Source organism: Scardinius erythrophthalmus (genome assembly GCF_964197995.2).
Source record: "Scardinius erythrophthalmus genome assembly, chromosome: 4".
NCBI lineage: Eukaryota > Metazoa > Chordata > Actinopteri > Cypriniformes > Leuciscidae > Scardinius > Scardinius erythrophthalmus.
This window is the reverse complement of record NC_138224.1, coordinates 53,720,710-53,792,798: the sequence shown is the minus strand read 5'-3', so window position 1 is coordinate 53,792,798 and position 72,089 is coordinate 53,720,710. Positions and strand designations below refer to the sequence as shown.

The window sequence follows — 72,089 nt, the reverse complement described above, 5'->3', positions numbered from 1 at the left end:
AGAATACGTATTTTTTTACAAAATTTTTCACATATAGAGAATATAAGTTTAGCGTGTTGTGTGTATTTCCTAATTATAAGCTTTTGGTGAAATTGCAACAAAACTAAACGTGCATAAAAACATAAAAAACATCATTACTTTTTTTATTCTTATTCACTCTTTGTTTTAGCGATGTTTATAAATACAGCCTACTATATTTTTGCATTTTGTTGACAAACTGTCATACACTGTAATCTTCCTGATTTAATCACGTAAAACACAAGCACCACTCTTCTGAATGATAGTAACTAAGGCTGTGTTGAAAAAATCGATTCACCGATTCTGAATCGATTTTCATATTAATTTCTAAAGATCGATCCGTAACTCAGAGGATCGATTTTCCCCGTGAACTTTAACTTGCCGCGTCATTGAATTCACGCATGTGCGCGAGGTGGAAGGACATTAAAACAACGTCAGTAACGTTAAGCAAGCGGTTGCTTTGAAAACTCCAGAAACGCTCAAAGCTGCGATCTGGCACCATTTCGGGTTCAGAAGCAATGCAGAGAACGAGCTTGACAAAAGCAAAGGTTTTCTAAAGGTTTTGTAAGTTCAAATTTTATTTACATTCTGATAGAGATGCGCGGTTGGCAATTTTGATTCGACCGCTTCATGAACGAAGAGGTCAGAAGGCTCATGGGCGTGGTGCCCATAGTCCATAAGATGCGTGAAGCCCGACTCCGCTGGTATGGCCATGTCATCAGAAGTGGCGATGAGACAGTGGCGAAAACGGCTTATAATCTATCACCACCCGGGCGACGACCGCGTGGCCGGCCGAAGAAGCGGCGGCACAATCGTCTGGCGGAGGATATGCGCGCAGTAAATATCACCACTGATGATGCCCTGGACCGAGTTACAGTTAAATCCTGGACCTGGACCTACAGTTAAATCCGACCTCTAGTTCATAAACGCCAGAGGAGAACTGGCCCCCGACTGAGCCCGGGTTCTCCCAAGGTTTTTTTTCTCCATTAGGTCACCTGATGGAGTTTTTCGGTTCCTTGCCACTGTTGCCTTTGGCTTGCTCAGTTGGGGATATTTGGGGATATTTAATTTAATTAATCAATCAACGATACTATTGATCAGCATTACCAAACGTAGACGTTCCACTAGAAACAAACATTGATGTATTGTTCTAATTTATTACTGTGAAGCTGCTTTGATACAACCTGTGTTGTGAAAAGCGCTATATAAATAAACTTGACTTGACTTGACTTGACTTGACCGAGCCAAGTGGCGAAAAGCATGCAAACAAGCGGACCCTATACAAATATGGGATACACGCTAGGACAGAGAGAGGGAGATGCGCGGTTGGCGGTTACAGCCGCGGACTCCGCGGATAAACCGTAGATCGGGCGGATGACGTGTCGAAAAATTATATTTTCGGATGGGTGGTGGGCGGTTAACCAATCAAATAAAAAAATATATGCATACATTAAGCGGATGGCGGGCGGGTGCTGTTTTGAAAATTGGTCAAAAACGTTGGTGCGGACGGATGAGTTTTGTGATGCGGTTGAAATAATAGCCCATCCGCGCATCTCTACGTTGTCTGTTTACTGTGAAGCCAGTAACCAACAATCTGTTTACATTTGCACAGGCTTAGAACAAATGTGTTCTAAATGTTGATCATTAAAATAAAAAATAAAGGTGCATTTGCATCTGAACTGTAGCAGCTTTTTGGAAAATTCTTAATGTCATTTTTAATAATACATCAGGTTCACGTCAAAATAATCGGTCTACTGCTGCTGATATACCTCTGCGTCCTCGGTCGTCTACACCAGTGCAAGTTTGTGAAAGCAGTTGTATCAACACTCTGGAAGGGGGATTGTTCTTTACAACCACCAATACTCCATTAATTTGCAGTTGAATGTCTATAATAATAGTATCAATATGTTGCATAACTACAGTCCTGTAATTCAGGTAACAGCTGGAAAAAAATGCTTTTTTCAAAAACCATTATCTAAATCTCGAAGATCGGATCGAATCGAATAATGATAATCGATTCAAGATCTTGAGAATCGGAATCGAATCGATTCTTGAAATTTGAATTGAAACCCAGCCCTAATGGTAACAAACCTCCAAGAGTTTGTAAACCATTTATTTGTAAAACATATTTAATGCTAACATTACTTACAAATTCAAAAAAAAATTTTACAGTGTATAAATAAAACCACATGAAGGAAGTTAGTTCCAAAATGTAATTAATTGCAGTCTTTGTTTTAGCTGCTACCAATTGACACAGAGTCGAAAAATTACAAACCACCCACCCCCCAGGTCTGCCGATTCTTTGCCAACCCCCAATGCTAATCGATCTCCTCTCAGGCTACGTTTACACGTGGATGTCTATTTTCATAAACGGACATTTCACCCCTCTTCGTTTTCAAAAATAACATCGTGCACACGAACCTGTGTATATGCTGTCAAGAGCATGCCAAACCTGTAGGTGGCAGTGTAACGAGAAGCCCAAGCCCACCTTAGCCAATCAGAATCCCGAAAATAGTCACATTCTGTGACGTCACTACCTAAAACTCCGCTTTTCTCTGTTTACATGCAAACGTGCAAACGAAGATTTTCAAAATCTCCACTCTGGCCGGAGTTTTTAGAAAGAATCGGTTTCATTGGCGAATCCTCCGTTTGCATGTAAACGAAGGGTGCAAACGAAGGGAAATGTCTCCGTTTTTCAAAATAACCATGTACGTGTAAACGGGGCCTCAGGGAATCAAAAGAAAACAGTTTTTTCCAGTTTTCACCAGCGTGTGGGAGGGGTTTTAATCCCTTGCAGTTCCTTTGTTTAAATGCTATTTAAGCAAATCTACTATACGGTTTAAAGTTATTTCAAATTAATGTTTATAACTTATAAAAATAAGTTGATATCGTGTAACTTAATTTGACATATGTTGATATAACCAACTGACATTGTAGGCTAGTAGATTAGATTGCATGCCAGGAAGAGGCTTATGCTTTGTATTAAGTAATGAGCGTTTACGTATAGCCGCACTCAAGCGCACGGCCGCAGGCATAAAGCTTGCCAATGTCGTGATTGTCTGCTATATTTACTTCTTATAAATCCAGGCAATTGGTTCATGAAACATTGATTAAAATTAAGATATAATTAATACAAAACTAAATTCAATTTAAAGAAAGGCAGCTGTTCTGTTTGAGGTCTCTGTGGAAGTTTTAAAGCAGTCTTTTCAGAGCGCTCGTCCATAACCCGAGAACTGACACGTTGTTTTTTCCCTCATAAATGCGAACATGAAAAATAAAATAAAATGAATATTATAGTGTTTTTTTTGTTGGGTCAGACAATGTCCAAAAGTCTAATTATTATGGACTTTAAGTTAAAAGTGGTGGGTACAAAATGATGAAATCTGGTGGGTACGCGTACCCACCGTCCCCACCGAAATCGACGCTTATGCTAGTACAACATCTTTGCTTCTGACAAGTGTCTGTAATAAATCTGTAAATCAATCACAAAACGTGTTGATGAATACAATTTTAAATGGTCAATTTAAAAAAAGCAGAAACGTGTATAAAACCCGCTTCAATAGTTAACAATATCTGAACTGTGCTCTTTTGCAATACTTCTAATTTTCTCATGCACTTTGTCTTGTATTTCTGCAATAGATTCATTGATCTGGGCATAATTGTGACCAGACTAACGTAATTTCTCTGTCATTTCTCTGTCTTTTCATCTCTTTAAAATATTGCTACTTTTAGAAAAAATGACATAATTATGAATCAAATTATTATGAACAAACAATGAAACTGTGTAAAATTCGACAACACAAAGAATTATCAAAAGGCGATATAACGCACATCTCAGGTTAAATTAATTATATAAAAACAGGGAACATTTTGTAAAAACAAAACTGAACAAAATGCGTAATTGAAATAATTGTAGGCCTATTATGTTTTACCAAATATGTAATACCACTTTCTCCATAATGATGTAATTAATTTTTAAAACAACATCTGTCAAACTGTCAATCAGATACCTCTTATCTGGTCATTTTTATTTTATTTTGGAAGTCATGACTGTTGATCACCCTTTATATGGATTTTGTAAATATGAATATTTAAAAGATTTACAAACTGTCGGCAAGACCTCAAACCAACCCCGGACATTCTGAGACTAACGTGGAAAAATAGTTCAATTAAAATATTTATTAATAATGTAATGGCAATCAGATTCGCCCAAAATATAAATGCAACGCGTTGTGCTGCAACATTACCTCACAAGAACAATCACACAAGAAATATCTGCAGGAATTAAGAATCTGGGTAAGTTGCATTATTATTATAAATATTTGTGTCTATTACTATTTATAATTAATATTTTATTGTGGATGTTTTTCTCACAATCATGACATAATGTGAAGTAAAATAAAAAATCTAATGTAAAGTTGTTTTTATGCGCCACCTGGTGGATATTCTGTGAAGCGAAACACATTGAGGGAATTTGTAAGTAGGCCCCCCGAAAGCACTTGACGAATTGCCGAATGCCGCGGGAGAAAACGCGTGTTTTTAAAGGCCAGATCTGTAGCTAGGGTGACTAACTATGGCTAAACTAACGTTAGCATTCCTTAACATGCAATATCATTCTAGCAATGTGAAATTAATAACCTAGGGAGAGCCATTTAATGCCAAGTAACGTTCAATATTGAAATATGGTTCTGTACCTCACCATTTCCTTTTCAAAACTTGATGTAGGCCAACAGTTAACGTTAATGTAACTTTCAAGTTATCTCTATGTTCACACAAGCTAGCTAGGAGACTAGCTTCTACTGATTAGCTACATCGTTAACGTTAATTCTAACCATGAGCCAGTTAACATTAGACTCATTACAAACTTAGCTTATACATATCTGAAGATTTTTTTATTATTATTATCAGCTCGCAGAGAAATGTAAATGCCACAAAATAATACAAAAATACTTACATCGGTCTTCATGTCTGACTGCATCGTTATTCCCACGCATAGTGAGTGAAAAAGGGCGGACGGATGGAAACAGCGTTTCAAAAAGACAGTGGCATGATGTGATTGGGCGACACAGAAACAGCCGTTAATCTCGTAAATTCGATATAAAATAGGTACGAATACATTTGTTTTCGTGATGATTTTTATTAATTGTAGAGTGTTTCATATCTACCAGATAAAATAAGTGTATTTATTTCCTCTGCCAACGCAAATGTTTTCCCATCAGCAAATAACACATGCATGGTGTCAACTTATCCAGAGAGGGAGAAAAAAAACACATTGTGTGCTAAAATCTACACAACATGTGTCAAAATGCTATCTACACAGTCACATGTGTTTTGACACATCTCTTTTTGCAGTGTAGTGTTCCTCAAGGTTCAGTGCTGGGACCACTGCTTTTTATCATCTACATGCTACCTCTTGGCAACATTCTCATTTTAAGATCAATTTTCACTGTTAAGGCCCTTGCACACTGAGTCCGAAATTATCGCATGCGTTTTTTCGCTTTCGTGATTCGGTGGCTCTGAATTGTCAAAACACCATTCAAAATGCTTGCTACGGATGCGAAAAACACAGAAAATCGAACCTGATTCGATTTTTTTTTTTTTGGCAGACGAAAGTTTCGGAGGCAGTGTACAAGCGTGATTGACATAACAAGAGGTCGTATTTATTTTTTAACGTTTTTTTTTTTTTTTTTTTTTTTTTTTAACGTGCGAAAATTTCGGACTCAAGGGCCTTTGCGCCGATGATACACAACTTTACCAACAAAACCAAACACCACTCTTCCACCCTCATCTCCTGTCTACAAGCTATCAGCAACTGGACGTCAATCAATCTTCTGAAACTCAATGGAAATAGCCAGCGGAGCAGGCAGAGCTGGTGACCACCACAGTGGAGCAGGCAAAACTGGAACAAAAAGCAGAAAGTCAGAGAGTTAAAAAAAATCACTAGTGTGGTCCTCGAGGGTGTGCTCGCTCTGGCCGAGAAGGAGAGGTTGATTTAGTAGCTAGATCTGTGACTAGGTCAGTCCACCTGAACAGATGGCAGGCGAAAACGCAGATTTAAGTGCAGGAGGTTTTTATTGAAATAAGCAAACAAACAAACAGAAACAAAAAGAACTGATACAAGAACCGTCTAATTCAATTCACATTTATTTATATCACGCTTTCACAATAAACGTATTTTCAAAGCAGCTTTACAGAAAATGTGATCTGTTATCAGAGGTAAATGTCTAAATTATGCATTTCAGAAATGTACATCTACAAAATCACAGTTAGCAAACAATTTATTAATTTAATCAATGTAATAATTAAAGGCAGAAACAATGATATCATTGAAGTAATGAATACTTGTTTGTAACAAATGATTATGAGATGTAGTAATTGTAGATTTGGTGCATGTTGATTCAGAGGTTGGGTCATCTGGTGTTGGGCATCTGAAGTCTTCATAATAGGCTGATTCACTCTCCCGAGATGACATGACATCCATAGCAAACACTGACTGACACAGAACACGGGAAACACAAGGGCTATTTATACACAAAGAGCAACAAGCTTAAAGACGTGCAAAGGATGTAAGCCGTTACAGGAATTAACAGGAAACATGGAATCTAGGGGTAACAATAATCAATAAAATAAAAATAATCAAAAAGCCCACAATATCTGAAAAGGCATCTTTTTAGATAAGACCCCCTCATATGAAAATACAGCCATATCATATGCATGTTTTAAAATGAACAATCAATGAATGAACTAACACAATGTATACATGTGTACACATTCATGTTTAAACTTCCTTGAAAATATTTCTAAATCATCTTGCAGCATTTCATTAATAAGACAAAAAAACGTATGACCATTTTACTTAATCTATTTATTACTTTTGGTTTATGACAGTATTTTAACACTATACCAACATCCAAATTTAAGCGCCATGTCAAAATATCTGTATATAATCAAGACATATAAAGCCAAGAAAATATTTAAAAGCACATACACATTTCCATAAATCTTTTAACATGCACATCTACTTGTCTTTTAACATTATTATATAGGACTACTTGTGTTTAATAACTGTACAATAACAAATCATTGTGTAAACAGATAATTGTGTTGTTTACAATGTTTAAGATACACACATATTTCCTTCTTGTTTGTACATATGGATTTAATTTTCTCATGACACAAGAGTGTTAAATAAATGAATAATTGTATGGCTTAAAATGTTTAACATTCATACATGTTCATCCAGCTAGTACATTGACATCTTATTGTCTTTTAACAAATGAAAGAAGACACCAGTCACATCCATACTTGCCATTAAACTGTGTGCTGTCTTTTAGCATTGGTCTTGCAACAGCACAAGCACTTACAACTGCAAAAACTCTACTAGCGCAAATCTCATCATCACCATCAGTCCACTGTAGTCTAGTCTCTTTTAAATCTTTCATCTCTTCAACAAATGGCTTTAAAAAGGTCTCAAGGACTGGCTTTGACTTGCCAAACCATAGTGATGACAGCAGGATATGTTCTTTTCTCATAGCTGGTGGCAGCTCACTGATGTTGCTTGTATTGGCCAGAATACAGGAAGTCCACAATAATGTCAGATCCAACTGGCCAATATGAATGTGCTCTTTCATGACATCACCATCAAAAATGTCGCAAATTGTGTCATCCCATTCCCATTCAGCTTTGTTTATTAGCTGTTAGGAGTTCTTAATTTCCACTTTTAAGGTTAGAAGCAATGTCAAAAGGAAGATAACAATGAAGACATTTGTTGAGTACTGTTACTTCCTTACAAATGTATCCTTTGCACGACTCACAATAAAAGTGAAAAAATTTATTCAAATTTTTCAAATTGATTTGTAATGGATAGAAAGTACTTATCAAATAGGTATTTTGTGGCTGGCAGAATACTTGGAAACAAGATGTGCAGTAGTGACAGGAAATCTTTCAGGCCCTCTTCACTTATTTTATGACGCAGGACAAATGTGAGAATCATTAAAATAGTCTCTGCCTTCCTGGATATATAGGTTCATCTCGATCATCAAAGTGCAAGGGATCCTAAAAAAAAAAAAAAGAAAAAAAAAGTTAAGCATTATCATGATTAAATTGTTTTAAGCCATGTAAGCACCACCAGGGGCGTAGCCATCATTTCAAAAGTGAGGGGGACAGAATGTCAAGTGTTATACCAGTTTTTTCAGACTTCTGTTGACAGGTTTTTGCTTAATTGGCTTAATATGCTATTTATTTTTAAAGCAATAAAACAAAAAGAAGAAAATTAATATGTTCAGTACTTTATATTGCACATGCAGGGGTTTTCCTGGCTCAAAACTAGGCGGAGGTGGTAAAATCCTGATCATGTATTTTAATAATAAGATAATTAAATTTGTATTTTTCGTAGACCATCATATAGCCTACTGTGTTTGTGGGTGGAGCTCGGTACCTCTAGGGGGGTCCAGGGGCATGCCCCCCCCGGAAGAAAATTTGTACATTTTTAAGAGAAATTCATTAATCTGGTGCACTTTGAATCACCGTTAAAAATTAATAATCCAGCCAACCACCCAAACCTATGATATTTGATCATCACATTACAATTATTCAAATTCTCAGTGTTAAGCATGATAATATGGTAAAATGTCACACTGAAGTAGGCTGCTTTAAAAATAACATTTATTTAAAATAAAAGTTCTTCTTTTGGCAAAATTACATTTCCTATAGACTAAACAGAGGCTTTACTCCCTTCAAACTTAAATTGTCAATGTTTCATTACATCACTGTTGGAAAACACTCTTTTCAGAATACATTTTTTACCTTTATAAATTGCATTTTTTCCTTAATTTTATTAAATGTAGCCTACTGTATGCTCCATCTTTCATTTCAAATTGAAACAGCGAAACTTTGTTACCGTCAGTGTATTATTTTCAACTATAGAATATCAATCGCCACTTAACATTAAATGAAATGAAATCAGAATCATCCTTGCATTATCTGTGATTCCCTATTTATTATTAATATTATTAATATAATACTATTTATTATTATCTATCTATCTATCTATCTATCTATCTATCTATCTATCTATCTATCTATCTATCTATCTATCTATCTATCTATCTATCTGCCTGTCTGTCTTACTAAACTAAAACTTTCCAATTGAAAACCTTCAAACTTCAAGCTTTTAAAACTACTTCAAACTTTCTGGTTAGGCTTATTCAAGAGAACTTAAAGTTTGCCATCATATACACATGTTACATGATTCAAGCAGGCTGTTAATGCATGAAAATACAAATTCAGCATTAACAATCACCATGTTTATTCTAATTTGAAGGGCTTTGATAACATCTGTGAAAATAAAAGACATTACGAATAGAAAAAGATTGAAAATAAGTGCACGTTTGTGCGGGTAGTGAATATTTTCAATTTACAACAAAACTTGTTAATTATTCAACAAGAGAAATAGGCAGAGTTATTCTTCATTGTGCAACACAATTTGGATATCACATGACAACTTACTTACAGTGCTTGACTTTTTCTTGAAAAAGGAGTGAAGAGTTTTTTGCCGTTTTGAACTCATTGTGACCTCTATGAAAAAAATGGATTTGGCGCGGTGCGAGCATGGGCGTGTCGTGATGCACGAGTGACTGATTACCATGGAAATGTAAAAGTCACGTATGTAGATAGACTATCCTTGACTCGATGTAGGCTATACACACCCGCGAAAACCTCAGCTTGTCGTGGACACACTTGCCCTATGAAAAAGTGCGGGGGACAAATTTACATTTTATAAAAAGTGGGGGGGACACGTTCCCCGCGTCCCCTGCGTAATCTACGCCCATGACTACGACCGTGAACCATAATACCCATTTCCATGTGATTATTTAAATTTAGAGGATTTTCATGTCATGACCCAGATTGGTGGCGATTACATGAATCCACTAAGAGGAGTACTTAAACTCAAGATACTGATTTAAAAGAAAATAAAGCACATTCAAACCAAAACAGCAGGCTTCCTGTGGTCGGAACTAATGACTGTAAATTACAAAGTTGCCCGGCTCGATGAGATCAGTACATGTACCGGGTGTAGCATGTAGCGCACAAAGTAACTGACGCGTAACACCTAGTAATAATGTTCAGTATTGGCCAGCTGAATCAGAAGTAAGGAGAGATGATTGAACAAGAGAGTGAATAGTCTGCACAATTTTGTTCTGCTACAGATAGAAGATTATATTGATAAAATAAATAGTTCTCTTTGTAGTTTGCTTCAATTAGATGAGTCACAGATGTGAACAATGAATTAACATTTAATCAATCAAAACAATTGTACATTTTTCTGTTTCTGCTAGGACCAAGGATTCAACAGTTTGACAGCTTCAATTCAATTTGATGAAGTTTCACACAATGTGTAAATAAAGTATCATAAATAAAGTTTTTCTCAAAAACTCATGTCTGTCTATTTCACCTTGACCAAACTGACTTATAATAATAAACCCTTAAAAAAAAATTACATTAAATTACCCAAATGTACAAAAAGAAACGTAATTTGACCCAAAACACAGAATGTGATTCAGAATTTCTTACAATAAATCACTTTTACTTCCAAAAATAAACGGTGCGTTTAGAACTGTCTCGTATTCTATGCAAAAAAAAAAAAATAAATCCTTGATTGCAAATGACTCTTGTTGATTAACCGGCAAAATACCGGACTCATCAAAAAAAATTTCACAGAGAAGCATGGCTATTTGCATGCGTGCAGATTCCATGTTAAAAGTACCACAGCTCTGTTCACAGTAAATGCTGCTCCAAGCAAACTCAGTCGCTGCATGTGCTGTTTGTTTAGGTTTTCAATAAGCTGTCAAACTGTTGTTTAAATGTAATATTGTAGCCGTGCGTTATGGCTGTATATCAGCACGATGTGATTACCTACGTCCGAATCACAGCCGTGCTGATATATAGCCTTATCTAGAGGTCGAACGATAGGGTTTTTTCTCTGGCCGCTGCTGATATTTAGAAATGAGAGCAGTCGATGTGCGATATATGATGCAGATTTTTGGGGGGAGAAAGAAACCTGAAATTGGGGTTCACATACTGTCTGCGAGGCTCTGTTTATTTTGTGCGCACAAATTCCAGTCATCTTGCGCTTGATGTTTAAACTGACAGGACTTAAAAACACATGCAATTGATGCAAAAGAAACTTTCACTCTATGATGGTTAAACTTTGCGATTAAACCGAGATCACATGCATTTCGAACCAGAGCCAATCAACTACAATTACTATACTTGAAATCACACATCCTGCAATGTGACTATTGTGCACATATCGCGATATCAATGCTAAAACGATACATCGCGTAGCCCTTATAAAAAAAAAAAATCAGGAAAAAAATAATAAATAAAAAAATCACAATTTTTAGCCAGGTTGAATTGACACGGAATGATCCAACACTTTGTAGCTAATGACTAAAAAATAAACACTTTACTAATTTCAAATTTAAACAAACTTTAGGTGCAGTCTGAGAATTTACATCACTGCTCTACTCAGCATTTTGTGGGTCATCCAGTTCCTACAATAGAAAAACATTGCATTTTTTATTTTTAACTGCTACAGAATTGTATTTACTCTCACGGCCATTTCACACCGCAAGCGTGAGCGGCGCATCAGTGTACCTACAACGTCACTGCAGCTGTAGAAGCGCAAGAGAATTCACACTGACAGCGTTTGTACAGTGTCACAGCAGCAACTCTAAAGCTACATATAAGCCATAAGCCAGCATTTCTTTACAAAGACGACTATAAATTTGTTTTTAGAAGCTGGTCATTTAAAAACTTGATAGTCATGAAAGTTTATTAGTCAAGTCATCTTCATTTATATAGCACTTTTAACAATGTAGATTGTTTCAAAGCAGCTTTACAGAGATAAACGTATAATTTAAGGTAACAGTAATATTAAGATGGCGAGGTGTACAACATTCACATTTAAATAGTAAACAACAAAAACAACCAAGAAAACTGCTCCGATCTTGTCGTTTCAGTCACTTCGATATGTTTACAAGACAGTTTTATCAGTCAAATACTGCATGTCATTGGTCAGATAGAAATAACAATTGTTTGACCCATTTTTGCTGTATGTCCTGCAGAGATTAGCTTAAATCCTAATCAAACATTATAATCATAAACCAAAGTGTAATATATAACTATTTTAGCATACCTCTAGATCATATTCTGGAATCTGTGTATTGAATCATTACATTTATGTCCAAATATTTGAATCCTTATGACAAAATGGTAAGAAATTTACCCAGCTTTTACAATTTTATTTTATCAACCAATTGTGCTTTAAAACAACAACTAAACTTACATCATCCTCGAGGGTGTCCACTTGGTTGTCTTGCAAAGAGTGTGGATGTGGAAGTATGGCTGTTTTTTGATGCTTTGCAGGGTGGCTTCTTTCTTCTAAGCCCCCTTCAGCGCACACACCATGCTCTTCAACTCTGAAACAGCGATTCATAAATTGTGTATTATTACCCGAGTTCCATGGGCTATACCCCTATGGTAAGTTCTGAGGTTGTCCGCTCTTACTACTATCCAGTGGCTCTCTCCTGGCACCCCTTGTCCATGGGTGTCTGATGCTCGGAGGGGCGACTCTCCTACTGACCTGGGCCTCTCCTCGCCCCTCGGGCCCAACCAGACCCATTGCCCAGTAACTGCAATGCGGAAGAATGATTATGATTCCTGTGCAGCCACATCAAGGTAGGCCGGAACAAGGGGAACGGAACCAAACAAGCCGGGAGGGTTTGGAGTAACCCCCACTCAGCCCTCTGATTGCGCTTGATTGGTTGGCTTATAGGAATGATGGCTTCAAGAGTAGTGGCTAATATATTATCCGGCCTTGTCCGTACCATCATTCGCCTGGTAATGATGATGGGACGCCAAACCCATCTCAAAACCCATGAGTTTGATAGTTGATCCGTAACCTACACATTCCGATCCTTCAATTGATCCTTCTAGCCTTCCTCAACTGCCTCCAAGTTAATCCCTCTGGCCTAGGCCCTCCAATCCTCTAATTGATTCTTCCAGCCTTTTCTGCACCTTCCATCAACTTTCAAATCATGTTATCGCCACTTGTCTTGTTCAGGCTCTTAAGGACAATTGAAAAGTCCTCAGCAGGTCCAACAAGTAGAGGAGGGACTCATCAGTCTACTGAAAGACTTAACTCTCGCCCCGCTGAGACCAATAGCCGTCAAAATCCTAAAGTTTCAAAGGAAATCCTGAAGTTTCAAGGGAAACCCAAGGACCTCCACCCAGCTCACGCCCAGCTCTCGCGCAATCACCTCGCTGTGGAGACCGTAGAAATCAAGTTTCTCTTGCGCAGCTCTGGAAAGAGAGTCAGGAGCAAACTCGTAACGCACCGTTAGATCAATGGCCAAGGCTTTGGAATCCCAGATGAGCACCAAGTCAAGTCGCCTCAGTTCCACCTGGGGGTCCTGAACTCCCATTCCTGGCGGACCTCCCATGTCTCTGGGTGAAACCAATGGGATTTCCCAGCCATGCGTTGCTCACTGGAGAGCGGTGGAAGCCAAGTATCCCCACCCCTTGAGTTGATAGGCCTGCCCATCTTAGGAATTCATCCTTCCTCCAGTCACTCGGGACTGGACACACCCGGTGGTGGCTTGTCAACGAGTCGGTGGTGTCTCCTCCTGCGTTCGAATCCTCCCCACCCAGAGGTGGGAGGCTGTCCTCCGATCCACCGGCTCTCCGCCTCGCCCCCTTAAACTTGGATCTTGAGTGTCCATCATGTCCCAAACCAACATGTCTGTGGAGTGAGAGAGACATTAAAGTCTCTTCACTTGAATCGATGGGATTTGTCGAGAGAGCTTGCAGATCCCCAGGCCGCCATCCCGGTTCCTTGCATACAGTAGCCCGTCACAGGTGGACAGTGGAAGGTGCAGCCACTTCTTCACAGACCTCCTGATTATCCCATCTAGGCTTTGGAGTACACCTTCTCTGACTTCGCAGAGGTCAGCCTGGTAGAAAAGTCGTGGCACAGCATACTGATTAAGGAGAACCACCCTCTGAGAGGGTTTAAGGAGTGATTTCCCGATCATTTGGCACCACTTGTCTAGAAACAACTCCAGGTCAGGCCTGTCAACCCCACCCCACGGGTTGAACTTGACACCTAGGTATTTCACTGTGTCAGCGATGCTTGTCTGCTGCAGGGCCATGCCCCCCAGAACCCATGGGGCGCAGTCATTGACCGTAAATGCGCCGCTGCAGGGCTTGATCAGGAAGCTAATTAATATTAATTAATATTAAAAAACATATAATGATTATATGGTATGTACTGTACATCTCAATTTTCTGTGTTTTAATTTTTTTTCCCTTTTTTTTTCCAGCCTGCCAAAAAAAACCTGTCCAATCTATACCAACATGAAAAAAAGAATTCTTGGACTGGAAGAAAGTGAGTTCTTATGGCAATTGAAGTTTATTAGTGGTAAGTACATTTTTATAAACCAATTAATTTTTGTCAAACAAATGTCAGTATAACTCCCCAAATTAAATATGATAAACATTAAAGATGAACTGAACTGAAAGAATCAACATTGATAACGTGTTGTTTATGACAATTAAAAATAAATTACACAAAAACAATTATTAAAAATATCAATATAGCTTCTTTAAAAAGCAACACAAAAATTGCGTTTGTTAGTATAAGAACGCTGGCCATTCTGATGACGTCACTGGAATGGTAGGATCTGCAAAGGTATAGACGAATCCGACGAGCGTTCTGTGTAGGCTGCCATCTTGTGGCGACGCCATTACTGAGCTGTTACTAGTATGTAAACAAACCTCCGTGATAACGCAAACGCACCCTCGATGACAGCTACAGCCAGGCAGTATGACTTGTTGGGTTGATGATGTTAGACAGTGGCCTCCAGTCACAGATGAAGGTACAAACGATCTTACAGATTATTTATGAAAATAGCTTGGCAATAACTATGCTAGCTAGGCAAGCTAACGAGGAAACTATTAAAAGATCTGTCCATTTGGCAACAATAAATAAATTAATGATATCAAATAAACGGTAAGGTACAGCTAACTGCTAGCGTTGTGGGTTCTCAGAGTGAGAGTCACAGTCAAGCAAATACAGTAATGTTACTACTGCCCCAACGCGCCCCTTCGGTTGTTTTAAATGTATTCAAGAGTATTTTCTCCTTCGCCTGCCAACTACAGGTCACTTATAGAGGGTTAAAAATTATCTGAGCTCCGTATGGGTTGGTCAAATAACACGCACACTCTACCAGATGATAAATACATAGTTCTTAAAGGACCTGTCCGATTTTCACAGACCATTAACAACACTTATACTGTTCAAATAACTCTGCAGAGGAAGAATAGTAAAGTTGTAGATGTAACGTTAGTGACAGTCGTAAATCGTGGGCTGTTTATTCCAGTGGACGCAACCAAACCAATAGGAGGCAATGGCGCAACGCTACCCAGCAACAGCTCAGTAATGGCGCCCGCTTACTTCCGGTAGTTTCGCCGGATTCGTCTATATGGGCAGCTGCAGCTGCAGGTCCTTTCCACACGAAAATGAGTCATTTTGGTTACGCATTTGAGCCTGTGAGGGACTGGCCAGTAGTACCTGACTACCACCACAAGGAGGACGTCCAGTTTCAGGCTCCACCTACAGTACAGGATCGTTTGGGGGGGGGGGAGTGACTGGTGTGGGTTCGGGCGCTGCCGGAGCATGGACACTGCACCAGAATCGATCTGTTGCAGAGAGGTCAACCTGGAACATTTATTTTTGAAATGCGATATGGAATTAGACCATATCGCATATATTGATATAGTTCAAATTTGTGATCCTTGCTCCCCGCGCCCCTGCTCCTCCTTTTCCACTCTGCGTGCGTGTTTAGAGCATGTTATGTGGCGAATCATGACTACTTCAGAAAACCCAGCACAATAGGAACTACCAGAAAAACGGACTTTCTTGTCCTGTCAGCCATTATCCTGTTCTCGTAGCGCACACTCTTCAATTGCACGCGCAAATGGGCATCCAGCCCTTTGCTTAGTATACTTGCTAGCATGATAACAGTTAACATACTTCTCTGTCCTCTGCCTGACGTGAGCGTTCCAGCCTCAGACTATGTACATGCTATGGCTGCTCTGCTTGTGTTAGTTAGCAACAGAGTAGCTTACCATGCCAGTGACAACATTTTCAATGTACCATTTTATCCCTTTTAACAAATTCTGCCATTTTAATAATTGTACCAATGAGAATAAATAAAATACATCTGTTATATCACCTTTACTCAAATTTTCAGTTCAGTTAATCTTTAAAGCCCATGTTGCAGGTTAACCGCCACTGTCGATTAATGGGTACATAAATCACTCAAGATATGTATATCATTTTAAAAATGTCTCAAAAATGGTCTTAAAGACCAGGGGCCGTATGTATAAAGCCACTCAGAGTAAAATTTTAGTCTTAAGTCTCTCAAAATTCTAAGAATGACGTCACTTTACTTTTATTCCTAGACTTAAAAATAAGTGTGATTCATAAAGGTTCCTAAGTGTCAAGACTAGGTCTCAGCTCCTAAATTACTTAAGAGAGCTGAAGAGGTCTCTTAACCTAGTTAGGAGTAACAAGATGGACTCAGAGAGGAGGAGGCCACGCACTTTTCAATGAAAATATGATGTATCGGAGTTACAGTAAATGATGACGGAGTTGATCAAACAATAAAAGTTTGATCATCAAGGGATCCTTTTTCGAACTGACTTTTAAGAAATTTTATAGCAATGAAATGAAAGGAAAGTAATAATTACATTGTTGCTGACTGGAAAAAAAGCAGCAGTGCACCGGTGATGACTTGAGCTCATCAGTCCACTGTAAGCAGGGTCTCAATAGCACTATTGAGGCACTGACCACATCAAATACAGTAGTGGCTAAAAGGGATGTGCAGAGTTTTTATTTTTAATTTTTTAATGACCCTACAAGTTTGCTTAAACCATCAAAATATGAGGAAAATGGTGTTTTGTTCATCCCTCATATTTTTTTTTTTTAAATATATTAAATATAAAAATAAACTTAGTGAAGATATTTATCTGACAAAATTATTTCAAGTCAAGTCGCTTTTTACAATACAGATTGTTTCAAAGCAGCTTTAAAGTGATAACAGGAAAATAATGCAACAAAGTTAGTTTGGGCTGTACAGCAGCTCTAGAAGAACATAGTGCCATTGTACAGCTTAAGTAAGTTCGATGATGATTAATTTCCATTGTAAAAGATCATTAGTCATTAGTTATCTATTTAGTTCATTATACAGTCGCTCTGGAGAAAACAGTGATGTCTTCGTTCAGCTCAGTTCAGTTCAGTTCAGAGACAATGGTGTCATTGCAGGCAGATCAATAATATTGTTGAAAAAAGGCCTAACTACAGCTACAGGTTTAAAAAAAAAACAAAAAACAAAAACAAAAAAGCTTACAGGAGAAAAAAGAAATTATACATTGTCTGTAACATAGTCAGTTATTAATATTTCATTGTCCTCTCTTGTTCATTTGTTTGAGAGTCTGGCTAAAAATTATGTCTGTACAATTTGGCATGTTTCATTGTGTTATCACAAATAAACAATTGACTCTAAGCACAACTACACAATACACGTGCAAAATCTTTAACACATTTTTAATATTTGAATAAAGGGTGAATCTGACAATTTTCCTTTGCCTGACTTTTGGCCACTACTGTATGGCAGTTCATTGACTTTGCAAATCTCGCAGCAAAATAAAGCCACTTTAATGAGTATTTCGGGCTTTCCTGAGTTGTAGGATCCATTTATGGAACTCATGTTTGCATAATTGTAAATGAGGAGACACACATCAACAGAAGAGGATTCCACAGCATAAATACTAATTTGCGAAAATTTTGCACAATGCAAAGCATCTAAAAAAATTAAATATTGAAGTGTCTTAATTAAATGATTTTATTAAAATAAAATTAAATAATTGGTTTCATGCTGCAGTGACCTCCCCCTTGCAGGCTCACTATTGGCTGATTCAGTGGTTGAGGGCGGCCATTTTGGGTTGGCATCACTGTAGTCCTTAGTTCACAACACTTAAGTGCCACTTCAGTCGCACTTAAGAATCAGTCTTATACTTTACTGAAAGTTGCTTTTAGCTGCTTTATAAAAGTCTCCTACTCTTAGAAAAGTCCTACTCTTTACTGAGTATTTTCTGACACTTAAGTCAAAGCTTAAGACTATTCTTAAGAGCATTTCTTAGAAGTTTTATAAATACGGGCCCAGTTTTTTTACGTTTTTGGTATTAACGTTTTTTTTTCCGCAATTCGGTGATGAAGTCACGTTGGGGAGAAGTGGAGGAAAGGTAGCCTCAGCCTAGTATTATGGTGCGTTCAAGCCATCTCGTATAGATCGTATTTACGAGTTGAACGCACTTGAACGCCACCACAATGTCGTAAATACTTAATAATTAAATGCATGGTCCGAGGAGAATGAGTGGAGTGTTGGTGAAGTGTCCTGGTGAGTTGCTATCATTTAGCAACGCAGCAATGAGCACTGGAGCTAGTCTACGAGCAGCAGTGCACAATAAGGACAAATAAAAAAAAATAAAAAAAGTACTGTCATTGAATAGCACCGAGTGAAAAATCAACGTTTTCTTTATATCTTAGCAGTGATCATGACGTTAGTTCAGATAAGTACCGGTAACCTTTGTCATAGTGTCGTAGTAAGTTACTGGTAAACTTTGTCTTTGTCATCTAGAAATAGAAAGCAACTGCTAATTTCGTCTGGATTTGTTTATTAGTATATGTAAGAATTTTCCATTAAAATTTTGGTAATGTTTTTAAGTAGTGAAGTAATTAGGTAATGTTGTTGTCATCTTGTTAATGTATGCACAGTATAAATTGCAAACATGCTTGTGTTGGACGCATTTTTACAGGTTATAGACATTTTTAGAGGAGGTAGATGCTGTGTATTTAAAGGTGCTCTAAGTCATGTTTATTTGTACAATGTTATGTTTGTATATAAATCATTATTACAGTGGCACAAATAGCTATTTTTTTATTTGTAAATTAGCAACTGAATTTTTTACCATTGCACAGCACCACTTTATCACCAATAATTTTGTATAACTTTGTAGTTTATTGTTTTATGTCACATGTGAGAACAAATGCAAGTTTATATTTTTTTCAGATTATGTTATTTCTATAATAAAGTCTGTATCATAGAATGGTAACTTCTTTCTGTTGTTATTTTGTAGATGTTTGTTGTAAGTAAATGGCTTAAATGTAATTCAAGATAATTTTGTAAAACCATGGCTACACTGTGGTAATACTACAGTAAAATCATAGTAACTATGACTGTAGTAACCGTGGTTTTTGGAGAAAAACCATGGCTCGCACCAAAATATCACGGTTACTACAGTCATAGTTAACTACAGTTTTACTATAATAAAACCATGGTTAATTTTCGTAAGGGATACCATACAGTTCTTCTAAAAATGTTTTATTTTCATTAGATGTTTTTCACTTTCTGACTGTAACAAAGTAAATATACAATATATATATATATACACATACAACTTGTATAATCAAATTGCTTGTGTTAAAGGAGCTATTTCTTCACGGTCATGGCCCTTTACTACAATACACTTTGTTTTTCCACATATAGTTTTGTTTTGCCCTTATATTCTGTGGAGAAACTGAGATGGAATAAGATGTACATCATGATAAGGACTCTACTTTAGTTAATAAATTACGTCAAAAGTAGTAAGATAAGATTTCTTTCCTATCACAAATTTGATTTCTTAATTTGTTTAAAATATTTAAGTTTAGATATAAATATTTATATTAAAAAAAATATATATTTAGGTATTTAGTTCTTTTCAATCTTTTATAAAATGAAGATCAAAGTACTTGACTATTCATGATTGAGAATATCACAAATGCTCTGTAGTTTGTTTTATAATTTGTTATATAAGCCAGAAGCTTTTGGAAAAATCTCAGTGGTGTTGAAAGCTTTGGAAATCTGTCTGTAATTCATACATTGAATCAATTCTTTATTTTATCATTTGAATATGTTTTCTGTATGTGAATTTCTATTATATTATATTTTGAACGGGACTTTTATTTTGGTGTGGTGACATGACGTCATAAGGCTGCGCCGCGCTCCTGCATCTGTGACTGCTGAAGAAAAGGTTTGTGTTTTTAATCATCTAAAGTGTTTAAATCAATACACACTGTTCAAACACTTATATGGAAAACTTTATTGTTAATTAATATAACACTCTATTCTATTTAATAGCAGTAATGAGCATTGCTTGTTTAGTATAATGCATAAATAGCATTAATGAACAGTTTGTGTGAGTGAAGCGCATCCACACGCGACTAACAGAAACGGTGCGTCTCATTTCGCTCCCTATACGCTGATTTCACGCAGCCGCCATTTTGAAATCGAAAGCGAGGCTCCGGTGGGAAAAAACCCGGAAGTAAAGATAAACAACAATGCCTTTGGACTACCAACCTGAAGCTGCTGCCGCGATTTACACTTTTGGATGTTAATATCCAATATAGGATATGTATATAGTTCATTCCTGCTTCTTTTTTTTACTTTCTGAATTATATAAAAAAAATATTTTATTTATAAATGAATTTCACTATATATAGTCTAAAGTATGAAAGAAATGTATGTACAGTTTTAGAATTGACACAACATCATTAAACACAACAATACGCCATCGCATTCACGACTCTCCTGTGATTAAAGGCGACACTTCCGGTTTTCTTCCCACCGGAGCCTCGCTTTCGATTTCAAAATAACGGCTGCGTGAAATCAGCGTATACTTACTGTGAGCCAGTTCATCATAAACACGCTGTTTGCTCTCTGGAGAGTAATGATAGAGAAAATGATACAGAGGTTTTGTAGAAAAAAAAATCAGTCAACTTAAATAAATAAGGTGCAGTGTGGAGAAAAAATCTCTAGTAGCCGAGGCACTCCTTAATTAAAATGTCTTTATTGAAAAAATGACATGTCCTAACTGGACAACTTTAAAATGCCCACGCGTAGCGGCATGGGGCCTTCTTCAGGGCATCCTGAATCAAAACTTAAATAAATAATTATGGATACTGTATTTGTAAATACTATAAGTGTAAATAAAAGAGAATAAACACAACAATCTTTAATGTCACCTTTTGAAAAAAATAAAACCTATTGAATATGTTTTAATGGAAGGTGCAGTCCATTAAATATAATCTAAGAGTTATTAGATACCAAATATAAATCAAAACAAAATAATAATTGTATGATCTAGTGTTCTTTTATTAATTTGTAGTTTTGAGTGTTTTTTGTCTAATCAGATCATTTAAAGGGGTCATGACATGAGAAACCAGATTTGCCTTGATCTTTTGGCATTTAAAAGGTACGACCTTTGTACCATTAAAACTTCCTGCAAGTTTCATAGCTTAAGACATCCTTCCTACTATAAAACAAGTATTTATTATTTATCGAGCTCCAAACACGGCTGGTCGTGGATCCTAAAGGTGCTAGCTGACGTCACCTCGCGTTAACTACTCGCCTGATTTCGGGGCTGAAGAAGTGCCTGTTTACAGTAAGTTATTGATGCGTCCCGCGTTCCTGGCTGTGGAAAAACAGCATGTTTGAATAATACGCTGCCGGAGGATCCAGACGTCAGGGAAAAACGGATTCAGTTTATTTTTTGCAGATGCCCCAGTCACGTCAGTGCACCGAGGAGCTTGTATGTAATCGGATGGCTCGATCATCATCACCTTACATCATAGATGATGTGCTACTACTGTATTTAAGCACTGTATCACACAAGTTGCAACTTACATCTGTGTCATTCTTTTTGGTGAAATGGTCCCACACACTACTTTTCTTTGCACGCTTCATCCTGTCGTATGCCCTGGCTCTAACCTCGAGTGTTTTAGCCTGTAGCCTTTACTTTTCGCAAACCCAAACGCTGTGCCCTCGCGCCCAAATGTTTTTATTGGTTTATTAAGTACAAACAGGCGAGTTATGAAAAATTGAGTGTGAGGAATAATTTGTTTTTCTATATGTCAAAGAATTTGGATTTTTTGAGCAGTTTTCACAAGTCAGTTGAAATAAATAGATCTGACAGATGTTTGTACATAACTTTCGATATTTATTGCACTTCGACAGACAGCAAGAGGTTTATCCTGCACTTCAAGCATTATCTTTGTACGAAAAGTAAACAGTTACACCATATAAAGTGCATTTAACTCGAGCAAATTAAATCAAACTCTCCCAACCAGAGACAACTGGTCAAGTAAACAACCTGTACTTCAAATGTTTTGTTCACAACAAAAGTAAACTTTTAAACAACAAAAAAGTGTGTTTAGCTCTGTAGTCTTATTCCTAATGAAATAAATCAAACTCCAAATGTCAGACAACTGGTCTGGTAGACATTATGTACTTCAAGTATTTTCTTCAAAACATGAGATGCTTCATTAAATTAGAGTTGCTTACAACTGATGTCGACGAAGTCTTCGCTCCTGGACATAATGTACACATTACATGCAAGTTCTTGCTAGGGGTGGAACGGTACACAGAAGTCACGGTTCGGTACGAGTTCGGTACAATGGAGGGAAAAGCAAAACAAAAATGCAGAAGGCTTGTGCATGTCTCAGGCTGTACCACCAAAAGAAAAATAAATGACTTAAGCCTTGTATTTTTTAAATAAGTTTTATTAATAAAGTAAAGGCATAGAACCAGTTTAGTTGTAGTGCACTGACAATAGTTTTATATAATTAGTTTATTAATTAAATTAATAAAAAGACAAAAAGACCTTGAGATATGTTTGGTTATTGTACCTGAATGAATTGAAAATGAATTTGCTACGTTTCAGATTAATAGGCCTTTTCAGAATGTTTGTAAACAATAGGCGCCGAGTAACTTCCGGGTGGCAGAACGCGAGCGGCTTCCACTGACTAACTGAAGAGATCCAGCCGGCGACTGCAACAGTTACATAGTCAAAAACTATATATATAAATATAAACTTGTGAATATTGCATATAAACTTGACGCAAGCATAGGCCTACACCTATAAATACTCGCATAGCCTACACAACTAAAGCATGCGCGAGTGTTTTATATGCGCATTGAGTTTATATGTATGTGTGAGTGTTTATAGGTGTGTCTGCGTGCTGCGAGTGTATATGTATGTGCGAGACGAGTGTTTATAGGTGTATATGCATGGAAGTTTATAAGTATTTATAGGTGTGTACGCGACGCGTGCGTCAAGTTTATAGCCTATATGCAAGTTATTCACAAGCATTCATTACTAACATAATATGTATTTGTATGGATTTCATATTAGTGTGCACGAGTATTTCATATATGTATTTTGAACATCCAATAAATGTATATGCGAGTAATAAGCGAAGTTTGATTTAAATCCTACGTGGCGCCTCATAGATCACGCTCTCACTAAGTTACACATCCATTTTCTCACGCAACTTACCTAAATGTATATTCCTCATACATAATATCGACCAATCAGTGTTTTTCAACCGCGCAAAGGTCGATATAACAGCTGGAGAACAATTGTCACATAAGATTTACCTCAGGAAAGCCATTTAATGACCATGATATATAGCACGTTATTTTGGCTAGAAAAAAGAGCTATAGAGAGTATTTTGCGTGTAGGCCTACTATATTACATATTTATTATATTTTTTACTTATATCATTAAACACAGTTGTTATTATGATAAAAAAATGCATTATATTTAATTTTTTTTTATTTATTTGTATTACATTTTTACTGTCGACGGTGGGTCTCCCTTCCAAGCAATTTACTAGCGTTGTCATAGGAACGCTTCGGCTTTTGCCACCCGGAAGAACGTCTATTACTGTTGTGACGTCATGGTGAATTGTCGTATATATTTGTTTTCCTTCAAATTTGAATTACCAGTAACTTAAACACTTTGCAGTTCGAATGTCCTGTATAAACAAAATTACGGAGTATGTTTTTATGTTTCCACTGTTCGATCGTGGCCGTGCCTCACACACACACACACACACACGACACGCACGCACACAAATGTAAACACTTTGCAACTTTTCGATCGCGCCCGCGCTGTAGGAGCATTAATTATTTTATATTTATTATTGGTTATTCACTGTCACGTGGGCACAGGTGATCACTTCCGTTTTCTTTATTATTTCCTTTGGCGGATTGTTTGATGCTGTGTTTGGAAGGGGCGACACATTCCAATCTACACATCGCAGCCTGCACCAGAGCAATGTTCAGAGCGCGTATCTAACAGTAGTTCCGCATTACATTAATTATTTTGCACGCGAGTTTTATTTATTTTTATACCGTGTATTCTCAGTGTAAACGTATGCACCGAACCGTGACGCCCCTTCCATTTCGATTCAATACGAATAACTTACATGCACTGTTCCACCCTTGCTGACCTCAATGAATTTGAAGTAGTGCTTATATCTCCACCTTGAAAATGCCAACTTTTCATCGGATTGCTCCTGACTCGCCATCTATGCTGCTTCGTCGAATCTCTGTTTAGCTGGTGTGTGCTGGCATGTTTGACCTATTGACCTATTGTTGTTGACCTATTTTTAGGTCAAACCGTTCTTGTCTGTCAGTCATCTAATGCAGGTCGATGGTCACTGTATCAAAACACAAGCACAGAGTCCAAATTAAAACAATTCCCCATCATCCAAATGAAACAATTCCCCATCATAAGTACACATTGATGGCCTAAGACATGAAACGAGCGGTTTGTGTGAGAAAACGAACAGTATTTATATCGTTGTTATCTCTTGAAAACGGCACACGTCTAAATTATCTGAAGGCGCGGGCGGGTATAGATGTATACACTAGATGTCGCCTTTGCTACTGCAGTTCATTGGAACAAAACCGTAGCCAAGGCTATGTATACATCTATACCCGCCCGCGCCGTCAGATCATTTGGACGTGTGCTGTGTTACAAGAGGTAAAAACGATATAAATACTGTTCACCAAAATTTATTTTCAAAGTGAACTATCCCTTTAACTATTCTCCTCTTAAACAGGACAGAGTGTCCAAACACATAGAAAAACTCCAGGTGAAGCGACTGAGATCCACGTGACACACTATTATAAAGATGGCGTTTATTAAAGAGGAGAGTGAAGACGTGGAGATTGGAGAAACATTCAGAGTCAAACATGAAGAAACTGAGGAACACACAGGTTAGTTTAATTCTCAAAGTCTTCAATCATTCTATGTCATGCATCTCTACTACACAACTTGTGGCTAAATAAATAATGTAATGCCACATGTCTAAACATTTTATGTTTAAAATCTTAAGATAATAAGTCCAAAACTCTGTATTTAGTGAAATGTTTTTCAAGACCATGTCATGTGACTTTATTTTGATTTGACGCTAAGATGCTTCTGATGTTTATTGCCATCTTCTAACCATCTATCCAGTATATTGTCTTTATTGTTTTGTGGTGCAAACGAGCCCCATTCAGTCTCAGTCTCCCCCTGCACACATTCACACCTCTCCAGCCTGGTTATGGCTGTAAATATGCATTTCTTTTGTCTGCATTATAGTTACTAACGACTGGCTATTCACAGGCTATTCATAGGGTTTCAGTCACTAATTTCTTTTCTCAAAGTTCACCTCACATTTTAAACTGTATCTAATGCATTTCTTGAATAAAGAAACATTTCAGTAAGCATTCAAAAAATAATAAAAATATAACTTCTAGGTGGCAGGTGCACCTAGGGCTAGCTAGCATGTTAGCTTAGCACACCATCAATACACGACAATTTATGAGATTAAAACCATGTTTGTGCTTATAAACTTACTTTATAAAGCAAATCGAGTATTTTAAATAATTTTCTGTGATCTAATTTGGCTTCAGATAAAAAATCAGACAGAAAATATACTATTGGATAGTGTTCTGCACAACGATTCTATATAGATTAGCATTACATTATAAATATAATCTATTATTATGGAAATACCTGGCATGGATTGAAAAACACAGGTAACTCAAATATCATAGCAAACATATTTATTGTCTTCAAAACGACTGTATCTCCATGTTACAGCCATAGTTACAGCGCGATCTCTTGTTAGCTGTGTGTGTGTTCGAGGCTTCCTGGATTGTCACATGATTATGGCACTTCTTCATGTTCTAATACTGTGCACAGGGCGGCGAGGGCGCCCTCAGGCTATTGGTATGAATTGAAAACACATTAACAGAGTATGCAAACGCTCATAATGATTACATCGACGCATTTGGGTATAAATTCAATAAATATTATTCCTGTCTATAGAAATCTGATGTAAACCTATGAGAATCTATCAATATTTCTCCAAATCTGCACATTTTTGAGCTAAAAGCCCTGAGGGACGTTGTTTTGTGTATCGCTGTCATGACGACGGCACAGGAGTTTTTTTATGAATGAAAGCGGCTGACGCTCATAATTCATATTAAAGGTATCGACTCACTTTTTCATTTCATAACTCCTGACACAAATTAAGAAATAACTGTCGCTATAAGTTTCTCAGAATACAATAGTGGTCAAATTCTGAAACTTGAGTCTTATATCTTTTTAATGATGTATAGTTTGTCAAGGTATAACATTAAATCTGATAGTAACTTTGAACTATATATAAATAAAACCGTTTCAGTGCGCCCGCGCTCTGGCAACGGTTAACAGGTTAAGAAAGAAGATTGCCAATGTTCTTTTACTCCTTTTGTTTTTCGCTGCAAAACTGAACACATGCCTGGGGAACCAGCTGACAACGTTGATTGTCCTCCATTTGATCAAACTAACTAACTTCTAACATCAAATAGCACAGAAACATACAGAGAGTCTTATTGATTAACCTTGTTAACCTTAACGAGTGCGGCAGCGGTATGCTTTGTGGCACGGAGAGCCAAATGGTAGGCCTGCAACACAGCCGTAGTTACATAGCCACAGCCATATACAGGGGTGCCGCCAGAAATTCTGGGCCCTATGGAAACCAAAATTTCTGGGCCCCCTACATTTTTTACAGATAAAATTTAACCCAATAAACATGCCCTGTATACTTTAAAAAAAGATACTTAGCACATTGCGTAGTTAAAATGTCTAAAGATGAGTACAAAGCCTACAAAAACAAGAAAGAAAATATTTGTATAAGTCAAACACACGTAATAACCATATTATTTCTATTGGCCTATTTAGTTTTCATAATATAAAATATTAAAATATCTATTTTGTAAACTCCTTATAGCCAATGGTTACTACAGACACATGTTTTATTCAGTTTTTTATATTATTTTTTTTCTGGGGCATTTTATTCGTATTAAGAACGTCAAGTTTGACATAATCGATCGTAGCAGCAGCACTGTCACTTCACAGAACACACGACATACACGGCAAACTGATTTTCTGATTTTTGAAGCGTATAGATTACTTTTTGTTTTGTAAAGTTATCATCATGTGGCGAACACAGTAGATAAGACGTGTTGAGAGGCTTCAATCTTCGTGAAGTTTCGCGCTCAGGCTCACCTTGTTCAGCTGAAGGTCCTTGCACACTGAATCCGAAATTTTCCCATGCGTTTTTTCGTATCCGTCATTCTGTGGCTCTAAACTATCAAAACACCATTCAAACCCTTGTTACGGATGCGAAAAACGCAGAAAATCGAACCCGATCCGATTTTTTTTTTTTTTTTTTTTTTTTTGACGGACGAAATTTTCGGAGGCAGTGCGCAAGTGTGATTGACATAACGTGAGGTTGTATTTATTTTTTAACGAGCTAAAATATCGGACGCGAATTTCGCACGGGGGGAGGAGGACGTGGGTGTGCAGCAGCCGCTGAATCTGTGTAGCTATTTTTTACAGTCTATGGTGTTGAGAGACATAGCCTACCCAGAGATGTTATTATTGTTGGATGTAAATCATAATTCAGTAATTATTAAGCTAGCTAGATAAAAGCAGGTCATGTAGCAACAAAAATAAGTAACTCTGAAAGTTTTGGAATACAGGAATAGGGCAAGCTACCTTTCTTTTTGAAAAACTGTGTGACATACTGTCGACTTCGGCGTTCTCTGTCTTCACTTTCCTTTCCTTTTTTGATGCCCTAACTTTTGATGTGACATGCCTGCGTGTGTCACTGCCTGCGCTGCATCAGCATCATAGCAAGTGCAATAAGCAAGAGACGTTACACTAGCGATCGTAGCTCGGACAGAGCAGGTGGAATGAACCATTGTAAGGGGGAGGGGTGTGACTGAAACAGTAAATACATTATTTGTTTTTTAAATATTAAATCTATGGTCAAAACGGACAAAATACACATTTAGTGAGGGGCCCATGAGGGGCCCTAGCACATTTAATGTATGTATAAAAAAGAGAAAATAAATAAGAAAAGAAAAAGGGGGTCTGCTCTTCTGGGCCCTAAATCAGCCTGGGCCCTTAGAATCGTCCTAACCTTCCACCCCTTTACGGCGCCCTTGGCCATATATATATATATATATATATATATATATATATATATATATAAGAGAGTTAGAGGCTAAGAGAGCTGATCTTGTGATCATTGATTTTTAAAGCGTGAAGATGTGTGTGAGCCAATAAGAAGTGTTTTCCTTTGGAGGGAATTTATTTACGACCCTTTGTTCAAGCAGGCCTTTGAACATGTAGTTTGATTGGATGTTTAACACAAGAATCTTCAAGATTCTTATAATACTAATGCGTCACAAAGTTAGCAAAATGTAATGTGAATTAACAAATAGGGGACAAAGATTGGAGTTTATAGAGACCAAACATGCCACACATATGATTTGGTTAACCATAATATGCAAAGTCTGAAACATTAACCCAAAAGAGTTTAAAATGAAGACATAGGCCAAACCACATAAAAGGAAAATCATGAAAAAAAAAAGTAGAAAAGTAGGTGGGAAAAGTAGATACATGTTTACACATTTCTCAAGTGGTTATATATAGAATATATAAGATTAAAAGGGTTTATTTCTTCTTCTCAGCAAGAATTTAAGTGAGCGTCGCAGCCTTCTGCAAATTCCTTTTGGGGTTGTAAAACTCTTCTCAGTCTCAGTATGTCCGGTGACAGGACTCCGGGTTCTGCCAGTGTGTTAGCTTCACTTGAGATGTTAGTTTTGGGGGAAGTTCCATAGACCTCAGACAATGCAAGAGATAACTCGCCATCGTCCTCCAGGAGCGCCCGCATCAGCCCCTGAAGATTGAGAGATATTCATACCTTCCTAAAATTTGTCTGCGAGCTCCATCTGCAAGCCCCATGATTTCGATGTCCTACTCACCTCAGCAGGTCCCGAATACAAACCACAGATGATTGTCCCAATTCCCTCAAGAAAAGGGACAAACAAGGGCGGAGTTTCTCCATAGAATATACATAAATATCAAGCTAAAGTAAAGCATTACTCATGACAAATAAATGGGCCTGTTTTTATTAGCCTAATACAAGTCTGATAACTGCCAGCTTGTAAGTATTTGGGATGTGTCCTAAAGAAAGCAAAAAAATTTACGATATTGATAAGAGGGTCTGAGATTACAGGTTACACCATTTTCAGTTGTTGAGTGGTTTTAGGATTCAGCATACATGATGTTGGATTTGATGTTTTACAAGTCTAAATGTTTTCATGTCTTTGTGACATTAAACTGTTGTGAATACTTGGTTTTGTTTCTGTTCACCCTAGACCTGATGGGACTGAAAGAGGAGAGTCAAGAACTGAATGAAATGGAAGAGAAAAATCATGATTTCATGACTCATGAATTTAGAAACCTTAAAGTCCAGATGAGTGTTTACACTGAAGAGAGCCCTTTGACCTGCCAAGACTTGGAAGTCCATCCTGGAGAGAAGCCGTTCATATGCCCTCAGTGTGGAAAGAGGTTTACACAGAGAAGAATCCTTACTACCCACTTGAGAGTTCACACTGGAGAGAAGCCTTTCGTATGCCCTCAATGTGGAAAGAGGTTTACAGAGAAAAAAACCCTTAATACCCACTTGAGAGTTCACAGTGGAGAGAAGCCGTTCATATGCCCTCAGTGTGGGAAGAGCTTCTCACAAAGCAGTCATCTGAAGACTCACATGAAAATCCACACTGGAGAGAAGCCTTACGCCTGCTCTCTGTGTGGGAATCATTTCTCACTAAAAGCACATCTCAAGAATCACATGAGAATTCACACTGGAGAGAAGCCGTTTGCTTGTGATCAGTGTGAAAAAAGTTATAGATATAAATTACACCTTGATCTTCACATGAGGAATCACTCAGGAGAGAACTGTTTTATATGTCAAGACTGTGGAAAGAGTTTCATAGATAGAGCAAACTTTAAGACTCACATGAGAGTTCACACTGGAGAAAAGCCGTACTCCTGCCATGAGTGTGGAAAGAGCTTCACGATTAAAGGAAACCTAAAGATTCACATGAGAGTTCACACTGGAGAGAAGCCTTACAAGTGTCTTCAGTGTGAGAAGAGTTTCTCATTTCACTCAAACCTCACACAGCATTTGCAAACTCATTCTGGAAAGAAATAGCCATTTTTCTCAGTGTGACAAGAAGTTGAAAAGGAGAAATTTTAGCAATCACCTGCACATTCCCTCTAGAGAAAAACAATTAAATGGTGATCAGTGTAATAAAATCATCACACTTAGAAATACAAATGAAAAAAGTCATGTAAATGTGAGACCTTCTGTGTTCTTTGTATCTTAGTACCCTTTATAAAACAAGGTTATTCAAGTGTGCTATTAGTATACTACTTTCAAACCCAAAATAAGTATGTGTATGCTTTAATTAGGAAGTCTACACATGCGGAGAAGAAAAGCAGGAACAATCAAAGGAAGCATTGCTTATACACATGTAATTTAATGGGCTCATCAGTTATTAAACAGCATATAAATCTAAAACTGCAGAACGTCACCGAATGAAATGTTGACCTATGGGTGATCTGTTTTGATTATCAATCTGAATGTAGTCTTGGACAAGATTTCTTTTAAGCTTTTTGTTCAAAATGTTGTTGTTTTTCAAACTTACCCACATTCAAGTGGTGATTAATTAATACAATTATTTAGTGTTGGGTCCGAGTCGAGTCCAAGTCCTTAACAATCGAGTCCGAGTCCAAAGAGGGCCGAGTCGCACTTGAGTCCGAGTCCTTAACATCCGAGTCCGAGTCGAGTCCGGCCGAGTCCACAAAGATTTAAATAGTTTTAAATTGACCTTTCACAGAGACCCACCCCTCTTACTGTCGCTATGTCCGACAAGCCATTCCGCTCTCACTCCACATGTTCTCACACAGTGAAATATATATTGCAGAGCAAAGAGGACACTGACAATGCGCCAACAGACAAGACAAGGCTACTTCTGGTATGAAATAAAGTCTCAGCTTTCAAATTTTGTAATTTTTATGAAATTAAAACAATACACACCGTTTTGTGGTGCTTTAATATAGGCCTCAACTCAAGCAGCACATGAACTGATAATATCTTCTAGTTATAGCACGAATTAAACATGAATGAACATCAGAACTGCAAAAAGAATTCAATACACAGCATTTTTCAAGTTCAAGTCCAATGACTTTAATCTACTATCTGGTTTGGTTTGTTTGTCGGAAAAAAATGGCAGGTATATGCATTATGATTGGTCAGATCGCATGTCAATCAAATTCCAGTGAAAGGTCTCAACACTGAGCTCTTAAATTAATATGTTAAACCTTACAAAATGATTCCAATGTATAGTTACAGTCATACGTTTACCTATCGTACATCTTTCAGATTCTGCAAGGTAATGCTCAAGAATATAACACGATGCATTAAGAGCCAGGAGTAAACTTTTGAGCAAGATGACGATTTTTCCATTTTTATTTATTTTGATTATCTTATATTGTTTTACATGCTAATATCTTATTTAGCCTCTAAATGGCAGGACTAAATTAATTAATTATTTTTTAAATAAAATAAGTGCAATTTACTATGGAAGCTTGTTTCCGCCACTGAATAAAACATTTTAAAAGATAATTGCGACTTTTTATCTCACAATTGCGAGTTTACATCTCGCAATTCTGACTTTATTTCTCAGAATTGCGAGATATAAAGTCAGAATTGCGTGAAATAAAGTCAGAATTCTGAGATATAAAGTCAGAATTGCGAGATATAAAGTCGCAATTGCGTCTTATAAAGTCAGAATTCTGACTTTTTTTCTCGCAATTGCGACTTTATATCACGCAATTCTGACTTTATATCTCAGAATTCTGACTTTATATCTCAGAATTCTGACTTTATAACACGCAAGTGTAACTTTAAAACATGCAATTGCGACTTTATTTCACGCAATTCTGACTTTATATCTCGCAATTCTGAGAAAGAAAGTCAGAATTGCGAGATGTAAACTCGCAATTGTGAGATAAAAAGTCGCAATTATCTTTTTTTATTATTATTTTGTGGCGGAAACAAGCTTCCATAATTTACACCAATGATCCAGTTCAAAAATGTACACCCCCTGGCTCCTAATGGTTGCTTCCTTCTTGAGCATCACTAAATGTTTGCAGGTTTTGTAATAGTTGTGTATGAGTCCATCAGTTGTCTTCAGTGTGACAAGATGGATCTCACAATCATAGTCACAGCTAGTAAGGAGTCAAATATGCAGAAGATGCTGGAAAAGCAAAGAATGTGCAGGAGCTGGAGGATTTTTCCTCATGAACAACCATTAAAAAACAAACAAACAAAAAAACCTTGTGGACCATTCAGGTAATGAAACACAATATTAAAATCAAGCCTATGTAATTTGTCTTGTATTTTGTGTTTGCATTTTTTCTTGTGGACTAGGCTATTAAACATCCATTATGTGAAAAAGATTTTTCAGGGCAGTAATAAATAGAAACAATGTTTTTATGATCATCCTCATTAAAAAATAAATAAATATTACATTTTGGAGATTCTGCAAGGTGTATGTAAACTTATGACTAAAGTGTAGGCTAAATCAATGTAACAAAAAGTCCAAGTCGAGTCCGAGTTCGAGTACCCCAACTCTACAATTATTGTATACTTGTTATCCTCAGTCACTCTTTCTTTAGGGGAAATTTTAATGTGAGACTCTGGAAAGGAGATCTAAATTCAGCGGCGTCGGCACGGGGGGTCGGTGGGTAGCGGGTGAACACTGAGTGAATTTTAACCGTGAGCGGGTGGATATTTATATTATAAGGAATTAATTAGTTGAGCACTCTGCAACCAAAAACCTAGTTTTCAAATACAAACTTTTTCCCAATCCTTTATAATATGAAGATGTATAATATCAAGATACTTGACTTTATTCATGATTGAGAATATCACAAATCAGCAATTTATTCTTTGAATGAATCCTTTATCTTATCATTTGAATGTGTTTTCTGTATGTGAATTTCTATTTAATGTTAACAGGACTTTTATTTTGGTGGGGCGACATGATGTCATAAGGCTGCGCCGCCCCTGCATCTGTGATTCTGCTGAAGAAAGGTTTGTGCTTTTAATCATCTAAAGTGTTTAAATCAATACAACCCGTCAGTACAATTATATAGAGAACTTTGAAATTAATTATTTTTAATGTAATATTATAATATATCTAATAAAAATAATGAACCGTTTTCAGGGTTCTCAAGTCTCACGCATTGGCCGTGAGACACACGCAATTCAACCAGTTCACACGCTCACACGCCACACCGTGTATTTCTCACGCCAAAAAGGCAATGCCAACCAAGTTGTCCTGCAAGCTTTATATATAACGTTGTATACGAGGCGCAGGCACACAAAGTGACGTTTCCTGCCGCGAGCACGTATCTCGGCCAGATTGCGTTCGTTAATAGGCAACATAGATGCGCGAACACACGGAAGTTGACGGAACATTCTCGGCCACCGTACGTTCGTTACTAGGTAACCAACAACATCGCGCGAACACACGTCGTGATGATGGAGAAGGTAAGTTGGAAGAAAGCTCGTCTAACATTTTAAGGCTAGAACATTTAATATATAGCTCATCGTATACATTATTATTGATGCAGTCAAAAACTCTACAACTACTTTGCAACCAGGCCAGAAGCTTTGGCTCAGTTTGGCTACCTTACATTATCTGAAACTAAGGGAAATGTTAGTGGGTAACGTTATGGGAAGGAATGAAGATGTATTTCTTCATTTTATTTTAAATAAATTTAAATGTATTATTTTATTTTAAATTATATTATATATTATACTGTATTAATAGTATTTCTAGTTACATTAAGGCTACATACGTATTAAAGCAGAGTGCTCTGGGTAATATTTTATATCCTGTCAAAACATAACGTTACATTAATCATTGATTGCCATTGCATTTGTATTTTTCAAACACTTGCAACACAAAACACATTTCATAAGCTGGAGTGTGTACTCTTGTGTACACACACACACACACACACACACACACACACACACACACACACACACACACACACACACAAACACACATACCTTAATAATACTCTAATATGTCATTTGTTCTCAATGTCCCACCACACAATAAATCATTATACCATTTCGACTAGACATTCAAAATGCAAAAATATTTGTTTTTCCAAACTGTTTGGAGTAATTTGTTATGTTTTTGTAATTTTTGTAACTTAATTGTAATTTTGAAATATAACATTAAAGAGTATATTTGATGTGATTAATTGCTCTGTCATTTATCAGATTTACCAATTGTTATAATTTCAATTTGTGCTGGTTAATTATGAACAATGGGTAAAATTGGGGGGCGGGGACAGGTGGGGGCGGGGCTCCACTAGGGCTCCTCCCCCAACCGCATGTGATCTCACTCCAAGATTTTGATAAAACTTGAGAACCCTGCGTTTTCAGTGAAGCACATCCACAAATGAGTAACAGTAAAGGTTCCTAAGCTCCCTATATTGTGAATTAGGTCATCATAAACACGCTGTTTGCTCTCAGGCAAGTTATGATAGATAAAGAGATTTTCGAAACCAATTGAGATTCAGTTGAATCAAATAATGTAGAGTTTGGAAGCACTTGATTCACAGCATGTAAATGCAACAAGAACAACAACACACATGTACAATGACAACTTCTTCAAATCAACTGACAATGTTTTAATGACGGTGTAATCCATTAAATATAGTACGCAAATCAATACATACATGTGAATTATAAATGCCTAAATATGAATTGCTTGTATATTCTCTGTTCCTTTAATTTGTAGTGCTAGTTTTGAGTAGAAATGTCAAATCTGATTCATTTCCGCGAAACGGTTCTTTTGGACAGTTCGTTTCAAAAACCGATTAATCGGTTCCTTGCGTCATCAAGAAATGATGGCAGTAGATCTGATTGAGACGCTCTCAGAGATTTAGTTTTGAGTGTTTTTCTTTCTGTTAACTATTCTCCTCTTAAACAGGACAGAGTGTCCAAACACACAGAAAAACTCCTGGTGAAGCGACTGAGATCCACGTGACACACTATTATAAAGATGGCGTTTATTAAAGAGGAGAGTGAAGATGTGAAGATTGGAGAAACATTCAGAGTCCAACATGACGATACTGAGACACAGACAGGTTAGTTTCATTCTCAAAGTTGAACTCAGTCATTTGATCCTTATTGAAATGTCTTGCTCTACAGAAATAAATTATATTTTTGAAGAGTGTCCTAATTAAAGTGGTTTTATTTGACATGGAGCTGGTTGCCTCATGTGGACAGAAGAACGACATGACAGCCAGTTATAACTTTTGAAAACTTTATTGTCCTGAACACCAGTACAGTAACAAGTCAAGTCACCTTTATTTATATAGTACTTTATACAACAGAAATAGTTTCAAAGCAGCTTCACCTTAACCCTCGGGGGTCTGAAGGGGGGAAGAAGTCCGTCACACCGGACGAGAAGCGCAGGCTGATCATTGAAGGTTGACATGTTTGTTCGTCTGGTGTCGATTATACTGTATATCAAGCTCAATGATGACTCCACTACAGGACCTTGGACGATTGAGAGTGCTGCTTTCAACACTTGGTTGAGGGCTGGATACCTCCCTGTTTCCATCACCACTCCACCACATTTCTCCCTGCTTGTAAGTGGCCAGACCGGGATCCACATTGTACTTGATGGATGTGCATCACCTCAGTAGACCTCAGGTGTTCCTCCACACCACCCTTCTCCAGATCTTCATGGTAGTAGCTCACCAGCAGTCTTGTTGCTGTTACTGGTGGGCTCATCGAAGTTACTAGAAAATGATCTCTTCCTCAGGTTGTTAAACATTCTCTCTGAAAAGGTCCTTCCCATGCCAAAGATTATCTTGTATGTTGCAGTTGTGTGTGATTTAATTAAATGAATTACCTATTATCACTGTAAAGCTGCTTTGAAACAGTCTGTATTGTTAAAAGCGCTATATAAATGAAGGTTTTATATATCATACCATACCATATTTCCGCTTATCCGGAGCCGGGTCCCGGGGGCAGCAGTCTAAGCAGAGATGCCCAGACTCCCCTCTCCCTAGACCAGGGTCCACCAATCTCGATCATGGAGGGCCGCTGTCCTGCAGAGTTTAGCTCCAACCCCAATTAAACACACCTGAACCAGCTAATCAAGGTCTCACTAGGCATACTAGAAACTTTCAAACAGGTGTGTTGGAGCTGGTTGGAGCTAAACTCTGCCGGACAGCGGCCCTCCAGGACCGAGATTGGTGAACCCTGGTCTAGACACTTCCTCCAGCTCTTCCGGGGGGACACTGGCAGACATAGTTCCTCCAGCGTGTCCTAGGTCTTCCCCGGGTCCTCCTCCTGGTGGGACGCGCCCAGAACACCTTCCCGGTAAGGCGTCCAGGAGGCATCCGGAACAGATGCCCGTGCCCCCTCAGCTGGCCCCTCTCGATGTGGAGTGACCGAGCTTCTCTGGTGACTGAGAAGGCGATTCTTGGAAGTTCCTGGATCTTTTACTAAACCAAGCTTTGGTTGACTTGGAGGTGTGCTTGGGATCATTGTCTTGCTGGAAAGTCCAATGATCACCCAGGTTTAATTTGTCAACAGAAGGCATCACGTTCCTCTTTAAAATGGTCTGGTATTTCTGGGAATCCATGATGCTAACTATACGATCAATATTGCCAGTTCCTGCCGCAGAAAAACAGCCCGACGTCATCAGTGACCCACCTCCATGCTTGACCGTGGGGATGATAGTCCTCTGGTCATAAGCCTGGCCTTTCGCATGCCAGACATACCACTGGTCCAAACAGTTCCAGTTTGGTTTGGTCAGTCCATAGAACTGTCTCCCAAAACTCTGTAGTCTAATCCAAATTCCTCCTGGCATATTTTAGCCGACTTCACAGCTGAAGCAAATGAAGGATCATTATAGAGTTCCCAAAGGCTTAATTATGTTTCAGCTCCACTTTAGGCCATAAAAACTTTCAGAAAACTTTAAACAACAATATTATTATATATGGGTTGAATAATTGTGACTTGGCTATCTTAGCAAGATATCCTGTTTCACACAAATACTACATTACGCATTTTCTGTGCTGATTTAATTTATCACTCAACTCATCAAGAAGCCATCCAATGCAGAATCTTGCTCTTTGAAAAAACTTTAATTGATAAATCCTTAAGATCTTTAGGGGGTTTAATATTTCTGATTGCAACTGTATGGAAACATTTTTGCAGTTTCTTGAGTAAAATGAACATTTTTGATTATATGGTTTCCATTGCAGGTTTGGTCTTAAATGTCATTTAAGGTGGTATTAAAAAGGTCTTAAAAAGTCTTACATTTAACTTGTTTATATCTCTAGACACCCAGATAACAGTACATTTGCTAAGATCTAACACCTTAGTCATCCCATCATTTATATCATTTTCATTAATATAACCGGACAAAACTTCACTACTCTTAAGTTAGCAGTGTAAAACGTAAGAGTATTATTGTAAAAGTATTGTTGTCATAACAGTGAATGACAATGTCCCTTAGGGGAAGCATAAACAATGAGAAAAGCAGAGGACCTAATACTGAGCCTTGTGGCACACCATACTTGTGTTTGATGAGACATCTTTTAATATACAAGTAGTAGAAATCTGACAGATTGGACCTAAACCATGTTAATTCTTGTCCACGTGCCAACATAATTATCAATCTATCAGAGAACGTTGTGGTCTCTGTTGTCAAAAGATCTAATTAACTTTAGTATCTTTAGTTTCTGTGCTACGGTGGGGCTTAAATTCTGACTGAAATATTGCAAAACTGAGCATAGTTGAGTGGACAATATTTTATTCTAACATTTTGGGATTGATCTATAATAAACCAATTATTCTGAGTCAAGTGAATAAGGGGTTTGATAACTTCCAGCTTTCATGGACTACAGCTTTTTTATGTTCTAATGAAAGTGAAGAGTTAATATTGAGAAGAGATTCTGAGATTACTCTTTCAGTAGCTTATATCGGATCTAGCACACAAGTTGTTGGTTTTTATCTTGGTGCTTTATTGTGGTTTTGATTTCTGTTGCTTTGTGCCATTAGAAGGGAGTTAAATTGTTTTTTGTTTTGCTTTTCATTTTAGACAAGATGGCGCTCAAAGAGGAGAGTCAACAACTGAATGAAATTGAAGAGGAAAATCAATTTGAGAAACATCATGATTTAATGACTGGAGAGAAGCTTTTCACGTGCCGTCAGTGTGGAAAAAGTTTTAAACATAAAAAAACTCTTGATTACCACATGAGAATCCACACCGGAGAGAACCTGTTCACATGTGATCAGTGTGGAAAGAGCTTCACAGTAGAACTAAACTTTAGGGGTCACATGAACAGTCACACTGGAGAGAAACCGTTCACATGTCAACAGTGTGGAAAGAGTTTTGCTCATATCAGTAACCTCTGCGTTCACATGAGAGTTCACACTGGAGAGAAGCCTTACGCATGCCAACAGTGTGGGAAGAGCTTCACACAAAAAGGAACTCTTAAGACTCACATGAAAATTCACACAGGAGAAAAGCCTTTCATCTGCCAACAGTGTGGAAAGAGCTTCACAACAGAACTAAACCTTAGGGGTCACATGAAAAGTCACACTGGAGAGAAACCGTTCACATGTCATCAGTGTGGAAAGAGTTTCGCTCATATCAGTAGCCTCAGCATTCACATGAGACTTCACACTGGAGTGAAGCCTTACGCATGCCAACAGTGTGGCAAGAGTTTCTATCAAAAAGGAAACCTTGAAAAACACATGAGAGTTCATACTAGAGAAAAGCCTTTCACCTGCCAACAGTGTGGAAAGAGTTTCACGCTAAAACAAAGCCTTACATGCCACATGAGAATCCACACTGGAGAGAAGCCTTACAAATGTGGCAAGTGTAGAAAGAGGTTCACAACAGAACAAAACCTTAAGTGTCACATGAACAGTCACACTGGAGAGAAGCCGTTCACATGTCAACAGTGTGGAAAGAGCTTTACTTATAACACTAGCCTCTTCGTTCACATGAAACTTCACACTGGAGAGAAGCCTTTCACCTGCAAACTGTGTGGGTTGAGCTTCTCACAAAAAGGAAATCTTAAGACTCACATGAGAAAACACACAGGAGAAAAGCCTTTCATATGTTTTGAAAATGATTAACATGTAAAGAAACCAACATGAGGATTCTCACAAGGGTTTTATACGTCATCAGTGTGGACACTGAAAGAGTTTCACAGTTAAGGCGAGACACGCAGGCAAAAAAAATAGATTTTTCATGCAGTGTCAGTTTTGAGATTTTGGGCTAGTTTACTCCTTCAATATGTGTTCTTTCAACCTCCTATAAAGAAAACGTTGCATATATACATAAAGATGTTTATTTTATTCAATTTTGTTTACTTGCGACAGTAAGTTTCTCCTGAATTTACCAGGAAGTTCAAGGTATTTTTTTTAACCTAGTTTTTTGTAATCCTTAAGGTGTCTAGTAAAGGAATTTTGATGTTCCCCACGCAAATTATTGTCCCATATGGGATTTTTTTTGTACCATGTTTTGTGTCCGTGCTTGATTTTCGGCTGTGAAAAATGAAAACTTTAAATCTACATAGAATTTGAACAATACATCCTACAGACACAATCCACCCCATTTTCTCTTCGTCTTTGCATGAGGAATTGAGAGATATGAGGATTGTCATGATTAGATTATGTATGGTGCATTAAAACTCAAATAAACGCAAAAAAAAAAAAAGAAAAAAATCTGTGACATTGGATCACTGGATCTCCTCCCCTATTGATATATGTTTTCTAACTTTTGTATTTTTATAGTCTTTATGATGTCTAATAAGCAAATGTTGATGATCCCTACTTGAAATATTGTCACATGTTGGTCCAAATGAACATCTCCCATAATAATGAGTTACTATTTTGGTATTATATTTATTGAAACAACAGAAAATCACTCATATAGTCAAATATGTGTATATATAGGGTATAACAAATCCCCATTAGAATAAACTGAAATAGAAAAAAGTGATTCTAATCAAAGGTCAAAAGGTTAAAGGTGGGGTATGTAATTCTCTTTTTTGGCCATTTTTTCAAAATTACTTAAAATCCTATTCCTAACCCACTTACAGCCACTGAGTTAGAAGCACTGAAATAAAAATTAAGCAATTTAATCATCTGTGGAACGGGCAGGACTCGAAAAACTCCAGCCAATCATTTCCAAGACCACCTAGAATCATTGGACAGTAAGTTCGTCAATCAAACGGTCGCACCATACCCCCTCCCCCCATCCATGTCCATGTTCTTTGAATGGGTGGAGTCAAAGGAAAGAAGGTAGGACCATTTGAGTTGTGTATTTTCAAAATCTGCCGGCCGTTTTGCAAATCACATACCCCACCTTTAAGGGCAATGATGTCTATTCATCATACAGCAGGTCTTCATAATCGACCTCTTGCTCCTCGTCTTCTTCACCATCTCCATCCATCTCCTCGACTGTTTCCTCCAGCAAGTCAGTGAGTAAAGTGGGGAGGATAGGTCCACAAGACCACACTGGTTCCAGGGTACCCTCTTCAGTTTTTCCCAGCCTTGGCCAGGATCATGGGGCTTGGGACACCAGAATATCGGTGTGGCTGCTCTCTTGTAGATGGCCAGACAGTGGTTGACACGGTTGTTGTGTGGGACCAGGTTGTCTCCGCAGGGCGGGAGCCGGGACAAATCCACCTTGGATCTGGTGGTAAGCGTCTCATCCTTTCCAGTCATTTTTTTCAGCATGATGCTGCGCACGTTGTTCACAGATTGTTCGCGGGCCTGGCCATACATTACACATGTAAATGCCTCTGTCCTCCACCACATCTGGCTCCATAGACCATTGATCACCAAGTTTTCTGAGGACATAAATAATTATAGTATTGCAAAGTCACAATCTGTCAATACCCATGTTAAGCATTAATAACCATTACATGCTACAGAATATCGGACTAAAAATACTCACTTGAAGGCTGCATGGTACTTTGGATTGCTCTGCAGCTTTTTCAGAGGCCCAACCTTCCCTTTACCTCTAAAGGTACTTGTAACGTCTTCTCCTGTGAAGACGTATAGGCCGAGTATTGTTGTGCAGTAGTCTGCCCCCTTACATTCTGCCAGTTCGCTGACATTTAGGATCCACTTGTGCTTTCCGGTCCCAACGTCGACGTAGATGGTCAGCGGGATGGATTGGGCGTGGTTTAGGAGGATGAAGAAAATGTCTGTGTCTGAGTCCTCACCACAGCCACCTTGTGCCCCAGTTGAGCGGCATACAGCAGGTACAGAACAACCCGGGTCTCAGTCTCTTCCTGGGTTGACTCCAGCTGAGGTATCTCACATGTGGTCACCTGAAACAAGTTATTGAGTAAGGTGTGATAGTATATAGTAAGACAACATTTTATCAGTTTTTTTCATGTATAACTGGGCTTGGCTAAATATTTTCCAAAAGTTTCTAATAAAGGAGAATAGTGAGAAAGACTGTCAAAATACTCACATTGCCGCCCGATGACTCCAACTGATATGCTTTGCCTTCAACGACTACCACTGCTGTTCCACATTTCTCCAGCCGTGATGCTAACAAGGAAGCTGAGTGTTTTCAAACTCTTCCTGGCAAATGATGAGAACAAGACACAACTCTGTAAACTGCTACTTGAGGTGTGGGGCAGCAAAGCATCTGGATCACGGCTGGAGAAATGTGGAACAGCAGTGGCAGTCGCTCGATGGACTTTCTGATCCACCCTGGCCGTCCGATGGACTGTCTGATCCACCCTGGCCGTCCGATGGACTGTCTGATCCACCCTCCCAGCAAACACATTTACGTTGTGGCAACGTCTCTGGCACGTTGCATTTCTGCTATGGCAACGTCGCTGTCTACGTGCTCGCAACATTGTAACAACGTAGAAATGTAAGACGTGACAGGGCTGTAGCAACGTTGTTACGCGACATTCAGCAACTGAGAGACAACGTTCTGACAATATTTTTATATGGTGCATTTTGTTAGATAATTATATACTTTATCGTTTATATTGTTTATCTATATTATTATTTAATGGGGCTATCAACACCTGCAAGTGTAGCCAACACTTTGAAGAGTAAAAATGACAGAAGGTTTTGTTAATTCAACTTTCAACATGGCATCATGACTTTGCGTAAACATACACGCCACTTTCAAGTCAAAAGTGGCGTGTTATTTATACGCATTTTGAGCTATCCGCGTGTATGTCCACGCCGAAACGAACCGTCATCTTCCGCGTGTATGTCTACGCCAATAAACAAAATCTAATCATAACCATTTCTTAAAACTACGTAGGCTACAATTATAAAGAAAAACAACTGACAGACAAGTATAATCACAATAATTTATTTAATGAGAAAATGTCAAAATCGGTGCCAAAAGTTGTTCACGTGACGATGTGTCGCAGTCCTCTCTGGCAGTGGTTTTGTATATGAGGTAACAAAGCAGAGGTTTTGTATATGAGGTAACAAAGCAGAATTTAAGTTATTAATTCAAATCCATGAAAATGTTAATCCGTCTTCGGTTCGGTTCGCTGCTCTGAGGGCTGCGCGGCTGCGGCAGTGCGCGCTTCATTTCATTTCAAATGTGCATGACGCAATCTGTGACGAAGCAGGCGAGGCGAGAGCCAATGAGCGTTTGATATTACTGCCGTAACCATAGTAACCTGTCATAACACTTCTTGAGGGCGCAATTTTTGAATTTGAATTCATAACAAGCGCGGGGTTTGACATTTACGGTCAAGATGACGATTACTGGATAAAAGGGCTGAGTTTGGATCTTTTTCTTGCAAATAATGGATTCTGAAGGTTTGGATTACATCAAGCTAATAAAATTGGTGTATTTTGTGAATCGATGTTGTGTTGTAAGGTTATATTAAATTATTTTGATTATACTCGTCTGTCTGTTGTTTTTCTTTATAATTGTTGCCTAGTTAGTTTTTAAAAATGGTTATGGTTAGGTTTAGGGGTAGGATTCGTGGCTCAAACTATGTTTTAATGCCATATTGTTCATAAAAATGCCATTTTCCTACATACCTGTCCATTACGTTTTATCATTTTAATATTGTCCATAAAATGGGTATGTTTAGGTGTGGGAGTACAGTTAAGGGATCTTACATTTATAATCTATACATGCTATTAACCCCAGTGACGGGTAGGTTTAGGGACGGAGTTGGGGTAGGTCATATTTATACAGTAATGTAACGTTAAGTCAACGGCGTTGATAAACACGCTAAAAAGCGATTATGCGTGTTGATAGCACGCCAAAAATGGAAATCGAATTGGCGTGTCATACATACGCCATTTCATGAGATCAGTCTGCAACTTTATTAAAACTGCATATAATCAAATTGCACTTCCAAAAGTCATAGGCTACATTTGTGGGGAAAAAAATAAAAAAAATAAAAATAAATGAATATACAATTTTAGGCTATTTTAAGTATGATAAATAAAACATAAAAAGCAAAGGCAGATCAGAACATTTAATGAACAAAACCGGGTCTGTATGGCAGACAGTAGCCGAAAGCAGGTGTCACCGGGGAAACAAATCCAGAGGAGCATAAACGAATGAGACTAAATAGCGGAAAGATCAAACGAAAAACTAAACCGTGCGAGCGATGCAACATTAATCAAATTAGAAATTAAAGTTGTAGTTGATAGGTCTAAACGCAATACTCACGTCACGTATCCTTGCTCGATGATGAATGAGAACACAATGAGCCCAACAACAGGTGGTTGGAATTTAAAAGGCTGATTTTCCCGCTTCAGGACAGTGACGAGTACATTATGTAGTCCAGTGGTTGTCCAGACACCCTCGGCACAACCTTAAGCAATGGCCCTGAACGGTGGTTCAATGTCAACATTGTGACAACGCTGTAACAACCTTCACTACACAACGTAGCTATAGCAACCTTTTGGCCATGTTGTTAAAACGTTGTTAGAAGGTTGGCTACGTTGCGCCAACGTTCTGTGTTTGCTGGGCTGGCCACCTGATAACTGGTCTGCTCCGCCCTGGCTCAGCCCTCCCGTCCCTCCCGGGTCACCTAAGACTTTCTGACCCGTAAGGCAGGTACTGACCGGGCTGGTTTCCCTCCCTCCCCTCCCTGTCTTTGTGTTTTGATCTGTCTGTCTGGTTTGTTGTTGTTGTTTGGTTTTATGTCTCGTTCCTGTCTTGTTTTTGATGTCTCTCATTGGGAACACCAGGTGGCGTCCCCTTTGAGGGGGGGTTATGTCAGGGTTCTGTCACCTCTGTTTGTTTTGTATCTGGTTTGGTGACCGAGCTCTGACATTCCCTGTTTGTCATGCGTTTGTGTCTAGTCTGGTTTGTTGTGAGCACATGGCTTGTCTTGTATTCCTTGTGCCATGTGCTCTCCTGTCAATTGTCTGGCCCCTCACATTTTGTTACCTGATTATTGATTAATTTGCCCAACCTGCCTTGTTCGTTACCCTCTTTGTTTGCTTCCTATTTAGTCTCCCTGTGTTTGCAGTCCTGTGCTGGTTCGTTGTCCATGTTCCCTTGTGTTCCTGTTCCCACCTGAGACCTGTCTCGTTTCCCCCCCACAGGGAGTTTTGTTTGTAGTTTTGGTTTTTGTTTTATTTACTTAATAAACATATTTTTCTGCACTTGAGTCCTTGCTTCAATTATCCATTCCGTGACAGATCCTGGCCAAGGCTGGGAAAAAACTGAAGAGGGTACCCTGGAACCAGTGTGGTCTTGTGGACCTATCCTCCCCACTTCACTCACTGACTTGCTGGAGGAAACAGTCGAGGAGATGGATGGAGATGGTGAAGAAGACGAGGAGCAAGAGGTCGATTATGAAGACCTGCTGTATGATGAATAGACATCATTGCCCTTGACCTTTTGGCCTTTGATTAGAATCACTTTTTTCTATTTCAGTTTATTCTAATGGGGATTTGTTATAACCTATATATACACATATTTGACTATATGAGTGATTTTCTGTTTTGTTTCAATAAATATAATACCAATATAACGGTTTGAATAGTAACTCCTCATTATGGGAGATGTTCATTTGGACCAACATGTGACAATATTTCAAGTAGGGATCATCAACATTTACTTATTAGACATCATAAAGACTATAAAAATACAAAAGTTAGAAAACATATATCAATAGGGTCCATAGGGACCATATATATCAATTCCTCATGCAAAGACGAAGAGAAAATGGGGTGAATCGTGTCTGTAGGATGTATTGTTTTCATTTTTCACAGCCGAAAATCAAGCACGGACACAAAAGATGACATAAAAAATCACATATGGGACAATAATTTGCGTGGGGAACATCAAAATTCCTTTACTAGACACCTTAAGGATTACCAAAAACTAGGTTAAAAAAATATACCTTTCGGGTGCAGGTGAACCCCCCCTTCCTACCCTACTATTTATAATATGACGATCAAGATACTTGACTTTATTTATGATTGAGAATATCACAAATCAGCAATTTATTCTTTGAATAAATCCTTTATCTTATCATTTGAATGTGTTTTCTGTATGTGAATTTCTATTTAATGTTAACAGGACTTTTATTTTGGTGGGGCGACATGATGTCATTAGGCTGCGCCCACTCCTGCATCTGTGATTCTGCTGAAGAAAGGTTTGTGCTTTTAATCATCTAAAGTGTTTAAATCAATACAACCCGTCAGTACAATTATATAGAGAACTTTGAAATGAATTATTTTTAATGTAAAATTATAATGTATCTAATAAAATTAACGAACCGTTTTCAGTGAAGCACATTCACAAATGAGTAACAGTAAAGGTTCCTAAGCTCCCTATATTGTGAATTAGGTCATCATAAACACGCTGTTTGCTCTCAGGCAAGTTATGATAGAGAAAGAGATTTTCAAAACCAATTGAGATTCAGTTGAATCAAATAATGTAGAGTTTGGAAGCACTTGATTCACAGCATGTAAATGCAACAAGAACAACAACACACATGTGGAATGACAACTTCTACATGTAACCCAGCTGAAATGTTAAAACACATTTAAATAAATAGTTCATGGCTTATTAAAAACATGTTAAAAGAATATAATGTTAAGATGTGGTTAAAAATCAGATGTTTTCATTGTGTTTAAAAAATGGTTGAATTCATGTTAAATTGTGTTGTTAAAAGAGAACGTTAGTTTATTTCATAATGTAAAAACAAAAAAAAAGAGAAAACATTATTTTCTTTTAGAGGAAGAATAATTCTGTTAAAACCAGGTTGTTTTGTCATGTGACCTGACGTCTGTGAGGGGAGGGGGACGGACACAGGAAGGGAGAGAGATGGAAGGAGAGACGCATGTGAGAGAAAGTGAATTAAACAGTTCGTTTTGTGCATTGAACAGCTTGTTATGCTGAACTTCTGATAGCTTGTACTTTTGATGGTCAGCCTGATAATCTTGTAAGTGACAAGTGATAGTTGTGAGCGACAGTTAATTTCAGCACGAAGTTTATTAGCTGTTCGTCAGTTCCCGACCAGGAAACGAGAGGACGCGAACCAGATAGCCCTCTGAGCTACCAGGGATGCTCAGAGTTCCTCTGGCAACGTTGGATGATCATCAGAGATCGTGTGGATATCGGTGTGGACACCTGTGTGCGCTTCCATTCTCATCTGGACTGAGGTGAACTGACTGGAACATTGTGCTTGGAAAAGGTATCTCTCTGCTTCTTTTTGTTTTAACTCTGTTGAGAGAACGGACCTGTAATTTTTGCGTTCCAACGGTCCCGAGCCACGACTCAGGCCTGCAGCGTTTGATTTTCTAATAAGGTGTGCCGGCTTTTATTATTTTTATAAAAGTGAAACATTGTGTGAAATATTTTATTTCCGAAGAAAACACTGTTTGTTGAACTGTCATTGTATACTGGTGTTTGCATTCTAACCAAAGGGCACAGACATTTCATTTAGTTTATCCTGTTTTTATTTACAATTATTTTATTTAATTAAAGTGAGAACTTGTTATTTTCACACTAAGGTTTCTGTTGTGAGTTTGAGTAGAATGTGCCATTTATTCAGTTACTTACCATAATTTAGGTACTTGTCTTAGTCCAAGTTTTAAGTTTAAGGCATTTTAGTGACCCATATATTTAATCCAGAATATCACACACATACGAGAGAATATCTGAAACGAACCTAGGGCCCATCCTCTTATGAGCAGGATAAGGAAGGGTTACATACAAATCAACTGACAATGTTTTAATGACAGTGTAATCCATTAAATATAGTAAACAAATCAATACATACATGTGAATTATAAATGCCTAAATATGAATTGCTTGTATATTCTCTGTTCCTTTAATTTGTAGTGCTAGTTTTGAGTAGAAATGTCAAATCTGATTCATTTCCGCGAAACGGTTCTTTTGGACAGTTCGTTTCAAAAACCGATTAATCGGTTCCTTACGTCATCAAGAAATGATGGCAGTAGATCTGATTGACACACACTCAGAGATTTAGTTTTGAGTGTTTTTCTTTCTGTTAACTATTCTCCTCTTAAACAGGACAGAGTGTCCAAACACACAGAAAAACTCCTGGTGAAGCGACTGAGATCCACGTGACACACTATTATAAAGATGGCGTTTATTAAAGAGGAGAGTGAAGACGTGAAGATTGGAGAAACATTCAGAGTCCAACATGATGATACTGAGGAACAAACAGGTTAGTTTCATTCTCAAAGGTGAACTCAGTCATTTGATCCTCAGTGAAATGACTTGCTCTACAGAAATAAATGATATTTTTGAAGTGTCCTAATTAAAGTGGTTTTATTTTAATTTTATTTGAGCCGGTCGCCTCATGTGGACAGAACGACGACATGACAGCCAGTTATATCTTTTGATAGCTTTATTTTCCTGCACACCAGTGCAGTAACAAGTCAAGTCACCTTTATTTATATAGTACTTTATACAACAGAAATAGTTTCAAAGCAGCTTCACCTTAACCCTCGGGGGTCTGAAGGGGGGAAGAAGTCCGTCACACCGGACGAGAAGCGCAGGCTGAACATTGAAGGTTGACATGTTCATGTTTGATCGACTGGTGTCGATTATACTGTACATCAGGCTCAATGATGACTCCACTACAGGACCTTGGACAATTGAGAGTGCTGCTTTCACCACTTGGTTGAGGGCTGGATACCTCCCTGTTTTCATCACCACTCCACCACATTTCTCCCTGCTTGTAAGTGGCCAGACCGGGATCCACATTGTACACCTCAGGTGTTCCTCCACAACCTTCTCCAGATCTTCATGGTAGTAGCTCACCAGCAGTCTTGTTGCTGTTACTGGTGGGCTCATCGAAGTTACTAGAAAATGATCTCTTCCTCAGGTTGTTAAACATTCTCTCTGAAAAGGTCCTTCCCAAGCCAAAGATAATCTTGTATGTTGCAGTTGTGTGTGATTAATTAAATTAATTCCCTATTATCACTGTAAAGCTGCTTTGAAACAGTCTGAATTGTTAAAAGCGCTATATAAATGACGGTTTTATTTATTTATTTATATATATATATATATATATATATATATATATATATATATATACACACAGTTGCAATCAGAAATATTCAACCCCCTCTCCTCAAAATACATTATAGTGATGTCGATGAACGACAATGACAATAAGTGACAAAAAAACTCAAACAACAAAAAATATTTATTGATGCATGTGAGTTATTTTGAAAACAGAAATTTATTTAACTTTGAAGTTCAAATTAAACATTTAACTTTTAACACATGCATGTGCTGTATTATTCAACTCAGTTTCAGGACGTTGTGGAGCATCCTTTAGCTTTTATAATTTCTAACAAATGTTTTCGGTAAGTTTTCTTACACCTCTCGATCGAAATCTTTTGCCTTTTGCTCAGTGATGTTTGATGGCTTTCGTGCTGCAACTGCCTTCTTAAATCCCACCAAAGATTTTCAATTGGATTTTAATCTGGTGACTGAGAAGGCCATTCTTGGACGTTCCTGGATCTTTTACTAAACCAAGCTTTGGTTGACTTGGAGGTGTGCTTGGGATCATAGTCTTGCTGGAAAGTCCAATGATCACCAAGGTTTAATTTGTCAACAAAAGGCATCACGTTCCTCTTTAAAATGGCCTGGTATTTCTGGGAATCCACAATGCCAGGTACACCATCAATATTGCCAGTTCCTGCCACAGAAAAACAGCCTGACGTCATCAGTGACCCACCTCCATGCTTGACTGTGGGGATGATATTCTTCTGGTCATAAGTCTTTCGCATGCCAGACATGCCGCTGGCCCAGTTCCAGTTTGGTTTAGACTGTCTTCCAAAACTCTGTAGTCTTATCCAAATTCCTTCTGGCATATTTTAGTCGACTTCAAAGCTGAAGCAAATGAAGGATCATTATAGAGTTCCCAAAGGCTTAATTATGTTCCAACTCCACCAGGCCATACAAACTTTCAGAAAGCTTTAAACAACAATATTATATATATGGGTTGAATAACTGTGACATGGCTATCTTTGCAAGATATTCTGTTTCACACAAATACTACATCATGCCTTTTCTGTGCTGATTTTATTTATCCCCTCCTTGAACTGCCACCTTACCGTGGTGGAGGGGTTTAAGCACCCAAACGACCCTAGGAGCTATGTTGTCTGGGGCTATATGCCCCTGGTAGGGTCTCCCAAGGCAAAACAGGTCCTAGGTGACGGGTCAGACTAAGAGCGGTTAAAAAAAAACCTTATGATGCCTATAAATTTGAGGACCGTGACGTCGCCCGGCATGGCGCAGCCGGGGCCCCACCCTGGAGTCAGGCCCGGGGTTGGGGCTCATATGCGAGCGCCTGATGGTTTGGCTCTTCACCACTCTGGTGTTGCTCATGGTAAGAGGCGGCGGGCTGGTGTGGGTTTGCTTATAGCCCCCCAGCTCAGCCGCCAACAGTGACACCTGGAGGGGCGTGATTGGGAGGAACGGCCCACCTGATCTGAACCCGAGTGGTGTTCTGTTATTGGACTTCTGTGCTAGTAACAGTTTGTCCATAGCGAACACCATGTTCAAGCATAAGGGTGTCCATCAGTGCACATGGCACCAGGACACACTAAGCCGGGGGTCGATGATCGACTTTGTGGTTGTTTCATCTGACCACCGGCCGTATTTCTTGGACACTCGGGTGAAGAGAGGGGCGGAGCTGTCAACTGATCACCACCTGGTGGTGAGTTGGATCCGATGGCAGGGGAGGAAGCCGGACAGACTCGGCAGACCCAAACGTACTGTGAGGGTCTGTTGGGAACGTTTGGCCACATCCCCTGTCAGAGAGATCATCAACTTCCACCTCCAGCAGAGCTTCGACCAGATCCTGAGGGAGTCTGGAGATATTGAGTCCGAGTGGACCATGTTCTCCACCTCCATTGTCAACGTTAAGGTCTCCGCTGCAGTCAAGGCGGCAATCCCCAAACCCGGTGGTGGACACCAAAAGTAAGGGATGCCGTTAAATTGAAGGAGTCCTATCAGGCCTGGCTGGCTTGTGGGACTCCTGAGGCAGCTGACGGGTACCGACAGGCCAAGTGGACTGCAGCCCGGGTGGTTGTGGAGGCAAAAACTCGGGCCTGGGAGGAGTTTGGTGAGGCCATGGAGAAGGACTATCGGTCGGCCTCGAAGAGATTCTGGCAAACCGTCCGGCGCCTCAGGAGGAGGAAGCAGTGCCCTACCAATGCTGTTGACCTCGAATGGGGATGTCATCAGACGGTGGAAGGAATACTTCGAGGATCTCCTCAATCCTGCCATCACGTCTTCCATTGAGGAAGCAGAGGCTGAGGGCTCGGAGGTGGACTCGTCCATCACCCAGGCTGAAGTCACCGAGGTAGTCAAGAAACTCCATGTTGGACTCCGGCAGGGCTGCCCTTTGTCGCCGGTTGTGTTCATAATTTTTATGGACAAAATTTCTAGGCGCAGCCAGGGGCCGGAGGGTGTCAGGTTTGGGGACCACATGATCTCATCTCTGCTCTTTGCAGATGATGTTGTCGTGCTGACCCCATCGGACCAGGACCTTCAACATGCACTGGGACGGTTTGCAGCCGAGTCTGAAGCGGCTGGGATGAGAATCAGCGCCTCCAAATCCGAGGCCATGGTTCTCAGTCGGAAAAGGGTGGCTTGCCCGCTTCAGGTTGGTGGAGAGTTCCTGCCTCAAGTGGAGGAGTTCAAGTATCTTGGGGTCTTGACCACGAGTGAGGGAAGGATGGAACGGGAGATTGACAGACGGATTGGTGCAGCTTCTGCAGTAATGCGGTCGATGTACCAGTCTGTCGTGGTGCGGCGAAGCTCTCGATTTACCGGTAAAATTCCTACTCTCACCTATGGTCATGAGCTGTGGGTCATGACCGAAAGGACGAGATTCTGGATACAGGCGGCCGAAATGAGCTTTCTCCGCAGGGTGGCTGGGTGATCCCTTGGAGATAGGGTGAGAAGCTCGGTCACTCGGGAGGAGCTCAGAGTAGAGCTGCTGCTCCTCCACATCGAGAGGGGTCAGCTGAGGTGGCTCGGGCATCTGTTCCGGATGCCTCCTGGCCGCCTTCCCGGGAAGGCCCTGGGAAAGACCTAGGACACGCTGGGAACACGGCTGGCCTGGGAACACCTCGGTGTCCCCCCGGAAGAGCTGGAGGAAGTGTCTAGGGAGAGGGAAGTCTGGGCATCCCTGCTTAGACTGCTGCCCCCACGACCCGGCCCCAGATAAGCGAAGAAGATGGATGGATGGATTTTATTTATCAACTCATCAAGAAATCATCCAATGCAGAATCTTGCTCTTTGAAAAAAATTTAATTGATAAATCCTTAAAATCTTTAGGGGGTTGAATATTTCTGATTGCAACTGTATATATGGAAAAATTTGCAGTTTCTTGTTGTTACGCCCTTATTAGGGAGCAACAATGAAGGAGGAGGAAACGTTTATGGCGGTTACAATACTCTTTTTATTTACACATTCTTTATAACAAAGACTGTCTCTCAAGTTCTCGCAATACGCCGCAATGCCGATCAACATCTCGGTCCTGGCCAAGGATCGATGTGACAGAATGGAACGCTCACTAAGGACACCAAACAGGAAGCTTTTATTGACAGGCACACCTGTGCACCGGTGCACCCAATCCACCTGATTACCTCAGCTCCGCAGTGCACCTGTAGGAGGAGCAAAACACACCCAGACACGGCAAAGATGACAATACAAAGTATACAGCCATGACACTTGAGTAAAATGAACATTTTTGATTATATGGTTTCCATTGCAGGTTTGGTCTTAAATATCATATAAGGTGGTATTAAAAAGGTCTTAAAAAGTCTTACATTTAACTTGTTTATTTCTCTAGACACCCAGATAATATTTCATTTGCTAAAATCTAACACCTTAGTCATCCCATCATTTATATCATTATTAATATAACCGGACAAAACTTCACTACTCTAAGTTAGCAGTGTAAAACTGAGTATTGTTGTCATAACAGTGAATGACAATGTCCCTTAGGGGAAGCATAAACAATGAGAAAAGCAGAGGACCTAATACTGAGCGTTGTGGCACACCATTCTTGTGTTTGCATACTTATATATTTAATATATTTAAATTTAATAACATAATTATCAATATCAGAGAACGTTGTGGTCTCTGTTGTCAAAAGATCTAATTAACTTTAGTATCTTTAGTTTATGTGCTACAATGGGGCTTAAATTCTGACTGGAATATTGTTTTTCTGCAAAACTGAGCATAGTTGAGTGGACAATATTGTATTATAACATTTTGGGATTGATCTATAATAAACCAATTATTCTGGGTGAAGTGATAAGGGGTTTGATAACTTCCAGCTTTCATGGACTACAGCTTTTTTATGTTCTAATGAAAGTGAACAGTTAATATTGAGAAGAGATTGTGAGATTACTCTTTCAGTAGCTTAGTGTATATCGGATCTAGCACACAAGTTGTTGGTTTTTATCTTAGTTCTTTGTTGTGGTTTTGATTTATGTTGCTTTGTGCCATTAAATGGGAGTTTAATTTTTTTTTTTTTTCATTTTAGACAAGATGGCGCTCAAAGAGGAGAGTCAACAACTGAATGAAACTGAAGAGGAAAATCAATTTGAGAAACATCATGATTTAATGACTGGAGAGAAGCTTTTCACGTGCCGTCAGTGTGGAAAAAGTTTCACTCAAAAACAAAGCCTTGAAGTTCACATGAGAATCCACACTGGAGAGAAGCCTTACCATTGCAATCAGTGCGGAAAGAGTTTTAAACATAAAAAAAATCTTGAATGCCACAAGAGAATCCACACTGGAGAGAACCTGTTCACATGTGATCAGTGTGGAAAGAGCTTCACAATAGAGCAAAACCTTAGGTGTCACATGAACAGTCACACTGGAGAGAAACCGTTCACATGTAATCAGTGTGGAAAGAGTTTCGCTCATATCAGTAACCTCTGCGTTCACATGAGAGTTCACACTGGTGTGAAGCCTTACACATGCCAACAGTGTGGGAAGAGCTTCTCACAAAAAGGAAATCTTGAGACTCACATGAAAATTCACACAGGAGAAAAGACATTCATCTGCCAACAGTGTGGAAAGAGTTTCACAACAGAACAAAATTTTAGGTATCACATGAGAATCCACACTGGAGAAAAGCCTTTCATCTGCCAACAGTGTCGAAAGAGCTTCACAACAAAACAAAACCTTAGGTGTCACATGAACAGTCACACTGGAGAGAAACCATTCACATGCCATCAGTGTGGAAAGAGTTTTACGTATAACACTAGCCTCTGCGTTCACATGAGACTTCACTCTGGAGAAAAGCCTTCTCTCCAGTGTGGCAAAAAACAAAGGCAAAAAAAATAGATTTTTCATCCAGTGTCAGTTTTGAGATTTTGGGCTAGTTTACTCCTTCAATATGTGTTCTTTCAAACTGCTATAAAGAAAACGTTGAACATATACATTAAGATGTGTATTTTATGACATTTTGTTTACTTGCGGCAGTAAGTTTCTCTCGAATTTACCAGGAAGGTAGCATTCCAACGCGACACGCCGAGTTCCGTCTGTTTACTGAAGTCTGTCAAGAACAAACTTTAAGACTCACATGAGAATTCACACTGGAGAGAAGCCGTTTGCTTGTGATCAGTGTGAAAAAAGTTATAGATATAAATCACATCTTGATCTTGACATATAAAACAGTTCTCTTCTGAGTGATTCCTCATGTGAAGACTTTGGAAAGAGTTTCATATGTAGAACAAACTTTAAGACTCACATGAGAGTTCACACTGGAGAAAAGCCTTTCATCTGTCCTCAGTGTGGAAAGAGCTTCACGATTAAAGGAAACCTAAAGATTCACATGAGAGTTCACACTGGAGAGAAGCCTTACTGTGCGTTCACACCGGACGCGAATAGCGCGTCAAATCCGCGCCTGCCGCGTCTAGTTATACGCTTGACCACTTTGTGTTATTAAAAACAAAAGTTTGAAGCGAAATTTACGCGCGTCAGACGCGAAAGTTTCGAAACACGTTGGCGGCCATCTTTTTTAGATGTTTATCGAGCATTAGCATTATTCGAGAGAGTCACCGCTCGTATATGCTCTGGAGAGTAGGGGACATCGCCGCTGTACTCGGGTCCACCAGACCCTCCGGAGGGTTGGGTCAGAAGTTCAGATTTTTCAACTCAGGCGGCAGAACACTGAGTGAATTTTAACCGTGAGCGGGTGGATATTTATATTAGGATAAGGACTTCATTTTAGTTCAATTAAATAGTTGAGCACTCTGCAACCAAAAACCTAGTTTTTAAATACAAACGTTTTCCCAATCCGTTATAATATGAAGATCAAGATACTTGACTTTATTCATGATTGAGAATATCACAAATCAGCAATTTATTCTTTGAATGAATCCTTTATCTTATCATTTGAATGTGTTTTCTGTATGTGAATTTCTATTTAATGTTAACGGGACTTTTATTTTGGTGGGGCGACATGATGTCATAAGGCTGCGCCACTCCTGCATCTGTGATTCTGCTGAAGAAAGGTTTGTGCTTTTAATCATCTAAAGTGTTTAAATCAATACAACCCGTCAGTACAATTATATAGAGAACTTTGAAATGAATTATTTTTAATGTAAAATTGTAATGTATCTAATAAAAATAATGAACCGTTTTCAGTGAAGCACATCCACAAATGAGTAACAGTAAAGGTTCCTAAACTCCCTATATTGTGAATCAGTTCATCATAAACACGCTGTTTGCTCTCTGGCAAGTTATGATAGAGAAAGAGATTTTCAAAACCAATTGAGATTCAATTGAATCAAATAATGTAGAGTTTGGAAGCACTTGATTCACAGCATGTAAATGCAACAAGAACAACAACACACATGTGGAATGACAACTTCTACAAATCAACTGACAATGTTTTCATGACAGTGTAATCCATTAAATATAGTCTACAAATCAATACATACATGTGAATTATAAATGCCTAAATATGAATTGCTTGTATATTCTCTGTTCCTTTAATTTGTAGTGCTAGTTTTGAGTAGAAATGTCAAATCTGTGTGTTTTGAAATCTGAAAGTGTTTTTCTTTTTGTTAACTATTCTCCTCTAATTTTAAGTCCATTAACTCTCTCTCTGACTGACTCTCTTACCAGTGAACTGAACTACTGAACTAGATCTGATTGACACACACTCAGAGATTTAGTTTTGAGTGTTTTTCTTTCTGTTAACTTTTCTCCTCTTAAACAGGACAGAGTGTCCAAACACACAGAAAAACTCCTGGTGAAGCGACTGAGATCCACGTGACACACTATTATAAAGATGGCGTTTATTAAAGAGGAGAGTGAAGACGTGAAGATTGGAGAAACATTCAGAGTCAAACATGAAGATACTGAGACACAAACAGGTTAGTTTCATTCTCAAAGTTGAACTCAGTCATTTGATCCTCAGTGAAATGTTCAGCTCTGCAGAAATGAATGATATTTTTGAAGAGTGTCCTAATTAAAGTGGTTTTATTTGACATGGAGCCGGTCGCCTCATGTGGACAGACAAATACTAACACTGCCTTCAACCTGAGAAGATCCGACTTTGTTCGTTATTATGACACAAGTAAAAGTAATAGAGATGTATCCTAAGCAACTATTGTGTGTTAAACCCAATAAATGCTTCATAAATGAAACCATTAATTTCTATCACTTACGTATGCAGTGGTATGTTACAGACACATTTATTTATCATAAATAATGTTTTAGTGCAAAGCACATGGAAGCTAACCATATACAATATTCAGAGCCTCATAAAATTCAGAGGGCGAAAAACACGTTTGTTTTATGTTGTTTAGTAGGTGAAACGATAAGTTTATTATGAAGAACGACATGACAGCCAGTTATAACTGTTGATAACTTTATTGTCCTGAACACCAGTACAGTAACAAGTCAAGTCACCTTTATTTATATAGTACTTTATACAACAGAAATTGTTTCAAAGCAGCTTCACCTTAACCCTCGGGGGTCTGAAGGGGGGGGGGGGTGAGAAGGATGAGAAGCGCAGGGTCGGGGACAACTTGAGGTATCGGACACCGGACTTTCTCAGTTTATGCAGTGCAGCAGGATTTTGAACAAGGTCGAAAGGTAGCGGGGCGCTGCGGACAGACGCAGAATGGCCGGTGTGTGAACACAAGAACCATGCAAACGATTCCTCTGCCGCTGGGCGTTGTCGGTGTTCCTGCAGATCGGATGTTTCGGCAGAGTCTGCGGTCCAAACATCTCTACTGCTGACTTCTTTCTCAACTGTAGCTGATATTTCACAGTCTGAATAGCATTGAAGGTTGACGTGTTTGTTCGTCTGGTGTCGATTATACTGTACATCAAGATCAATGATGACTCCACTACAGGACCTTGGACGATTGAGAGTGCTGCTTTCACCACTTGGTTGAGGGCTGGATACCTCCCTGTTTTCATCACCACTCCACCACATTTCTCCCTGCTTGTAAGTGGCCAGACCGGGATCCATATTGTACTTGATGGATGTGCATCACCTCAGTAGACCTCAGGTGTTCCTCCACAACCTTCTCCAGATCTTCATGGTAGTAGCTCACCAGCAGTCTTGTTGCTGTTACTGGTGGGCTCATCTATGTTAGTAGAAAATAATCTCTTCCTCAGGTTGTTAAACATTCTCTCTGAAAAGGTCCTTCACAAGCCAAAGATAATCTTGTATGTTGCAGTTGTGATTAATTAAATTAATTCCCTATTATCACTGTAAAGCTGCTTTGAAACAGTCTGTATTGTTAAAAGCGCTATATAAATGAAGGTTTTATATAAAGTATGGTAAAATGGACTGCAATCAAATATTCACCCCCCTCTCCTCAAAATACATTATAGTGATGTCGTTGAATGACAATGACAATAAATGACAAAAAAAACTAAAAACAACAAAAAATATGTTTTGATGCATGTTTAGTTCAAAGTTTATTTAACTTTGAAGTTCAAATGAAACATTTATCTTTTAACACATGCATGTGCAGTATTATTCAACTCAGCTTCAGTACGTTGTGGAGCATCCTTTAGCTTTTATAATTTCTAACAAATGTTTTCCGTAAGTTTTCTTACACCTGCTGATCAATAGTATTGTTGATTGGAAGGCTATTTCAGAGTTTTGGAGCTAAATGTGAAAATGCTCTCCCTCCTTTGGTGGATCTGGATTTCCTAGGTATGACCAAAAGCCTTGATTTTAGTGACCTTAAAGAGCACAATGGATTATAGGGCGATAGAAGATCCATTAAATAGACTGGAGCTAAGCCGTTTAGGGCTTTATAAGTCAGTAGCAATACCTTGTAATTAATACGGAACTTTATAGGTAACCAATGTAGTGATAATAAAATTGGTGCTATATGGTCAAATTTTCTTGATCTAGTAAGAACTCTAGCGGCGGCATTTTGGACTAACTGTAGCTTGTTTATTGAAGATGCAGGACAACCAGCTAATAAAGCATTACAGTAATCTAGTCTCGAGGTCATGAACGCATGAACTAACTTTTCTGCATCAGAAACAGATAGCATATTACGTAGCTTAGCAATGTTTCTAAGGTGGAAAAAGGCTGTTTTTGTAACATATGAAATATGATTTTCAAAAGACAGGTTGCAGTCTAGTATAACACCCAGGTCTTTTACTATCGAGGATAAAGTAACAGGACATCCTACGATGTTAAAGTTGTATTGTGAGAGGTTTTGTGGGCGGTTTTTTGAACCGATAAGTATTACCTCTGTCTTGTCTGGATTTAATAAAAGAAAATTGCGCGTCATCCAATCTTTTATATCTTTAACACACTCTGTCAATTTGGATAATTTAGCGTTTTCATCCGGCCGTGATGAAATATAGATTTGAGTGTCATCAGTAGTGTTGTTTTTGGCAGCCTGTTTTAATTTTAGTTTTAGTCTAGTCTTTGTGTCAGGCTCTCATTTTAGTTTTTATTAGTTTTAGTCGCATTCATACTCTTTTTAGTCTAGTCTAGTTTTAGTCAACGAAAACTGATGACATTTTAGTCTAGTTTTAGTCAACGAAAACTGATGACATTTTAGTCTAGTTTTAGTCGACGAAAACTGATGACATTTTAGTCTAGTTTTAGTCAATGAAAATTGTATTTTAGTCTCTTTTTAGTAATGTGATTCTATTTAACCCAGTCAATATAGAATTTCAAACAAGGCTATCTTATTATAGGCTATTTAGTAGGCCTATATTTAGGGCTGTGACGGTGGCAGGTTTTTTTTTTTACCACCGCGGTAATGGACCAACTACCGGCGGTGGTTGGGGGGTTATTTTTAAAAAAAACTCGTTTTATATTTCCACACAAAGACGCGTGATATAGCCTACCCTCTGCGCTTTGAGAGGGATGTGGGACGCAGGAAAACACGAAGATATCGATCTCCATCGATCTCTTTATGATATCTTTGTGTTTTCTACTTGATGTAAATTGGTTTGAAGAGCGAATTTTATCCTCCACAAGGGCGAAATATTTAGGCTATGTTTGAGATTGCGCTGCCAGAGAAAGTAAAACTAAAAATCACCCGCGCGTGTGAAACGCGCTTTACAACTAAACTTGACGCGCCCTGTCTATATAACAAGCACAAACTGTGTTAAAAAGAATTTGACATGCAAGTACAAATGTAGGCCATCTGTCCTACAGCGTTTTTCTACTTTACCACAGTTAAGAATACGAATATAATAGGCCTAATTAAAAGCGAACCAAGAAACGTTATAATACCTTTAGAAAATGGGTGAGACGTGACGTGAGTGAAGATTTGGGAAAAGAAACAAGAGATTCCATGCAGGGATGAGTCACGATTTTTGGATATTCGATTAGTTTATTTAATTATAGGATATCGAATAGGTTGTGCGATTATTCTCTAAAATAAAATCTCCATGTTCTGGCGCTGATGCGGTGACGTGTTCATGTAACCAGAGACGCTGCCAATAACATGCAGCTGTCACAAAGAACCGGCAAAAGTAATGATTATGAATGTGTCAAATACATCAATGAGACATTTTAATAGAATAACTAATGGAGTAATATATTGTTAAATTCGCTGATAATCGGGTGACCAGATCGCAATCCAGAATTTAAAGCCGACAAAGCTATGGGTTCACGCACAACTCTCTCATTCGTCGTGACGTTAACATTTCGTCTCGTCTTGTTTTGGTCAACGAAAATGAAGAGACATTTTAGCATAGTTTTTATTTTTTTAAACCACATTTAGTCTCGTTTTTATTCGTCAACGATATTGCATTATACATGTATTTTAGTCATCGTCACATGACCATGCATTTACGTCTAGTCTCGTCTCGTTTTCGTCAGGTGATAACGGTTCGTTGACGACAATATTTCGTCATAATTTTCGTTGACGAAAGCAACACTAGTCATCAGCATAACAATGGAAACTAATTCCATGTTTCCTTATAATATTTCCAAGTGGCAGCATATATATTGAGAATAATAGAGGGCCTAACACAGATCCTTGCGGCACTCCATAGTTTACTGGAGTTATGATCGATTTTTCTCCGTTTAAATAGACAAAATGGTAGCGGTCAGATAGGTATGATCTGAACCAGCTTAATGCTTGTCCTTGAACACCGGTATAGTTTTGTAGTCGATCTAAGAGTATTGTGTGATCTATAGTATCGAACGCAGCACTAAGATCAAGTAAAACTAGTATTGAGATACAGCCTTGGTCAGAAGCTAAGAGCAGGGTTCTCAAGTTTTATCAAAAGCTTGGAGTGAGATCACATGTGGTTGGGGGAGGGGCCTAATGGAGCCCTGCCCCCACCCCACAATTTTACCCATTGTTCATAATTAACCAGCACAAATTGAAATTATAACAATTGGTAAATCTAATAAATGACAGAGCAATTCATCACATCAAATATACTCTTTAATTTTATATTTCAAAATTACAAATAAGTTATACAAAAATTACAAAAATATAATAAATTGCTCCAAACAGTTTGGAAAAACAATTATTTTTGCATTTTTGAATGTGTCTAGTCGAAACGGTATAATGATTTATTGTGTGGTGGGACATTGTGAACAAATGACATATTAGAGTATTATTAAGGTGTGTGTGTGTGTACACAAGAGTTATGAAATGTGTTTTGTGTTGTAAGTGTTTGAAAAATACAAATGCAATGGCAATGATTAATGTATGTTTTGACAGTATATATTAGGGCTGTAGTCAAGACCACCTTTGTCGAGTCCAAGACAAGTCCAAGACCAGGACTAGTCGAGTCCAAGTCAAGACCGAGTCCAAAGAGGTTCGAGTCCGAGTCAAGACCGAGTCCAAAAAGGTTCGAGTCCGAGTCAAGACCGAGTCCAGGACAGGAAAAAAAAAGTCTGCTAAAAAATATAGGCTAGTCTATAGAATGAAATAATGAATAATTTTAATTTTATTTAAAATAATTGACTAATTCAAAGAACAACAAAAAAATAATAATTATATAGCCTAGGCCTAACACATTCGTTTCGACTGTCTGATCAGCCTTACATTCTGTTCCTGTCAATCATACACGCGATGTCAACCAATTAAACTGCATGAGGGAAGACCGAGACAACTCACAGACACACACACACACACACACACAAGAGATGCGGATAAACCGCGGATCGGGCGGATGACGTGACGAAAAATAATATTTTAATTAATTTCGGGCGGGTGGCGGCTGAAGCAATCAAATGAAAAAAGTTTGCCACTAAGCAAACCTGCAAGTTATGAGCTGGGTTATTTTGTTTCGATATTAGCTATATTTTAAAACAGCCAGTCATTGCGCCTACCACTCATGGAATAGGCAAAGAAAGAAAGGTAAGAAAAAAAGTCGGAAAACTTTGCCCTTTAATTAGATGTGCAAGGCAAGCAGGCTAGTTTTCGGGGTGTTATGGACAATTAAAAATGTGAATATTCACGTTGCACTAGCGGTGGACTTTCAGCGAGTTTATTTAAACATTTATTTTTTAAAGAGCCGTTTGTGAGTCAAAAGAGCCGGCTCTTTCAGTGAGCTGAGTGAAACGAGCCGGCTCACGAAAAAGACCCGAAATACTTATTAGGTGGCCAGTGTTTAACTTTCCCTCCAATAATATATTGTTTTAATATCGCGGCGACGTATGTGTGATTACTGGGAACATAATAAAGAAACCTGGACTCGGTCGAGACCAAAAGCCATATTTGGCAAGACCAGTGGCCGAGACCGAGACAAGTCCGAGTCCGAATACCAGCGAGTCCGAGACAAGTCCGAGACCAAAGAAAAGCGGTCTCGAGTCCGGACTCGAGTCCAAGACCTGACTCGAGTACTACAGCCCTAGTATATATATTACCCAGAGCACTCTGCTTTAATACGTATGTAAACTTAATGTAACTAGAAATACTATTAATACAGTATAATATATCATTTAAAATAAAATAAAATAAATAAATTTAAATTTATTTAAAATAAAATGAAGAAATACATCTTCATTCCTTCCCATACCCACTAACATTTCCCTTAGTTTCAGATAACGTAAAAGATAGCCAAGATAGCCAAACTGAGCCAAAGCTTCTGGCCTGGTTGCAAAGTAGTTGTAGAGTTTTTGACTGCATCAATAATAATGTATACGATGGGCTATATTATTTAAATGTTCTACTAGCCTAAAAATGTTAGACGAGCTTTCTTCCGACTTACCTTCTCCATCATCACGACGTGTGTTCGCGCGATGTTGTTGGTTACCAAGTAACGAACGTACGGTGGCCGAGAATGTTCCGTCAACTTCTGTGTGTTCGCGCATCTATGTATGCTGCTGCCTATTAACGAATGCAATCTGGCCGAGATACGTGCTGGCGGCAGGAAACTTCTCTTTGTGTGCCCGCGCCTCGTATGCAACGTTATATATAAAGCTTGTAGGACAACTTGGTTGACATTGCCTTTTCAGCGTGAGAAATACACGGTGTGGCGTGTGAGCGTGTGAACTGGTTGAATTGCGTGTGTCTCACGGCCAATGCGTGAGACTTGAGAACCCTGTAAGAGTAAATCATTTATGATTTTAACAAGCGCAGTTTCAGTGCTATGGTGCGGCCTGAAACCAGATTGAAACTTTTCATAGATGTCATTTTCTTGTAAGAAAGAGCCCAGTTGGGCGGACACAACTTTTTCTAGTATTTTAGACATAAAAGAAAGATTTGAAATGGGTCTATAATTTGCTAGGTTATTTGGGTCTAATTGTGGTTTCTTAATGAGAGGTTTTATAACTGCCAGTTTAAATGTTCTTGGAACATGACCTAAAGATAAAGATGAGTTAATAATATTGAGAATAGGCTCTTCCACTATAGGCAACACTTCTTTCAGTAGTTTAGTGGGTATAGGATCTAATAAACATGTTGTTGTTTTAGATGAAGTGATAAGTTTAACTCTATTTGTTCTATAGTCAGGGAGTCCGCGGATCCTTAAAAAGTCTTAAATTAGATTTTTAAAATTTAAGGCCTTTAAAAGTCTTAAGTCTTATTTTTACTTATGAAAGGTCTTAAATTTCCGATGGCAATTTGACTTAAACATATCGAAATGTTTTCTAAATTAGAACCATCTAATTAGCGTACTTTTTTTATTTATTATTCTTTCTTTGTGGATTTGCTTGTTCACATGACATTTTGCGTCATTCGCGGCAGCATTACGTCCGTCTCCTGCACGCGCGAAACAGGAGGAGAGAAGGAGAAGCGAGTTGGTAAATAAATGTCAGTTCAGTTCTAAGTTCAGTCTTTATGTGCGTAGTGGTGTGCCATGTGTATTGTCTATTATGATATTGTAATCATTGTTTTAATGATGTACAAGGCACTGTGAGCTGACATCGCTTTTGTCTCTCGTGCTTTCACTGCGTGATGTGTGCTGTTATAGGTAGGCTATGTTCCCAAATGAGTTTTTGTCTCATATTTATATCATATTATGTTGTTATCATAGACCTACAATTTCCCGTGCACAATTGCAAATGTGATTATTTATTGTAAATGCAGTGTAAATATATTAATGCCAGATCTGATGTGTGTCACTGTGTCACCTCTGCACTGCAAAGATGGATTTTGATTTAATGATTTAATTTGACTGGTAACAGTGGTAATGTGTAATTATTCTAATAGAATTTAATTTGAATGTTAGAATTTGACATAAAAGGTGATGCATACATCTACAAATGTCAATATATAGGTGAAAATGCCCCTGGAAATCAATTTAAGATGGCAAATATTACCCCTTAATAAAACATTTTAATTTCTGTCACTGCTGTGAACTGACCACTGCATAGAATATGAAAAATATGAATATCTTCGTCAGTCAGCTGTCAACAACAGGCCTAAACCAGCCATGGCACCAAGCACAAAAACACAATCAGTAAAATATTATCTAATTATTACCCACAAAACTTTGAAAATATCGATCGAGACATATTTTGTCAATATTGCACACCCCTAATGCATGGTATTAATTTTGATTTCTTAAAATTTGACTTTAAAAAATGTGCAGAAACCCTGATAGTTGTAAAGCACTGTAATCGTTCTTGCGGGGTGATAATTGAGGCTGAGTTATAAGGCGCGATTGAGGATTGAACGTTTACAATTGTGGTTCTGATGTTTTCTATTTTCTCAGTGAAAAAATTCATGAAATCATTACTACTAAACTGTAACGGAATATTTTGTTCAGGTGATGCTTGTTTATTTGTTAGTCTAATCGATAACGCGGCGCAGCATGATATATTACCGGGGTACGTAATATGCAAGTTACCATGTAATGGTCAGTAACATCATCACTTTGTGTAATGATATCTATATCGGTTGGATCGGTTCCATGTGATATAATTAAATCGAGTGTATTATTAAAACGATGAGTTGGTCCGATAACGTTTAGCTTAACCCCAAAGGAGTTTAATAAATCTGTAAACGCAGCCCCTTACGCATCATTTTGATTATCTACGTGTATGTTAAAATATCCAACAATTAATGCTTTATCGACATTGACCAATAGGTCTGAGAGAAAATCTGCAAACTCTTGTAGGAAATCAGCGTAAGGCCCTGGTGGTCTATATACGGTAGCCAAGGCTAAAGATAATAGGGATGTTTTTCTAACATCTAAGAGCGTAACATTTAGTACAAGTACTTCAAACGAAATAAACTTATAACCCGTTTTCTGAGTAACACTAAGAAAATCTCTATAGATAGTTGCAATACCGCCGCCACGACCAATCAGACGGGGCTCGTGATTATAGGAGTATCCTGATGGAGTAGACTCATTTAGACCGAAATAATCATTTGGTTTAAGCCAGGTTTCAGTAAGGCAAAGTACATCGATGCTATTATCTGTGACTATTTCATTTACAATAACTGCCTTAGGTGTGAGTGATCTAATGTTTAAAAGACCTAGCTTTAGAAATTGTTTTTGTTTACTAATAGCAACATTTTCTGTTTTAATAACAATTAGATTTTTTCTAGATCCTGCAGTAGATTTATTATTTAATCTCACTAAACGAGGAATAGACACAATTTCTATGCAATGTTCTACACTAGTATTTATATCAGTTAAATTGGTGCAGCAGAGACTATGATTTGGACTTTTGGTTACTAGTCAAAAGGTATTTAACATTTTGGAGATGTTATCCGACAGAAGATCCGCTCCGAATCTGCTTGGGTGTAAGCCATCAGCACGGAAAAGCCTAGGACGCTCCCAAAACAGATTCCAGTTATTTACAAAGAGCAGTTTCTGCTCATTGCACCATGATGTTAACCATTCATTTAGCGCGAACAATCTACTAAACTTTTCATGTCCTAGTCGGTACGTGGGAAGCGGTCCTGACACAATGATCGTTGTTTCAGGCGATGTGCTGCGTACCGTATCGATCAGATTCCTGAAGTCTTTCTTCAGAACCTCTGTCTGGCGCAGCCTGATGTCGTTCACTCCCGCGTGCAAGACCACAGTTCCGACGCGCACGTCACCGTTCAGAATCTCAGGAACGCGAGCAGCGATTTCAGAAACACGAGCACCAGGAAAGCAGTGACTGTGCACCTTACTTTTATCTAACGTAGCGTGTACGTGTCGAACGATGGAATCGCCGATGATCACAGCATCGCGTTCCGTTTCGCAGAGAGGGGAGAAGCGGTTTTGGGTGGATATCTCGAAAACCAGGAAGGTCGGAGAGAGTCTTGGTCTAGACCTGACTCGCGTCTTCCGCTGCGGAACTATCCAGGCTTCGTGGTGGCATGTTGGAGCCGGAGTGAACGAGACCATGGCTGATCGCGACCTTGGCGCTCGGGACCGATGCTGAGAAGCGCACGGAGTAAACGAGGTCGGAGTCAGCGGGTTAATAAAGTTAATCACTGATTTGTGTGCATCGGCGCGTGATGTTTCAAGAGCTAAACGCCGGTCTATCAGCTCGGCTTGTCTCATTAAAAGGTCGTGGATCTGTTTCTCAACAGCTTCCAGCTCAGACTGCACCGTGTGCAGCTCAAATGTGTCCTCACCTGCACCAAAAGGTAGACTACTTACATCTGATATATTTGCCATTTTAACAGATGGACAGTAAGTTAGCAACGACGCTACCAGTGATGCTATTAATATTAATACTAATTTATGACTGAAGTCTTGGATATAATCCGTTCTTTTAGTGGTACGGGTGTAGAGTAGATGCACGATAGGCGAAAAATGATTGTGAGTGAGTGTGGAGAAGACGCGTTCAGCCGTGATCCCCAGGAGTAACCTTTAAGAGTATCTGGCGTTAGATCACTAATAGGCTTGAGACGCGTCTGCTCAACAGTCCGCGTTGTAACTATGAGGTTTGAGCAGTAGTGCTTCTCAGTGAGGAAAAGTAGAAAATGTTCGTTGTAAGTGAGTATAAAGAGTAAAATCAAGAATTATAAATTATATATAGACTTGGTCAGTCCATAGAACTGTCTCCTAAAACTCTGTAGTCTAATCCAAATTCCTCCTGGCATATTTTAGTCGACTTCACAGCTGAAGCAAATGAAGGATCATTGTGGAGTTCCCAAAGGCTTAATTATGTTTCAACTCCACTTTAGGCCATAAAAACTTTCAGAAAGCTTTAAAAATAACAATATTATATATGGGTTGAATAATTGTGACATGGCTATCTTAGCAAGATATCCTGTTTCACACAAATACTACATTATGCATTTTCTGTGTTGATTTTATTTACCACTCAACTCATCAAGAAGCCATCCAATGCAGAATCTTGCTCTTTGAAAAAACTTTAATTGATAAATTCTTAAAATCTTTAGGGGGTTGAATATTTCTGATTGCAACTGTATATATGGAAACATTTTTGCATTTTCTTGTTGAGTAAAATGAACATTTTTGATTATATGGTTTCCATTGCAGGTTTGGTCTTAAATGTCAAATAAGGTGGTATTAACCCTCTGAGGTCTGAGCTGTTTTCTGGGCCCTGGAGGTGTTCTGACATGCTCTGACATTTCTGGTTATTTCTGTTACTTGTGACATTTTCATGGCTAAAGTCTAATTACACTGTATTCAGCACAAACTCTGCTACAATAATATATCAGCAGCATGTATTTAAAAGTTTGTAGTTTTGAGATAATGACATTTATGTGTGGTTTGTGAAAATACAAAAAAAAATTCTCAATGAAATAAGGCCATGAAACCAATACTGATTATTTCTTCACAAGACTTTTGAAAATTGTATGACGTAGCCTAGAATATTTGCTCCAAAACTATGTGAAAATCACCCTGACTGCTCATTCAGATAAGACAATATATTGATTTAAAAATTTTACGACGTGTTTTGTGTTAGAAAGCTTTATGCGGGAGCTCATTAATATGTAAGCTTTTCTCACCTGAGAAAGACAAAGAACCTCCCCTAACGGCCCTATTAGGAGCTATCAGGCCCTGCCATTCTGAGCAACCAAGCACAATACTGTAAATGAGGAGATTTAAAAAAGAATGGCTTTTAAATTGTTTGGATTTATTTACAACACAACATAATCCAAAGATACACAACAAATGCCAAAAAGCATTTCAAAGACAGAGACCTTTGTGCCAAAAACATTACACATACCTTTCATTTCCAAGATTTTCAATTTACCGTGTTCACGTACAGAGATTCATGTGAATGTTGAAGTCCTCAGTGTCTGGGCCCTGAAAAAAAAAAAGTGAACATACTGATATCAAGAGAAAGGCCTGCACGATTTTGGAAATAAATATTAGATTTTTCTGGTTAAAATTGCTTTTTAAAATTCCTTTTTAAAATTCACAGAATACACACACACACACACACACACAAATGTTTCCAACATAATATAATGAACACCAGGTTTGTTGTGCCTTGTAGGCATAAGGTATATGCGCAGTGCCGGATAAAATAATAATAACAATAAATAACCTATAGCAGTATAAATCTTCCAAAAGATTTCAGTAACAACTAAGCTAGAGAAAAATATATTGATTATCATGTTACTTCAAATGTTTCCATCCGTTATGATGATATGAAATGAGATAATAATAAAAACATGAAGCCGTTTGGTGAGTTTTGCTTTCATCCAAAATATGATACAGTACATTCAAACACGATCGCTATCAAAAATATGATACATTCAAACGCGATCGCTATCAAAAATATGATACATTCAAACGCGATCGCGCTCAAATATAAAACATTATGGTTACCATATACATATCTATTGAGCAGATATCCACAAACACAGTAACAGTAAACACGGGTCTAAATATTATAATATTCCCAATATATCTAGCAACAGTTCAACTGCAACGTGACATTTATGCAACAATAACAAACTAATATGTAAGAATTTCTTACCTTATCTTTCTTGTCTTCAAATCGCGTTCTTCTTCTTCTGAGGTAGCCTAAATCCAATGTAAGCTCAGGCACGTCTTTCAAACTCGACAAAAAGTGAAGTGTTTTGTTGTTGAGGTAATGAGAGTCCGGGAGATTTGCATGTGAATCTCTTTTGCGCGAGTGGGCGTGGCCGAATTAAAAATAATTAGGAAGCGTTTGAGAAGCTGGACATCTTGTTGGTTTTATACAAATTACTTAAACAGAGAATATTTGTTTTCGTTTTGAATCCGATCATTTAAAAGTACACACTTAAATGTTTATAAAGGTATATGGCTCATAAATGTGTGACAAGTATTCGCTGAGTTTTGTTTCAGTTTATAGACGTGCTCAAGAAAAAAAAGTTCACCGCGACGGAGAGGCAGAACGCACACCCTGTTTATTTTCTTTATTTTACAAAAGCACAATGTTTTGGTTTGATTGTAAGTGGACTCATACAAAAGGAGAAATATCACAGATTCTTTTTTTATATTTCTTTTTTCTGTATGACTATAAATGACTGAGTAATTTAAGTTTATAGTGCTACAATGTGTAGAAAATCCAGCAAAACGCGCCCGCGCGTTTGTCGACCTCAGAGGGTTAAAAAGGTCTTAAAAAGTCTTACATTTAACTTTTTTATATCTCTAGACACCCAGATAACAGTACATTTGCTAAGATCTAACACCTTAGTCATCCCATCATTTATATCATTATCATTAATATAACCGGACAAAACTTCACTACTCTAAGGGCACTTTCACACTTGGTTCGATTGCCTGTTCCGAACCCGAGTTCGATTGCTCCCCCCTCCCCCTGCCCCCGATGGACTGTGTTCACATTACATTATTATTATCCGAACCGCGGTATGCTTGCGTCATCAGGCTGCAGCTGGCATAATGGTGTTGCTTGGTAACCGCGAATGAAAAGGCACCCAAATGGATAGACTTGCTCGGTTGACATTTGTTTTTCTTTTTTTTACCTTTGGTTTTGTTTTCAACATAGACACACAGAAACATACAGTGAGGGAAAATAAGTATTTGAACACCCTGCTATTTTGCAAATTCTCCCACTTGGAAATCATGGAGGGGTCTGAAATTGTCATCGTAGGTGCATGTCCACTGTGAGAGACATAATCTAAAAAAATTAAAATCCAGAAATCACAATATATGATTTTTTTAACTATTTATTTGTATGATACTTGCTGCAAATAAGTATTTGAACACCTGTCTATCAGCTAGAATTCTGACCCTCAAAGACCTGTTAGTCTGCCTTTAAAATGTCCACCTCCACTCCATTTATCATCCTAAATTAGATGCACCTGTTTGAGGTCGTTAGCTGCATAAAGACACCTGTCCACCCCATACAATCAGTAAGAATCCAACTACTAACATGGCCAAGACCAAAGAGCTGTCCAAAGACGCTAGAGACAAAATTGTACACCTCCACAAGGCTGGAAAGGGCTACGGGGAAATTGCCAAGCAGCTTGGTAAAAAAAAAAGGTCCACTTTTGGAGTAATCATTAGAAAATGGAAGAAGCTAAACATGACTGTCAATGTCCGTCGGACTGGGGCTCCATGCAAGATCTCACCTCGTGGGGTCTCAATGATCCTAAGAAAGGTGAGAAATCAGCCCAGAACTACACGGGAGGTGCACACCCGAGTTCGGAAGACAGCGTTCACATCATCCAAACAAACCAAACTCTGACGTCATTCGATCCCGGGTTCGCACCAAAAGTGCTAGTGTGAAATCGCCCTAAGTTAGCAGTGTAAAGCTGAGTATTGTTGTCATAACAGTGAATGACAATGTCCCTTAGGGGAAGCATAAACAATGAGAAAAGCAGAGGACCTAATACTGAGCGTTGTGGCACACCATACTTGTGTTTGATGAGACATCTTTTAATATACAAGTAGTAGAAATCTGACAGATTGGACCTAAACCATGTTAATTCTTGTCCACGTGCCAACATAATTATCAATCTATCAGAGAACGTTGTGGTCTCTGTTGTCAAAAGATCTAATTAACTTTAGTATCTTTAGTTTCTGTGCTACGATGGGGCTTAAATTCTGACTGAAATATTGTTTTTCTGTAAAACTGAACATAGTTGAGTGGACACTATTTTATTCTAACATTTTGGGATTGATCTATAATAAACCAATTATTCTGGGTCAAGTGATAAGGGGTTTGATAACTTCCAGCTTTCATGGACTACAGCTTTTTTATGTTCTAATGAAAGTGAACAGTTAATATTGAGAAGAGATTCTGAGATTACTCTTTCAGTAACTTAGTGTATATTGGTTCTAGCATACAAGTTGTTGTTTTTTATCTTGGTGCTTTATTGTGGTTTTGATTTCTGCTGCTTTGTACCATTGAACAGGAGTTAATTATTTATTTTTTTCATTTTAGACCTGATGGTGCTGAAAGAGGAGAGTCAACAACTGAATGAAATTGAAGAGGAAAATCAATTTGAGAAACATCATGATTTAATGACTGGAGAGAAGCTTTTCACGTGCCGTCAGTGTGGAAAAAGTTTTAAACATAAAAAAACTCTTGATTACCACATGAGAATCCACACTGGAGAGAACCTGTTCACATGTGATCAGTGTGGAAAGAGCTTCACAGTAGAACTAAACTTTAGGGGTCACATGAACAGTCACACTGGAGAGAAACCGTTCACATGTAATCGGTGTGGAAAGAGTTTTGCTCATATCAGTAACCTCTGCGTTCACATGAGAGTTCACACTGGAGAGAAGCCTTACGCATGCCAACAGTGTGGGAAGAGCTTCACACAAAAAGGAAATCTTAAGACTCACATGAAAAGTCACACAGGAGAAAAGCCTTTCATCTGCCAACAGTGTGGAAAGAGCTTCAGAACAGAACAAAACCTTAAGGGTCACATGAGAATCCACACTGGAGAGAGGCCGTTCAAATGTGGCAAGTGTAGAAAGCGGTTCACAACAGAACAAAACCTTAAGTGTCACATGAACAGTCACACTGGAGAGAAGCCGTTCACATGTCAACAGTGTGGAAAGAGCTTTACTTATAACACTAGCCTCTTCGTTCACATGAAACTTCACACTGGAGAGAAGCCTTTCACCTGCAAACTGTGTGGGTTGAGCTTCTCACAAAAAGGAAATCTTAAGACTCACATGAGAAAACACACAGGAGAAAAGCCTTTCATATGTTTTGAAAATGATTAACATGTAAAGAGACCAACATGAGGATTCTCACAAGGGTTTTATACGTCATCAGTGTGGACACTGAAAGAGTTTCACAGTTAAGGC

The 72,089-nt window shown here is 38.4% G+C and overlaps 2 protein-coding genes across 2 annotated transcripts; both read left to right on the top strand.

Moving 5' to 3' along the window:
- Positions 1 to 20,153: 20,153 nt before the first annotated feature.
- On the top strand, positions 20,154 to 31,113 carry LOC308689497 (uncharacterized protein). The gene is made up of 3 exons (XM_081363228.1): positions 20,154 to 20,217; positions 25,094 to 25,250; positions 29,736 to 31,113. The coding sequence occupies exons 2-3, from the start codon at positions 25,166 to 25,168 to the stop codon at positions 30,572 to 30,574; spliced, it is 924 nt and encodes a 307-aa protein (XP_081219354.1). The 5' UTR covers positions 20,154 to 20,217; positions 25,094 to 25,165; the 3' UTR covers positions 30,575 to 31,113.
- A 2,333-nt stretch (positions 31,114 to 33,446) lies between these two features.
- LOC308689183 (uncharacterized protein) lies at positions 33,447 to 40,192 on the top strand. The gene is made up of 3 exons (XM_081362762.1): positions 33,447 to 33,523; positions 35,445 to 35,601; positions 38,577 to 40,192. The coding sequence occupies exons 2-3, from the start codon at positions 35,517 to 35,519 to the stop codon at positions 39,620 to 39,622; spliced, it is 1,131 nt and encodes a 376-aa protein (XP_081218888.1). The 5' UTR covers positions 33,447 to 33,523; positions 35,445 to 35,516; the 3' UTR covers positions 39,623 to 40,192.
- Positions 40,193 to 72,089: the final 31,897 nt, after the last annotated feature.

Coding starts and splice junctions, on each gene's coding strand:
- LOC308689497 (XM_081363228.1), top strand. CDS start 25,166: ATGGCGTTTATTAAAGAGGAGAGTGAAGACGTGGAGATTGGAGAAACA. Junction 25,251..29,735: donor AGAAACTGAGGAACACACAG/GTTAGTTTAATT, acceptor TGTTCACCCTAG/ACCTGATGGGACTGAAAGAG.
- LOC308689183 (XM_081362762.1), top strand. CDS start 35,517: ATGGCGTTTATTAAAGAGGAGAGTGAAGATGTGAAGATTGGAGAAACA. Junction 35,602..38,576: donor CGATACTGAGACACAGACAG/GTTAGTTTCATT, acceptor TTTTCATTTTAG/ACAAGATGGCGCTCAAAGAG.